At 29.4% G+C, this 55,540-nt stretch overlaps 2 protein-coding genes and 1 long non-coding RNA gene across 3 annotated transcripts; 2 read left to right on the top strand and 1 right to left on the bottom strand.

The window, feature by feature from the left end:
- Positions 1–293: 293 nt before the first annotated feature.
- LOC140040261 (uncharacterized) lies at positions 294–13,737 on the bottom strand. Its single transcript, XM_072086055.1, has 2 exons — positions 13,191–13,737; positions 294–3,377 (listed from the first exon to the last, which is right to left on the bottom strand). Exons 1-2 carry the CDS (start codon positions 13,663–13,665, stop codon positions 3,067–3,069), a joined length of 786 nt encoding a protein of 261 aa, XP_071942156.1. The 5' UTR covers positions 13,666–13,737; the 3' UTR covers positions 294–3,066.
- Positions 13,738–36,328: 22,591 nt separating this feature from the next.
- On the top strand, positions 36,329–41,071 carry LOC140039574 (uncharacterized). The gene is made up of 3 exons (XR_011842529.1): positions 36,329–36,447; positions 40,205–40,352; positions 40,971–41,071. It is a non-coding gene; the product is annotated as an uncharacterized lncRNA (long non-coding RNA).
- Positions 41,072–44,120: 3,049 nt separating this feature from the next.
- Positions 44,121–50,884, top strand: LOC140039238 (uncharacterized). The gene is made up of 2 exons (XM_072084839.1): positions 44,121–44,559; positions 50,456–50,884. The coding sequence occupies exons 1-2, from the start codon at positions 44,121–44,123 to the stop codon at positions 50,743–50,745; spliced, it is 729 nt and encodes a 242-aa protein (XP_071940940.1). The 3' UTR covers positions 50,746–50,884.
- Positions 50,885–55,540: the final 4,656 nt, after the last annotated feature.

The raw sequence follows: 55,540 nt of genomic DNA on the forward strand, positions 1-55,540 counted from the left end.
TTCAAAATTATATTTTTGTAACGAACACACATTTAAACTTTCAATGGTTACATACGGGATCTATTTTTGGTTGGTAACTTCTTTGGTAACCTATGGTACGCCAACAATAACAAGGTTACAATTTACAGTTAGTAGAAAAGCGGAAAAATAAAGTGTGGTATGACTTCAACAATCCAAAGACAGTAAAAATGACAAACACAAAATATAACATCATGATTGGATTAGAAAATTTATTTACATATAACTGTACAACATTAAACTGGAAAATATATAAGATTTCCACATAAGTCGAAATTTTAAAAAGGGAGAATATTATATTATACTAGTTTAGGTACATCATTCACAGTATAATTAAAAATAACAATAAATATTATGATATAAAACATATAAACGAAATATGACATGTAGTTTAAATAAATTAGATATCTTTATACATTCTGGTGAAATGAAATAATGCTCCAGAAAATATGACATTTCTGCCATTTTTACAATTAATACGATAATAAAAATGAAAGATTCCTTCAATAATTAGTACCACATTTCATTTTTTATCACCAGTAAACTTTTATTATGATTTGTTTTTCTTTTTTTAATAATACCTGGCATGCTATCAGGATTGTCTGTGATATAAAAATGTCTGACAACAAATGACGAGTACAGAAATTGTTGCAGAAATGACAAAAAAGATGCATTATTATTTGAGATTGATATTACCTTTGTAAGATAAGACTTGACCCAGATACAGACACCACATGAACCGAAATGATTCTCTCCAAATTTAATTTGGAAGTTAAAATTCGTTTAGATTTAAAATGGTTTAGTCTATAAAAATTAATATACAGATTGATAATACATAATAATATTTCATTTCAGCAGTGGAAACCAGTAATTAAGTCAATCCCTATATATTCTCTCAGATTGAAATTTCAATCTTACTCATTTGAGGTTCTGCGGACTGATAATTAAAACATTGATTACGTGATTTCAACTTGACTTTTGCGTGATTCTGTAAAACTAGATCGTAATGTTTAAAACTATTCACTATTTACTTCTTAAGAGATTCGCATGGTGTTGGCAGACTGGAGGTTAGCTTATTAGTTTAAAATCAGAGATTAATTTATCTTATATATAATTATAAAACGTATGTTGCTATATAAATCGCCATTGAATATTACCAATGTCAGTTGGGGATAAACCATAACCTCATCTTTGGATCAAAAATCAATAACCCGGGAATTTAAGCTGGGTCGAACAGTGCTGCCAGCTAATCAAAACGGCTTTGAATGCACAAAATAGAAAGTCTTCAATTGAACAGAAATGTCATTTATGGCCGTGAATTATGCAATGCATAACTAATAGGTATTCAATTAAAGTAGTCCATGCAAATAGTTGTTGGTTTAAATTCAGTTTTTGCAGACACAGACCCCAGTCAAGTTAACAAAATGTATCAAATCAAGTGTCAGAATAAGTGAGTCGATGGTTTTAAAACTCACTACGAGTAGTTTATTTTGTAGAAAATAAAGCCCCAAAAATGTATTAATCAATAGAAAATAATTTCAAATGGTAAGTTCGATGCTTTTTAATATTAACGAAACATATCGGGTTTCTACTGTGGATTTTCTTAATTCGTTCGAAATCCAGACTAGAGTGATTGACGGCCATTTTTGGATATTAATAATTGTTTAGATTCGTATTTGTCGTATTAGTACCGTAAGCGCTAACATGACAAGCGATAAAGGTTATGCAAATAGGGGATTAATTGGATTAATTTAGGATAAAGTAGGATTAGGATTCATCTTGAAAAATGAAAATGATAATAAGGCAATTGATAGCAGAGGCTAATCGTATGCACTGTGACACGCGTAAGACATCCGACGATTGACTCGATAACCTAGTAGCAGTTGGCATTTCGTATACCACCTGACGCTTGAATGACGTGACAAAAAAAAAAAAAAAACGCGCGAGCCTGCGCAATCGGACAGTAATACCAAATCAATTAATCCTCATATAGAAAGTTTTTTTTTAACTAAAAATGGAATATGTTTTATTTAGGCCTTGCGTTAATTTTGAGTTCCATATCGCAGTTACCGGTATTCTAAGAAAAAGCTTATTTTCATTTTACACTACAAAATAATGTTTTATCTCTGAATTGTTTCAAGGTGCTACATCGGCCTATCTAACATACCCTCATTAAAATTAAAATGCGATAAGTTCTAAGAAATATGAGAGGTAGTTGTTTAAACAAACAAATAGCCAATACAGTATGAGATGGAATTATTATTTTAACAAGTCATGTTTTGTGGTTAAAAACCGCCCACATTAAAATGAAACTGCACATTAAATATTGCCCATTGATTTTTAATGTACCGCCACGTCGTCAAAAACCCCACCAATTATATATGGTGGAGCGAATTATTATTATTCTTTTATTTCATATAAAACATCAAAAAAACATTAATTATCTTTTCTCTAATCATTATATTTATTTAGAGTGTGCCTACCTTTTCTTTTAGTATTTAACTTTAATATTGTCTTGATTAAGGTTTTGAATGTTGAGTTGCTTTTAATGATTGTCATTCACTTAAAAACATAATTCACAGTGTACCGTGTATGGAATTGACGATTTCTGTTTTGTTAAAAAAAAAATTTACTGGTTAAAGGAGTGTGTGCATAACAAGAAATGCAAGAGCAATATTGTAAACCTTGAGGATCGATAGGACTACTGGAAAATTATTATCAATCGTTAAGTCCGACATTTTCTCAAACCCACTTCAACCTCATCAATTAAAAATCATTAACATATTTGTCTAAGCATACAGGCACTGCATTACAGAAGTTGCGTATACCGAACAGATAACCCCATATGTAGAGATACAATACAGAGAATCGGGTGGCATATCTTACTCAACACCATGTAGAAACTCAGTGATACATTCACCACATTACAAGTTCTAAACGAATTAATGTTCTTAGTGTAACACGTACACCATACATTGGTATGATTGGGGAGGATTAAATTGGTGGGTGACTTCCTGCCATTATGGATGTTTGTACATGCTTCCACCATCAACATGCGTTAACATCACTCAGTTCTCTTCGGTGGCTAAGATGATGCTCGGACGTCGATGACAACTTCTTGTGTTTGTCGCTCTTTTCTTTTTCATTCATTTTCTTCATTTTCATCCGCCTGTTCTGGAACCAAATTTTGATTTGTCTTTCTGTAAGGTTTAATGTCTGTGAGAGTTTTGCCCGCCTATCTCGTGTCAAGTACATGTTCGATTGGAATTCACGTTCAAGTTCGAAAATCTGTTGTTTAGAATACGGTCGACGCTTTGTCCTTCTTGGTGTTGTTGTGAAAAGCAGAGGGGCTGTAGGACCTAAAAATGATACAAAATAGTAATATTTGTTTATTAGTAATAGTAATTATTATTTTTTATTATTTGACAACACTAAAGTTATTCTTGTGTGTATGACTATAATAGAGAACAATACATCAGTCTGATATATGTTATATATCTGAAATATCTAATATCCTAAATACCCACTACAGGACAGGTCTGAACAAACAACAGACACTATAGGTACATCACTTATCACATAGATCATGATTGGAGGGACAAATGGCAGATGGAGAGAAAAGCCGGATAAGTGTCTTTATGTCATCGTCAGAATGCCTCAAAATTAACGAGTAAACGAGTAAAGTCATTGTAATAAACATACCATTTATATCACAGAAGCCTAACGATGAATGGAAATGTTCCAATTAAATAATAATGTTAAAAATACTAAAGAAGAAATTTTAAAAAGGCCTTTTTTTAAACTGTTATCGTTATAATCCCTTTTGCGAGATCATAACGTATAATTTACACTAGGGCGATAACGATCGACGATAAAAAGATAAATATGCATTTTCCATACCTAAAACAAAAGAATTCTAAAAAATTTCATCCTAGAACTATAGGATTATCATCTATGCTGCCTTTAATGAAAATAATATTTTCACACGTCCAATCAAATGACGTAATGATTGTAAGAGCAATAATATCGTTACAATACAACGATTTTATGGTTTTATTGATCATGACGTCATTTGATTGAATTTTCAAAAATATTATTTTTATCAAATACAGCATACATGATTATCCTATAGTTATAGAACGAAAAATGTTCTAATTTCTTTCGTTTTATCCAAGAAAAATGCATGTTTATCTATTTATCGTCGATCGTTATCGCCATAATGTAAATGGGTCTTTAAACAAAAATGGTTTCCTAGATGTTTTTGAATCGAAACATCGGTGGGTTGAAACAACTGACATTATACGTATTGTTCTTGAGAGATCCAGTAATCTACAGCGGCAGACAATTTTCATTTCTGTCTGATAACAATTACAAAAGGGTTTTGTTCTCATAAAGCATGGCAAGAAGCATCGGTTGGTCCATAATTCAATGAACGAACTTAAAATAATGACCTTATGACTTGTAGTACGTTCTTTTATCATACGGCACGTAAACACCAGTTACTATTATACTTATTTGGTGTATATATGTTAAGAACCGCTTATGAGGAAATATCTATAACGACGAAAAGTTAAATACCAGGCATGGGACTTAATCTGGAGGAGACATAGGGACGAGCATCTTCCTAACAAACGTATTTTAGGCCTATTTATTTATTGCAATTCTGAATATCAACAACGTCAACATCGCCCAACAGGCTGGTATAAGTGACAAATATACAAAAATACAAATGAAGAATTACTTTGCAAGTTATGGTGAAGTATATGGAACAGTATAACTGTTATAAACAATATCAGTATTAGCGAAATACGTTTACGTTTATTATGATTCGATAATTATTGAATTAACAAATTAAAAAAAGTCAATTTCTCCATGGTTATATATACCATACAAACAACTTATCTCCATATAATATATTGAGAGGATGTTTGTACGTTTTGACATGATTTTATCAATGGGAATGAAGACTTTCTATTTGAATGTCTAGGCCTAAACGGTCATAACTTTCGTAATAATATAGGGTAAGATCAGATATTTCAAGTTTCTCTGGGATATAGTACAAATAATACAATCATCAGACCATAGTATTATTGAATTATCAAGATTGAAATACATGATCACGGTACTCAAAAACTATTATTGTTCGGTACCAACAATAATCTGCTCTACTTATTGTACCAATTCTTCTATCCTAAATGCATGTTCTCGTTTGTAAATTTTCAAAAGAGTTCACACAAAGCCTAACTTTTCCTGATCAATTCAATTCTACAACAAAATTATATTGTAGTTATTTATATATTGTTTGATGCTATCGAATCGGTTTAAATGGGTTAGTTCAAATCTAGTGGAATCATGAAACACCTACCGATTTCCGGCGATATCTGGTGGGGAAAGACATTTTCTAACCCTTAACTTAACCTATATGGCACAACGTGTGACTAAAACTGTATTACGGAATGATACTGGTGAAATATCGTGTAAAAAACAGAAAAAGTATATCACAAACACAGGACCTTAAAACATTGAAATTGTTATTTAAGACTTACTGAAACAAAGAAAACACATTGCATTACATTGTTTAACAAAGATTAGGTTAATTTTGTTTTCATAAATGCTTTTTAATATGGAATTTATTTTCGCAACCAAACAATTATATTTTTTGTTGAACAACAATACAAAACAATAATAGTATAAAACGGTGGTGCAAACAATAGTATTATTATAACTAAGTGTATTGGTCTTTCCCTGCGGCAAATTTATACTTCTTTTCTAAAGTACTTTTTCAAAAGAGAAATTCAACTTCGATCAATAAAGCGAGAAATGACAAGCAGTTATTAGTGGGTATAATCGTAATGACTTACGTTGCAATTGTCAAGTTTCTTTGACAACAGGTCGTAAACATTATGGCTTTATAAGGAATAACAAACAGCACAAGAACAGCTCCTCCCCCAACTAACTCTATTCCTTAAAGTATTATCTCTACCATTTATATGACAAAGAATGTAATCACATTGTTCTTAACCCATTTTTTTTTTGATAAAAACATTTTTTTTATGAGAATATTGTAAAGAAAAAAAATAAATGATTAGGCTTATATGATCTAGCCAGTTATTTAAGGTATAAATAACTTAATTTACCATAAAGGATAATACTAATTTTTACATTGTTATTCATGTTTGTACGAACTCAAATTTAATTTAATTGATTGATCAGAAAATATTGTTTCTATAGACTTGATTTTGATAAATTTATTTATTTATTTTATTTATTTATTTTTATTTCAACAATATTTTACGAGCATGGTCCATGTCTAGATAAGTATAGAGTACGGTAATCGAGCTAACGTTATCACAAATTATTATTAAATTTGATTTGTTATTTCTTTTTGAATGAATTAGCAGATCAGTACGGTGTACATTCTGATCACATACTCCAAAATAAACAAATGATGGCGACGGAAGTCGAGCGTAAATGAATAATCGTCTTTTTTGCGGGAAAAATCACACCAGCTCAATCCAATGACTTTAGCTTCGACACATTTTAAATAGTAATAATTGAAGATTTAACTGACACACACGCACGCATCCATGCGGAAACCTGAACACGAGGATAAATTGACAATTCTCATTTTGTGTAATCCCACCCTACTAGTTTAATGTGTTAAATGAGTTAGAATGTTATTTGAGGGAATGTTTTCAAGAAAGATAATCGTCGAGTTAGTTCTATAACAATTACCTACGCGACGAACCAATACTCCATGATAACAATTATAGGACTAACTTCACATTAACAAATTGATATAGCAGGGTCTGTGTCGAGGTGAGAAAAAACTTTGAAGCATATCTGTCTGTTGTTGAAACAATTACTGTAATTGTCGTCGATGATAATTGTTTAGTTAATAACTCTTGCTAAGTTTAGACGGCCCATCCGTCAATGTATTTGTTAAAGCAATGGTCCAAGAATTAAAACCAAAAAATAATTGTCAATGTCATTGCAACACGAATTATAGCCTATATCAAGTTAATTGTATTGTTCCTAAATAAACATAAATTATAGGACTTATTATTAAGTACATATTATTAGTACATTATTAGTATTATACTATACTGTATATTTGGTGTTATGGATCTGTTGGGTTTATATATAATATATATAAATTATACGTGGAAACGTTAAGCCGCTCAGATTATAGTGGACATTAATTAATTAGAAGCGGTTTTGTTGAACTGAAAATACATTTTAAAAGTTTTACTTGCACCTATAAATGTTGCACTATGAATAACCCATTTTTTATATTGAAGGCTAACAGTTTTAACCCGGATAGACACCAAACTTGTACAAAGTTCAAAAGACCACACTAACTTTATATTGCGCATGCCTAAAACGGCAGCTGTAGCCGGCAGGGTCAAACTAATACATGAAGTACACGACCTCATACATACGTATACATCCGACTGCTCTCGACATTACAAAAGAATAATGTTTACAGCAAAAATAATATAACTAAAACAAGTTCATATTATATAGGTTGTTATTTCTTTGTTGTTATGGATAAACGTACCAAAGCTTTAATATACAATGTATTTTCCAACAAATGTGACCCAAGGATTAATTTTGGTTTTTAGGTAACCACCTATTTGGTTGATGAACGACAGTAACCTAAGATAGCAAGAAATCAAATAATACGGCATTATGAGTATTAACCTACGTTAGAATTAACGAAATGCCAAATTCTTCAGAAAAATAAATCCGCGACTTATACATAACTTATACACAATAGCTTACCGTAAGATAGATTATGTAAAACATATTAAGTTGGACAATAATTGTAACGGAGATTCGTTGAGTTTATGCTTAACAATAATGCTTGGTATACCACACTTTGTAATCGCTAAGGTTGTGTCGTGTAACGATTCACCCCATGCAGCTCATCGATCCCTTTCCTAAAATCAACGATGATTTAACACAATTGAATGTTTTTTTGTATTTAAATTTAAAAATTAGTATATTACGTTATGTAGCTTATATTATTGTTATTATGTTCATAGTAGAAAATATATTATGCATGGAATGAATTTGATGAACTGGATAATTGTAGCCAAGGCGAATAGGTCACTCTACATTGGTTTAATATAATACATCTATTGAAATTTTGATAACGGTATTTTCCACCGGCTCTCTAACACATTGTTCTTGTAATTAATCCTAATTAGAAATAGAGAAATGTTCTTATAAAATCATTATAATTGACAGTTTCAATGCAAAGAAGTAGACAGTGTGATAGCTGACTTAAGCTTTTCAGCAACAGTAATTACAGAGAAAATCTAAGAGCGACAGACAAAGTATGAAATTGCTATAACAGCAGGCTCAATCATCGCCTCTCCAAGTGTTTAACGGATGATTATAGGAGATATGATGGATTATTCTATTCATTATGTATGTCATTTTTAATGTTACAATCATGTATTCAGAGATGATTACATAGCCGAGAAGTCGAGGCACATGGTGTAAAGTAATCGGTTAAACGATAATAGAAAAAGGTGGGTGTTTTGATGCAACGATCATACACCTAATTAGAAAATATTTTTGATAATTATTAATAGTTTATTTAAAGATAATAAAGTTTCGATGTATAAAAGCCGTATTGTTTTTGTTTGATTTCACTCTTTGTTGGAGATGTAGATATGGAGATTCGGCCCTGATATTGACAAATTTTTAGCTTAGGAGAAATCATAAACCTGAATTAAAAAACTAAAAAAAATATGAGGAAAAAGATGAATAAAATGGGTAGATTTTGTTTTAAAAGAAATATTTAAATTTGCTTTAACGTTATTAATTATTATATTAGTAATACCATATTGGCAATAGTAAAACATAAAATAAGGTGAATATTATACTGCATGTGTCTAATAATCCACTATTACTAAGAAATAAAAAGTACAGCTAGGCCTAAATACTTGGAAAGACTAATATGAAAAACAGCGGAAACTATATGTGATATACTCAATGTCTTTTGATTATCTACTTGTACTATGTAAATTTCCTCTTGGTGTCGGACTGGACAAGAAATAACCACAAGGTTCTTAAGCCGCATACAACCGGTTCGCCTATATAACGTAGTTAATCTTACTTTACTCTCATAGCTGACAAAACTTACCAAGAACCCTAGTTTTCAATAAAGTTCAAATTCACAATTTCCAACATGATATCTACGCCCATTTGTTAAAAGAACTGTATCAAAACGGCGCCAATAGAATGCTACCTCCTTCGGTTAGAACTAAAACATAATCCTGCGCGGATTAAGCGCTTTGATGGGCAATTCATTATTGTACATAATTACACTAGATTTCTTCTCCCCTACCCCGATAAGTTGCATGATCTGAAAGAGTTTTCAATTATTTTTAACTTTCATATTTCACAATTACTTTATATTTTTTTTTCAATTAAGAATAGTCTACCTTATTTGATTAGCAAAATTGGAATACAACAAAGAGTTAAGTTGTAGCTGTAATTTACCGTTTTAAAAATGTCAGAATACTCAATTAAAAGATTATTTAATCATTTTATAATTTAGAAGAAAATAATTGATCATTAAGCAACCGTTGTAAGATAACATGATAACGATGAGGTTTTAGTCTCTTGACAGAATATTTTTACAAACTATATATACCTATGCACTATATATATTATTATAATCAGTTTTTTAAAATTGTTATGCAACTAATATTGTAAGAGGCTTGTTGCAATTTTCTTTGATTACAATTTCAATCTAGTACAAACTATAAATTATTTCATTCGGTCTCCAGTAATTATAGGGCCTACAATTATTCTAACCTGGTGCGATTTTCTCATGACAAAGAATGGTATACAAAAAACAAACATCTGGAATCAGATGTATATATTATTGTATTTGCTCTTGTACCAGTCAAATATTTTCACACGGCCTTCGAACACAATTTTTATTTCGATTGAGGTCCCAGGAGGAGGGCATGGAAGCCATGTTAATGTTTGTAGGTGAGGGGTTACTTATATAATATTTTATATACGATTTATATACTGTATAATATTTATGCATACATCAAGACATACATTTTTCCTTTCCGCATTTTTGGTTAGATCGTATTTTTATCAATTATTTAAATCATGAAACAAAACAAAGCGAAATGTAATTAATAATATGTAATATATATTTTTCTGTTTTGGAATGATTATGACTGCATGATAATATTATATTAAAGATATAAGATATTTGTATGGTCACTTTACTGTCATAATAAAGTAAAATAATAAATTTGCACTGATATGAGGAAGGGTTAGTGTTACCAGAAAGCTCTGAAATTTTGTTCAGGCTGTTTTCTTTATCGTTTTGATTTAGATTAAAAAATCAATCTCCGTTAGGATCCACCACTGATATACCCACAGTACTGAATTTTCATATTTCAGTAATGTGCCTTTAGATTCATATATTAATAAATAGTGATATTCATGATTTATAATATATTCGTTAGATAAACTGTATAAACATTCTACGATTGGCAGTTTATTCATACTTTCCGACTTACAAACTATAGGCCTAACTAAACAAATTATTAAAAGTGACATATTGTATTAATCTATTTTTGATATAGAAATCACCAATAGCAGCAGTCTAATTTGGAAATTTGTATAATTATATAAAATGTGTTTGTACATTATTCCTTATACAAACTGTTGGGTTACATTGGGTCCAAAATGATCGAAATAGGAAAGTTTTAAACTACAGTAAATTTGAAAACCGTCACGGGAAAGGTATCTTACTTAGTTTTATATAAATTGTTCTAGTTAACAATAGCTGATTTTTCCTCCAGGACACTTTCCTTGATTGCGGGTATAGGATTAAATCAATAACAGCAGTGTGTGTAGTGTACGAAGCTATTACAGAGTAAAGTGAAAGTTAAAATGGACGTTGTATTCAATTAAACATTTTTTTTAAATTTCAAATGTTCCATAACATGCTATTATCAAATAAAATTATTATAATTATTGTAATATATGAATATTGAGACTTTTCCATTCGAATTTGAACATGGAGGCTGGTTTAATGGTATATTTAAGCAAAGGTTTGAGAAATCAAACTGGATATTTCACTCTCCCAGATATTTCTCAATGTACTATTTAGGAATATTTAAATGATGTCTGAACTATATTAATTTAAAAATTATGATTCAATTAACACAGGTTCGCGAGAAACACGCACAAATGATAAATTACTATTCAACTTCATACAAGTTATATTTTATATATTTTTGTCAGTGTAGAAAATATTATCTTCTCTCAACGAGTCATAAATGATTGTACCATTTTAGCTATGGAATGTTACAAAAAACAAAGGTTCACATTTTACAGAAGGCAAAATACACCTCTATGAGGAAAGTACTCCAAATCATTAATAATTTGTTGAAAAAAATCAATCAGTCTGACGTTTCAATTGACATTTTTTTTGAGTTAGCCAAAGTGACAGAATTCGATTTACAGTCAAAATAAGAAGCTTTGAGAAAATCAGTCGGTTTGACAAAGCTCTGTTAGGCGGAAAGCACGTCACAGAAAATGAAATATTACAAGACTAACTGAGACGCTTAATACCTTATGATTAGCTGTAGAATATAAAAGATCAAACTCCCTCAATCGACGTGTTACTAAACTGGAATCAATCACAGTATTGTAGCTATCTAGCGACCAAAACAAACTTTTTTGCTGTTACTAATTCAGAATAATACTAATAACTATGTACACTAACTTTGCTATTATTATATCATTGCTACTATACTTATATAATAATATTACTTTTAATAATTATACCCCTCTAGGAGTGATATTAACTAAACAAATAATTAAAATGTTTTAGTGATTGTTAATGTTATTTTAAAAATTATCCTAACAGTATTACTTTTAATTTAAACAATTAACAGTTATTAATAAAACAAATAATTAAATTTAAATAATTTGTTTATTATCCTAACGGTATTACTTTTAATTTAAAAAAAATAACTGTTAATAATAAGACAAATAATTATAATTTATTGTTTCTTTTTTCATTATATTTAACATAATATTTCATTGTAGTTAACAATGTTATTTTGTCACGATACTACGACCATGTGTAAAAAAACAGTAACAACAAAACTGTGTCATTAATGTTTTGTAGTTCACTAGTGTGAACAGCTTTGTAAACCATATAAGCCTAAAACAATATTTAAGTTGCTCTGCTGTTTGATTTTGAATGTTGAAGTATTGAAATTATTATATTATACATTAGTGAATGTATAATATTTATCAAATGAAGAATGTAGGCATACATGCTTACTCTACTGTAAACATGGGTTGCAATAATATTCTAAACCAACTGGTTCAATTATTTCCGTTTCTTCAACAATGGATTTTGCTACGACTGTTAGGAAGCATCAAAATAAACATACAAGTTTAAAATAAGTGTAAGCCTATGTATGATTATAATCGCTAAAGTTAGTAGACCAAGCTATACTTATAACAAATAAGATATGCTTGTGTTGCATTAGAATCAGAAGATACCGGTAGTGTCAGTAGAGTATACACAATAGCATTCAAGGACAAAATGAACGCGCTAAAAATGAATTGTCAATTTAATTTACATTTTCTTTATACTGTAAACACAACGGTGTAAGATAATCTACAGTACTCCATGTTTAAACTTCAATGAATTAACAAGAAGCTAATTCTGTTAAATATCTAACTACCTTGACATATTCTTCTTATTACAACATTTTTAATGTTCGTCGAGAAAGATTCAAGACAAATATAAACTTCAGAAAAAATATATATATTCATCGTAAAATATTAAGTATGAACATTAAATGACAAACTAATCCGCTTGTATTAATTATTATCAATTAATAGATAGTAACAAAACTACTGGTTTATGACCTATCATATAAGTTACATGACTCGAGTTGTTAAGTCGTTAATACGTTTTAGTACTATAGTAGACCTATATTTATTTCATTGTAAAGGTAATAAAAACATTATGTATAGTAATAAGTAATGATCTTTTAACTAAGTTTTACAACAGAAATATTTTAAAGTGTGTTCTGTTCTAATAGATAATATCCGATTCAATTTATTACTACTCGTTAAAATAGAATTAAGTTGATTCTTACCTGTAAAATCGAACGGATAACTTGGGTTGTGATGTAAACTGTAACCGGCTGAGTAGCCCTGTCCTGTCAGATATTGGCACTGTTGCTGGGCAGCATGGGCTGCTGATTGCCCTGTTGATGCTAAAAATGCGGCGTTACTGAAAGCTCCGTTATGGTACTGGGTTCGTGTGTGACTTCTTTCGGAGGGTGATCCCCATGCGTTGCCTACGCTACATGCCATGATCTCGCTGTCGCTGTGATTAAGATTCGGAGGCTCCGATGCGCCGTAACATGAATACGCAGCGTACGGAAACGCACCGTGTTGTTCGCCCGCCGATGACGGCGATACAAGCGAATTCGTGGCCGGATTTCGAGATCTTGCACTATATAAACTGTTCATGCTTGAGCCAGACGATGAGAGCTCACGTATCTCTGCTGCGCAACTCTCCATAGTATTCGTTCGCGACATCCAACTTTGTTGCACCCCCACTTGCATGATCGTTATCTGTTTACTGTCGCTACTTAAAATTGTTATCTGTTTAATTCAAAACGATACAATGTCCAGGTTTTATGCCTGCAATATACTAGACCCTATTCTATTCTGTGGTCTATCCTTTATACACTTGTTTGAGCAATCATCCGTGAAGTGTGCGGTATGCTAATAACTTAGAGGATTGTACTATCTATTGAAGTAACACGTGACTTGTATTGAAACTCCTTCCTTGCAATGGGTCACTTACGCGTTTGAGTTTAAATGTGTACAATACAACGCCATAAGCTATTCTGAAGTAAACTGAAAAACCTTAAAGCTATTGAGTGGAAGTTGAAAAGAAGAAGAAGTAATTTGATTGGTCAACTGTCGGTTTCCTTTGAAGTGGACACTGGATGGGTGCCTGTATGCTATCAGTCACCTTTATTAGTAGTGCAGTAGTGATAACTTTTTGCGGCGTCTATGTTGTGCAAATTTTACAGCGTTTGCCTTTAAATTCTTTTAGTTTTTACCACTCATCATGTTGAATTTTCAATAAAGCTAACAGATAAATTGCTCTGTACTATACAAATTTACTTATCGGTGTTTATTGTTTAGTCACAGTACATGACTACCGTGTATTAGAATATTACAGCATACAGCCTTTAGTCAATTATGTTTTCTTTCTTTGAAATCAAAATCCTGTTCCTTTCTGATCAGATTGAATACACTAAATGATAAGGGTGAATTCCCTTCAAAAACTCCAATAACCTCTTTTCAACAAATAACGATTCAGTGTACATTTTCGATATATTTTTAACTATCGTTTAATAATAACAATAATCATTACTTAACCAGGTAACACAATAACTTAACTTATCGAATATTTATAAGATTGGTTAATTATTGAAAATAATCATAATTAAAGCTGTATGTTAAAGCACAAAAGCATTTTTGCTTTTGAAATTAATGAACATGTAAATTCCAACAAATTCTGCAGTTGTCAGTAGATAGAGTCTAACTGACAATCGCAAGTCATCTAGATACGTGTTTGTATGTATAAAATATGTTTTAATTCATTCATGGCTATCTATTGTTTGTTACTTGCAAAACAAAATGTGTTTTTTTAACTCGTTCCATTTGCCTCATTAATATTAAACATTGCTTAAACATTTATGTAAAACAAATGTTTAGTTTCAAAAAGCGCTACCGTACCATGTTTCAAGAAGTGCGTAATTTGCTAAATTATTTTAAAAAAATTAGGCCTATCTATATAAACTTTTCTCTTGGTTACATTGGCTTAACGTTGTATGAACAAGAATAAATAATTAAATACAATATAGAACTGGATGATTTATACATTTTTTTCACGCAGAAATAAATTAGAAAAGAAACGATCGTACTGTTCTTATTGCTCATGATTTTGTTGAATTATTTATCTTTAAAAGAATAATAATTATGTGTCTAATTTCTTTAGTTTTCTTTATGTAACATGTTTATCTATCTATCTATCGTTGTTATTATCGTCTGTGTAAACGGGCCTTTAAGACTGACAACATTCATAAAATTAGGTCTAGATTGCCTACATAAACAACTAATAAAAAAAATGTTATTCTACTCTCAGGAAATTAAACGTTTAATGTTTCCGAAATAAAATTATGATCTAAAATAAAAACTTGAATTGAGTATGTAGCTGCTGTTTAAATACCAATATTGACGTAGCATTTCATTATGGTTAATTAATAAAAACGAGTAGCAAATAGCAATTATAACAATATTTACTGTCGTTAAAAATATATATCTATTTGCTTTTACACTACATGTAAACAGACCTTATAGATATAAATTATTTATGGTAGGCCTATAGTAATGGTGTAATTATTGGTATAATTTTAAGATTTTAATAAGATTGTTAATAATAGTTTTTGGTTATAGCCGTTCATATAACACCATTTGAAAAAGATTTGACTTGTTCATTTGTGATATCAGCATAGATACTTTCATTTTAAGTGTTACTCCCGTCGAGTCGTGATAGTATGAATAATTGAAATATAATTGAAACTGTGATTGATAGAATTCACTAGACTAAAACAAGTCTTTAATGAAAAAAAGATTAATTATTACTAATTATAATCATTCACACGCATCAATTATTACATTTGCATACATATTATAGTAACAACATTATAGCTAGAAATTTGGGATTTTTGTGGAGCAGTAAAGTGCGCTCAAATACTGATGAAGAGCGTACGATGACGACGCGCGTGTGTGCGTACAATTTGAGTCACTGAGAAGAGTTGCACAACAGACATGGGACCATGGAGCTAAAACTCCAGGATATTAGGTGAATATTAAAAGTATGAACAACAAACTTCTAATTAATTATCTTTAATAGTTTGAATTATCTAAAATCGCTTTAAAGGTGTTATGAATCATGCCATAAATGATTGTATTAACATTGTGCTCTTGAATTTAATTTATATTATTATTATTACTTTGTTTTTTCCCCATCAAAGTGGTAGTGTGCATTTATAATAAAAAAATAAAATCAATTGCAACATCGACGTTTATTCAAGTGCATCATTTGTGAATATCTATGTCAATTAATGAAATAATGCTATGAAATTAAGATTAATCGTTTAATTATATAAATATACTACTCGTAAATAATAATAATTTGAAATAGAATTCAAATTATATAAAACATTGTCAAGCGCAAAATGCATGTTATTATTGAGCTATTCCAATAACGTTATCGATGTTGAATACATACATTTTTTTATGATTACACTCATCCTTTTCTTTTATATTTATTATTGTTGTATTATGATATTGAAATTATTCAAGATAAACAATGAAGACACTATTCAAATTTAATTAGCATTATGATAAAATCTAATTGACTGTCATACCGTGTATATACACAATGCTAAGCAATCATCAAAACATGCATTTGACATGATGTTTTTTCACTGCGCATGTCTCAACAAGTTTTTTTCACACAATTACGTTTTACTATAATTATTTGACTAGGCCTATATTTGAATAAAACAAAATTCTAGTTGTACATATCGGATAATTATAGTTTTTTCATGTTAATACTGTGAGATAACAGCATCAGTGAGGTAATAGCAAGACTACGATTTTTTTTGTACGAATTTGAGGAATTGGCAGGTGTTATCAAGGCTTCTCTTTCGTATTAATCCCTTACTCTATCGTTTAGCTTTTTTCATTTCTGCGAGCTAACAGATGTACTGCTTTCGTTTTTTCATATTTTTTTGTTTTATAAGCAAGAGTGAAAGTTCAATAACTCACTATGTTTTGAGCTTCTCTGAAATATAGTGTTTAGGTGTTGTTAATCCGTGTAATGTTTCCATTTAATAAACTATTATTATGCCTATAGCCTGTAGTTTGGCCTACATCAAACAACATTGTATTGATTGACGTTATAGTTATTTATTATTAAGTGTAGTCAATTTATTAAAATGTAATGAAATACTATTTTGAAATGTCCTTAATTCATTTTTTCACGTACGTTCCTCTCGCAAATTTCCTATACCGTTCGTTATTACATTTATTATGTAATTTATTACAGTTTACCGCTTAAATATAAATTCAATAACGTAGTAAATGTTATGCTTTGTCGAAAATTCGGCGATGTTTCAATTACAAGATATTACAGTTATTATAGATAATAATAAAAGTATTCAGTAATACTCAGCACGGTAGGTAATTTTCAGTTACAAAAAAAGAGCTTGCTTACCTTATATGGTCTGAAATGCTTCGACGTTTTAAATATAGTCTTCAATCCTGCGTAATAGTAATAATAATTTAGGAATTATGATGATTGATAGTAGGCTTTAACAAACTTATAATAAACCGTTATGATGGTATAGTCCACATCTAGAATATTTTTTTTTATCATAGACAACCCCATCCGAACTAACTTTACTTAAAGCAAACGCCCATCCATTAGACAAACATTATTTCATCTGTATTGGTTTTAAACAGTTTAAGTGTAATAAATATAACCATAATGTATCAATATAAGTATATAATATATATTTATTTATCCCTTATGGGACAATTAAAAAAAGAAGGAGATGGATTACATCAGCTTACAATTAAAGTTACGACCACGGATTTCAAAATGTGAAAGAAACCACTCTAGTTAATTTTAGGATATAACTGTTTAATGTTATAATCCCATATGTTTAACCTGTTGATTGCTCATAGATCCAAATGGGATTAGTACTTGATACAGTTTTCTATTTCATTAATCCCGGTGGTTATTATAATATAGACAACCGTCAAGTATTTGACCTAACCGGGTAATACGATTTGCGATCGTATCTACGAAGACAACACACTTAAATATGACAATTCATTCAGACAATCAATATAAACAGAAATCAGGACAAAAGTAGATTTAAAATGAATTCTTTTTGTTTTGGTTGTGCATCGATGTGCACAAGGTGTTCACTGAAGCACAGAAGGCGACCTGTCCTATTAAACCCTTCTATAGTCTATAGTCGGATTAGCACCATACTTCTGTAGAACAATCAATCTTATCATAGAAAAGTCCTACCTATTTACGATTGCTAAAGATGTGCACTTTGCTGTTGTATTTAAATACTGTACCGGTTCCTGAATTAATTAAATGAATCAAAACTTTCGTTTTCTTTCGGGTTTGTTGTAGGATAACTGTTTTAAAACTACTATTATTAGTATTGTTTGGGCCCTTAACGGCGGCTAACATCACAAGAACACGTATTTACAATATTTACATTCGATAAGTTGACAGTGGATATAGTAAACAAAGAGTTGTAAAAGTCGGTTCGCGTGGATATTGTGTTGTTGAAGTACATTCAATGAGGAACTACCGGTACTTCACATTACACATGAAGTAATAATTTTGAAATAGGTAAAATGTTTTTTGGTTTTAAGTATAGGCGATTTTTTAAAAACTGTTTTCACTATTTATCTATGTTCCATATTCATGTGTGGTTTAATATTTCTCTTGACTTTAAATTTTTATAATGAAAATATTAATACTGACAACAAATTTTTGTACAGAAAAACAAAAAACAGCAGTGGCAAATGCTGAATATAAAATATACATGAAGATCCATAATTAAGACTAATATTTTCTTATACTGAAAATAAACGTATATAAGTATTAGGCCCTACATGATCATGACGATATAAAACAATGTGTGTTACTCCCACAGTACTCTGACGTATCTGCATGGGATAGTAGGAATTTTATATACAATAATTAAATAAATATGGTAATTATAAATAAAAACCGGCAATACAATTGCCATTGGGAAAAATACCGACATGAGAACCATCTCACATGTTATCAATTTAATATAAAGACTTTTGGAGTATTGTTTGATTAAGCTATACACGTGCACAAAGCAGTAATAATGAATTGTGTACAAGTTCTTTAAATGTAAAACCCAATGTAAGGCATGTTTAAAAGATAATTACATGTTTTTTATTTGAAATTCGTGGGAAAAAGTGTTAATTGTTAAGCATACAAAAACATCTTGGGCGAAAAAATAAAAAACCGAGAAAAAGGTATGGAACGCATTGTATGAGCGTCATCACCCGCGTCATTCAATTTTATATTCACCAGCTTCTTTCGTGATTTTAATCTCATAATATTTCATATTTTCATACAAAATTAACTATATTTCAGGAATTTTGCTGTGGTATAACAAACAACGATGTGTATAAATCAAAAGGAGGGAAGGGGGGGGGGGGGCGGGATTAGTATGTACCATATCCATCTCATCGTTATCCTTGTTTGTTATCATCGTCTTTCTCATTAAACATCGTCTTCCTCATTCTCAACAATTATCAATATCATAACCATCATCATTATCCTTACATTTTGCAATCGCCTTACTCGCCGACTTCTTTCTTTCATTATTATTTTTCTTAATAAAAACATTCTCACATCATCCTCATTGTTTTACAAATATTTAATTTTGATCTTCATTTTGTTCATATCATTGTTACAACTATGTTTATTCATAAGGTCTGGTTACTATTTCATTCCGGAAGCAATAAAGTATATAAACACTAAGGTGATGCATATGTGTTTTATAGAACATTCAAGTAATTGATTCGATCCGTTTTCAACAGTTAACATTCATAATAAAATCACCTTATTACAGTTATCCTTGTAATAACCTTATAAGCAACCATGTCCATCCGTTCATATTTAGTTCTATATACGACTTTTGGTCATTCGCTTTACCTCCCAGTAAACTTCATCGAAAAGAGACCATTAGGAACAATTTTACGTCAAAACATCAAAGTGTCGCCGCTGCAGGAGCGTAAAAAGTAACCAAACTGTCATTTATGGGCTACACACGGTAAAACACAAATAACCATGGCTGTTGTTTTCTTTTTATATTTTACGTTAAGCACAAAATGGAGTGCTATCTTTCCTTTCTTCAGTTAGTACTCGATTTTATTCGAAATTATTTTATCGAGTCATGTTATTATTTAAATGAAATATTACAAATAAAAGATAAATCGTGTTTGGATCTTCTTTTTACCACCAAAGAGCTCAATCTGTCTAGGTAAATGTTTGAACTTTACCTTCTGTGTATATAGTCTGTTTTATTTACGAATGCTTGATCTTGTTTAAAAGTTTTGACTGATGAAGTAACGATAAATAAATAAATGCATGTGGTGCAGTACGTGAATCATTTTAATTCTTCTCAGAATTCTTTTACATTGATTTTCAGTTTTGTATTTGTAACATTTTTCTTCCCAGGATAAATGTTATTTTGAATACCCTATCAATTATTTAGTGCCAATCTGCAACAATTAAAAGTGTTGTTGATCGTCAGTTCATTCAGTCAGTTAAACAAAATGTCAGCCCTCTTATAATTTCTTAGAAATTCAGACTAAGAGGCGTGTTTACAAATTTATTCTGAATAATGATGATTATAAAAACAATTTGTACACATTTTAACACATTTTATTGTATTGTCTATTGATATATAATTCAAATACAATATATACATAGATATATACGTAGATAATTATCTAATGAAAAGTAATCAACGATACTATCTAATATTAACGACGATATTGACGATCGTTATGCCCTATGATGATGATGGTTTCTGATGATGATGCTTGATGACGATGTCTGATGGCGATGCCTGATTATAATCATCAAGATGCTGTTAATGATAGTGAGTGATGCCCGGTGTTGATAATGATGATGAATTAATACTTTTTAGATAACTGATCTTAGGTTTCTTCTGCTGGTGATTTTGACAACGACAATGATCAGCGATGATGACTGAAGATCATAATGAATAGTGGGTAATGAAGATAATGATGAAGATTATTATGAAATAAGTTTTATGTACGGAGACGTTACAATGATGACAATGCAATTATATGATTGGTAATATTGCATCAGTTATATATCTAAATATACAACGTATATAACAATACTATAGTGACTGTATGTTAATGAGTAATGGGTATAGTATATAACTGACTTTTTAGCTTTGTTTAAACATGTATTTAAAATTATTAATAGACCAATAATACATCTTCATTGTATATGTTTAATGAATTCACAAATATACTTGATTTGTATTATAGAGACCAATATTCTCTTTATCGTATACAGAATATCAACGAATTAATATGCATATCCATGTCTACTCGCTGAGCACGAGACTAAAAACACATAATATTGATTCAAATTGCACCTGTTAGATATATAAAACAAATTAAATAAATTACATTTTTCGTTTTCCTTACCTAATTTACAACAATTATTGTTTACTATTAATATTCTTTCATTTAAATTAGTATGAATATTAAATAATATGTCTTCTCTTTTTTCTATTATTAATGAGTTGTTCGCGAGTATATCTGTGAGTTAATGTTAAGTCATAATTCTAGCAGGTCCGTATGCCTTATTAACGATGTCTATAACTGTACTCCATATTCTTTTACTGCTAATAAAACGGAACATTACTTCCCAATAGTTGTAGTTTGATTTGCCGCTAGAATTTTATAACAACCATATAGTTTTCATGACAAGTTTTAGTTGAAGAATAAATAGCAATACTGAATTTCATCCGCTTGCATATTTCTTTTCGACGCTGGATAGAGTACGTGCAATTGGATATATAAAAACAATATCACAGGACTTTATAATATTTTAGCGTAATGAGACTAGATTTGTAAATTATAATTCTTGATAACGACTTAATATTATTAGTACAACTGATGACGTACATTAACACGTGAGTAAAAATATATATATTTTTTGATAACTGATTGAATTATTTTTTTATAATAATTTTGTGTATGGGTTACCGTATAGGCCTATGTACACATAACCCATTACTGATCAATTTATTATAAAAATGAATAAAAAAAAACATGAAAATAAATTTATTTTGTTCAATTTGCAAAATTAGGCCTACAGCATATAAATTATGAATTAGTTTAACATACAGCCAATTTGATTCTGAAAAAAAGATAGTGTAGTATAATTATAGGAACTTTTTAATATGAATAATACAAAGATTTCCCGTGGTACGTATGTTCACCTTATGATAGTCAATTTTCTTTTGTATTATTCCTGTCACTAAATTCGCCCTCCGCCCAAAATGTACTATTGCATAGGAAACCCGACACACTGAGCATTGAATTAACTTGAGCGGAAACTATGTTTGAAAAGTTGTGATAAAAAAATAAAGTTACAAATTATTAGTAATGAGAAGAAAAAAACTTATTATTATTATCAAAAATCGATAGACTACCCACATTTTGATAACTTCATAATTTGCATATTAACAGTAACAATTACTAATGATATTTTACTGTTATTTAATCAAGTGTAGGCCTATTTGAGTTTGAGTTAGAAATTCAAATCCTAAAATATTTTTTTTTTCCAAATATGCTAATTTACTAAAATAAAGGTAATTGATTCATGTAAAAAGAATAAATAACGACATTGTGTGTCTACAGGTTATTCTGTACGTTGGACTTAAAAGGATAATGTTTTCATAACTGACAAAAAAAAAATAAAACGCGTTTATAAAAAACATGCAAGAGTATATTATATGAGAAATCCTTTAAATGGCCTACTGGTCAGATGTCCAGCTTTTGTAAGTTCAAACAAATTGTAATGAAATTGTTGCTTGCCTTCTAGCATTTTAAGTTAAAAAAGTAAATGAATTATGCATTTTAATATTTATGAACATGGTTGGACTATTAATATCTCCGACATATGTCTATTTCCCATGTTTTTATTGCTAATATGCAGTACATGCGTGACTTTTTATTAAATTTTTATCTATTGTTTACATCGCGTCAATAATTCGTTTTGTTTATTGTAATGCAGTGACGCACCAAGGCAACGTGAATAATTTCGGGTTGAAAACCAGTTTTTTCTTTAACAATACTATACTAAAACACATCAGTTCTTATATGTTATTCAAATTTACCCTATTACATGATAATATTATATAGTTTATGAATTACGATAAATTATTGAAATTTAACAATACATTTTATAAAATGTAACGACCTACATATTGAACTGTAACAATTAGTAACGGCACGTTATTTTTAAAAAAATAACCCCAAGATGGCGGTATAAACCGACTGCGCAATAAATTTAATAAACTGCCGTTTAAAAAGAGTACTTTCTCTATAGTATTTCCTTCTTAAATGCCATTTAGAAACAATATTATTATTATTATTATTGTTATTATTATTATTATTTATTATTATTGTCTTATTATTATTATCATGGAGGATATTTCCTCCATGCTATTATCTTGGAATCTGTTTTTAACTAAATTAACTCGAAGAAAACTATTTTGTATAACGTACGCAATGACGTCATTAACTGAAATTGGTATATTGTTAAATCTTGTTAATTTTTTATTAATATACTTGTAATTTTGAAAAACGAATAGGCGTCTACAATGAAATATATGTAGGCCTACACTAGTTTATTTTTATGAGATTACACAGAACAAGATGATGATATATCACTATGATTTTGTCATCAATGGTTGCAGGTGCTAATGTGACGTAATTTGTTACGTCACTTGTTGTAAAACGTGTTTTTAAACAGTTATATCCTATATATATTTTTGTTACATGCTTTTATTTTAGGTTAACTTAAAATTATGCAATTGCACTGTTTAATTTTTTCCCGACGTAATAATATTAATGTGTGCTATAGAAAAACGATTTAAGCCTATACATAAAATTAGGATCCGATAATTAATTAATGCTTTTTTAGTATTCGACAATTCGCATTCGCATTTATTTTCTTTCTTATGCCCCTTCATCCTTTTTTTACACACACACGCCACACACATCTAAAGCATATAAGATGCTTAGATGATTTTGTATTATTTTTAACGACATCCGCGGCCTTACCTGAAGTTAGTAAAGGATCAAACATGCCGTTATTATTTTCCAATACTGGTAATGTTCATTTGTAAAACTAATCCCGGATATTGACTTTCATAACCATGTTTATAAATAATTATTTCAAATTTCTGACAGAAAAATGTATATGCTTATGTATATTGATTATACATTCAAATAAGGTATATTAAATTAATAATTATAATCATAATATTATTATCCTATATATCTCATAACCGCAAATTGTCAAGTTAAATTTTGTACCTTTATATTTTGAGCCAGAGAGAGTGAGTCCAAAGTGTAATAATATTTATATTTCTAAAAATAACAGTCATTAGATCATTAGATCGTTTGAACGCGCGCGAATTTCCTTCGTGATGGTAACTAACGAATTTACTGAAAAACGTTATTTAGGCCTAATATTGAAACAATATTATTATACAAATATTGATACAGCAAGTCAATGACTTAATTTTACCTCATATTTTTACATATTTAAATTCTTTTATAAATTGATATTGACAAGATATCATATTCAATTAATAACTTTATAATGTATGCGAATTATGCCTGAATACTGTATTAACAAACACGTTGTGATCGGGAGGATGGATCAAACTTAGTAATAACATATTTGATTGATGTGTCGATTTTGAGGCGATTTTCTTAAACTAAACAATATATTGTGGACGAAGAAGTAATCGTATAATAATATTGTTATAATAATAATTATTATTGTGTTGATAGCGGATGTTGGTGAAAATGACGAGGATTATTAGAGAACAAATATCTGTAATAATATAGTAACTTGATGAAAAAGAAGAAGGTGATATTGATGATGATGAGAATGATTATAAGGAGAAGGAAGAATAAAATAACATAACTAATAATCTCTAAATTTATTTTAAATAATTGAAAGCATTAAAATAAAATTAAATGATTATGAAATTAACATATTACAAAACAATACAACATTTTGTATTTTGATATCACCCTTCTTCTCGGTACTCACTGCATTAACTATGTCATGGAAAAATACAAGCTCTAATGTTAACAAATATGTCTACGTTCTTGTGGCACCTGAGCCTGGCAAGGTGTGAATTTGCCTTCAAATCCCACGGGGCTTCACCTCTGGTTCTCCGGTAAGCCAAACCAGGCACATCACCCTGGCCAAACAGAATTATTCTTATTGGTTATAAATCTAATAATATTATACTAAGATCACTAAGTTACATTTTATAGAAGATGAAACAGTTCGTTCTAAGTTAGGGGTACCACTTTTGGGTGAGTTGTAATTGAAACGTTATTGTTATTTTAACACTATATATTATACATCTTTAATACAGTTTAAACGTACTATAGTTATAAGCTATAACTTAACCTAATATGTGTTTTTCTATGTTTGATGGGTACTCCTATTTTAATTTGTATAAATATTTACAGCTACGTCTCCACATGTTAAAAGTCCACCAAACTCATGGCTTAAAAAAAAACTATAGGCCTATAGTTCGCCAAACGTATCGTTATTTTCATTCTATTTTGTAAAAATAAAAATACTGTACTAGACTACACGAGTGTTCATAAATCCAGTTTAATATATACATATATCCTTACGATTCATAAATCTAACTCGTCAACAAAATCCTCATTTTCAAATTTCTAGCATTATTTGCATAAGCTTCTAAGTGATGCAAAATTACCTCCGTTCTAGTTAATATCAATTAGAAATAATACCGCTAACTTATGTCCAGAAAAATCAATTTTGATTCGAGTAAGTTTTGTGAGGACTTTAAGCTTAAACACATGAAACATTATATGTTGAAATATATGATACGTTAAAACTGGCTGCAGACTTAAGGGATTATGTATAAAATAAACGTAAGCTTGTACGGATGGGATAGTTTACACAAATGCATACAAATGCTAACATATTAGTAGATTTCCGTGCTTTAAATATTGTAATACAGATATTGTAACAATGCAAAATAACGCACAATAATTATTAAGATAAACAAGAAAATGATATGATATAAAACTAAATTAAAAACAAACAAAAAATGGTCACAGTATTTTCTTGTTAACAATATCTTTGCAATAATATGCAGCTGTTCGTTTTTTTTTGTTGCGAAGAAAAGGTTATTAATTAATAGTGTCATGTCGCATATTAAAATTATTTTATATTTCGATTGTATTACATTTAAATTAACTTGGTATAGAAGTGTGTATATTTTTCATTAAAAATATATTATTTTTTGGTGAACCTATAGTGTGGAGTGTAGTAAAAGTGCTGAAAAGCCTGTCATTGTCACCAAACCAATACCGAAATGGAATATACAAGTATACAATTTTTAAAGATAAAAACTCTAAAGAGGTTACAAAATTAGGCCTAAGAAAGATAAGAACGAATTTATTAAAATGTTTAAACCAATATTAGTTCATGGTAAGGGTTCTCTGTTTAATAATATTTCTTATTTGAATATTACAAATAAGATTTGTCATATTCTTCGTCACTTAATTTTACGTCAATGTTTGTTTAAGCCTAAATCAGTGTTTAACCTAAGCAAAACATTTCTATATAGTCTAATATAGCAAAAGTTTATTCCTTAAGAAAAAAGTATCTTACTGGTATGATAAATGAGGTTTGATTAAACACAAACTAGAAAGGAATGAATAATTTCGGAAAATTTATTTATATAAAAGGTATTCTGTAACCTACATTAACGAATAACTATAATTCAATCTATTGATTCTAAAAAATAAATTCATTAGAACATGATTCTACATTATGGTCAATGGCACCATGCTTCTGGCTGTTATCCGCATTACCAAAGTGATACACAAATTGATTTTCTCTGTTAATTCTACATTGATTCTGAAACGTGTCTGCAGAAACAAACCTGACATTCTCAACACGCTCAACAATGTTATGAGCGAGTTCTGTCGGGTATGAAGGCACCTCAGCGCCGATACCATAACGAAAACGAATTAGTTTTCTGTTGAGTAATTAGCAATAAAAATACTGCTAAACTGATAATGTGAGAAAATAAATCAAATAGAAATTGGAGATGAAATTAATAACCGAGACTTGAGAATATTTGTCATGCTTTGTGATTCGTCTAGAATTGATTGGAATTACGATTTGTTATTAGGCTATGCTGTTTAGTCCAAAAGTTGCTCAGTATTTAGGCGTACTTTTGATATTCATTTTTTAAATCAAATCAAATGGTCATAATTACAATGTTTTGGTTTCATGCATTTTTTTAATTCTTACATTACACATAATTATAATATTATTGTCTGCGTGTCACAAATTATAAACTTAAAAAACACACATACAAGCATTGGTCAGTGGTTTCTATAATTTATAACAAGTTTAAAAAGCTTTATCAATAATTGTTTAGTGATTATTTCTCTAAAATACATTTCTATTCGTAAAAAGTATACCTAAACTGACACATTGTAAGTTTGGAAAGATAATACTGCAATAATAATTAGGGCTGAATTGCAAACAAAAAATACTAATATTTAGGTCTAATCAATAATAGGCCTACACAGTTTTTAAGTTAATTTAAGGGAAATTGGAATTATACCATACAATATTAAATTGTGCAATTAAACATAAATTATCAAATTAATCACCAGTATTATACTCAATTCCTATCTTCATTAATATATACTCTTTATATTATATCTACACACTATTAGTATTATTATGTTTATAAACATGCCGAGGAAAAGCGTAAGCCCATGCAATCAGTATGACAAAGAATAGAGAATAAAAGAACGCTACAAATTGATTTTTGATCAGTTTTAAAATAGTTACAATTGGAAAATTAGGCGGTAATCACAAGTGAATAAGCATTGAACGTGTATTCTGAAAAAAGAAAACATGACACGGTGTTTGTATTCCCGTCGTTTGCAAAAGCGACGCGTGCTGACGACGCTCACGTTAGGATTATGTTTTTCTTTCACTAATGTCTGTTTTTACGACAATTGTTTGGATTTTTACAATAATACTTTGACATAATATTATGAAAGATATTAATTTTCATTATTAAATACAATTTGGCTTTCTACAAAAAAAAAAAAACCCTCTTATTTGAAACAGTCGAAAAACAGAGTTAATTTGTTTTTTTAGTTTCAGACTAAGTATTCGTATTCACGTTTTAACAATGTATGGTTACATAACAATAACGGTGTTCATTATTACTATTAAATAGTAATACAAATGTATGTTTTCATTTATCATACCGAATTAAGAATATAAAAATATTAAATAATAGGATTTTCTTTTACAAAAAGTTTGTTTTTATAATCAGTATTCCAGACAACATTGCTACAATGGTTGTGTTTCTTAAGATTTCAAAAGAATATGTTGCTTTCAAATATATTTAAAAAAGACATAATTTAAAAAAAGGTTACAAATAAGCTGAATAACGTATATTATTATTCACAGCTGTGTTACAAAGATGGGTTTTCTAACTCAATCGAATTATGCATACATCGTATAATAAACGAATCTATTTTCATGTAAATTTTATATCTAGTTTTATTGATCATGTATACTGTTTTTGAATAATATGGGCGGCTTACAAGGTCCGTAAGTCTTAGCCCACTAAATAACCTCTATAATTGTATTAAATGGGAAAGACACTGACGCCGCAGACACGATAACAAATGAAACAAATTAAGGGAAAAGAGAGGAGATGTTATAACACATTTAGGTGAAACACCCCCCCCCAACCCCCACAAAAAAAAAACAGGATGGAATGAGAAACATTGAGGAGAGGACACCAGGAACAGCTTGAATTAAACAAAATGGCAAGTTCTTTTCAGATGAAAATCGGTCACCCTACATTAAAATTCATTATTTAAAACAATTTATTTTATGGTAAATTGTAAAATAGGTAACTAACAATTAAAACTAATTTATTATAACTATAAAAATTGCCACGTATTTTTAAGTACTGCATAACATTAAGACTGTTTGTATTTATACAATAATATTATACCTCATTTTAATATAATAGCGAAATAAACCTAGGACTTGAATAATTAGGTAAACGATCAAATTATTTTTATGTCTGAGATATTATGTAGTAGGCCCAATACATAATTCGATGCACTAAGTACTGTACGTACAATTTAAGTTGAATTTAATAAGTGGTATGCTTTTGTTGATGGAAATTAAAAATGACATACTGATTATATAAGATTACAACAGCTTAGCCTTATTAAAATAAAGATATAATTTCCATTAAAGGATTTAAGCTATTGGAATTATTCAGGAGGAATATCCACGTTTATGATATAGGTTGTCATTTCAATTCTACATAGGCCTACAGTTTTAAATGGAAACTATGCTGGGCTTCAATTATTAAACTATTTAAAATGTTCTTTAAAAAAAAACAATGTAAAGGCATAACAGCTGTACTCGTGCAAAAGTCCTAGCGACATAATATTTGAACAAAACATGTTTCGTCTAATTGCAAACTCCCATTTAATTTTGACTGATTTTTACCCACGGATTTCTACGTTTACATGCAATATCTGTTTTCGTCAACATGTTTGTAATATTTGTCTAGTTATTAGAACTTTAACTAAATGAATGAAAAAATTTATGATGAAAACAATAAGCTTCTAACATTCAAATAGGACTTTAGGCCTATCACTTTCGCACCACTCCCTCACCACCAATATCACCCAGTTCAGAGCCCGCTTGCACACACATTACAACACTGTTTCCTGTTATAAAAATGATAGACAATTCGTAATTATCTTAAAATGAAATAAAATAGATGAAAACAACATGCATCGGGATCCAAATTGTAATATTCGAGGAACATTCTACCAGAGCTTTTGTATTAAACAAAGAGGGCGTTAGTCCTTCTTTTCTAAAGTTGCTCTTTTATTTGGAGTCGTATTACAGTATTGGACTTTTGCAAATACTGAACAACTTCGATTATAACACAGAAACAGACAATAACGTATATATTTTATACAATTGTGAAGTGTAATTCATACAATTTTTATATAAAATTATGAAAAATCATAATGTTATATTGTTTTATTAGTTTCATTAGAGTTTTTATTTTATAGTTTTTATATTTGTTACTACTACAATACAGCCCTATTTAATGTATACAATAGCATATAATGTAAATTATTGGAATTAAATCTCCAGTTTAGAAAGGGAAAAGATATAGTAAATGTGACATTGTTATGCTTTTAGGCGTATATTTAAAGTTATTCAATGTTTTATCACAAGACATTTCCATGTGTGGTCTATTTAACCACCATTGCATATTCAAAATCAGACTGAAACCGAACCAGAAAATAGGCCTAACAAGGGTTTAAAGTTCATTGACCATTCAGTCAATGACTCACTTTGTTATTACATATTGAAACTGAACTCATATTTATTCAAGAAACATTAATAACTTATGCATATTGATGATCACACTTTTTTGTGTGTAAAGAACCGAACCAAAATTATTTAGTTAAATAAATTACAATATTTGGCTATTCATTATGAAAAAATAAGATTATTAAAAACATTACATACAGTACATAAGTAGAAATGAAAAATGGTATTGGTACAAACTAAAATTCACTAGCTTTTAATTAAGTTTAAGACCTACAATGTGATAACATAGGCGATATGTTTATATTATATTATATTTTTGTTAATAATTAAGTAATTAATGATTAATTAAGTACTATGTATTTATTAGTCCTAAATAATAAGAATTCGGATTTGAATGTCAGTGAGTCATTGTTGACGATATCTAGCTATTTATGCGATTTGTTTCTAATAATAATAATTAACAGTAGGCCTAACATTGTTCAGATTTTACCTTTTTTTTGTGAATTAGAATTAGCGTGATGTCAACTTTCTGTTATATATAAACACATTTAATAGAATCATTTATCGATTTTACTTTAAAAAACCCACATTTAAACATCGTCATCTTATTTTATATTCGAATTTATGATCTAAATCCCACCGTGTGAAAAAACGCCTTTATACCAGATTAAAGGCATGATAACGATTGTGTGGTATAGAAAAACTATTCATGCAGTTAGAAAATTACAATTCATTTTTTTGAATGGATCAATTAAAAGAATTAATTATTTCTAAATCTAACAATGAAAATTTATGCAAATAAGGTACTATTCGATTCAATGCACCATTTGAGTCAATTGTTGTTGAAAATTATCGAAATTATATAATTCCAGATGTAAACTGTTGAATGCTGGTCAACTTATCACATTATACTGATACTTATAATAATGATAAAACAGAGAGAAAGTAGGGCCTAAAGCACCTAGCAATACATGTACGACAAAAGGTTATATTATTCACATATAAACTATTTCATACGAAACGGTAAGGATGAAAACAAATCTTCGAGAATAGAAATAAAAAAGAAATAAAAATAGTGATAGAAAAGAGATAGTGAGAAATATATAAAAAAAAACTAAAACTTGTAAAAGAATAGGAATTCTGGAAAATATAAAAATTAATCGAGAGTTCAAATGATTGCTGTTGTCTATAATACTTATATTTCTCGGTGGTCCTTTTATAAGGACAAGTTTAGAGGTTTTGAATAGATGGCTAGGCCTAGTTGAAATAAAGAAATATCAATGCAGTTCTATAGTTGATATTACAAAATAAAAATTCAAAATGTTTACACTGTCGTCGTCGATGAATTAATCTAAAACCACCTCGAGGCAGATTAGGCTATAGTAGCAATATGAATGCCTAAAGGACGCAAAACGGATCATTAAATTTATATGGCTTTCTATTGCTAAAATGTCTATACCTCGTAATTAATTCCACTAAATTAAAATCCACAATTTATCTTATATTTGAAAGGGGAATTTAGTAATTTGTACATGTTTTTGTATTAGATAGAATATATTAATCGATGGTTACGGTGCTTATTCATTGCTGTCTTACTGTTCATTCTTCGACCGTAATACACTTTTAATTAGTATTCGTTATTCTTAACAATACAATACTCCCTCAGCTAACCTATATAGTTAGGAAATATTGCAGACTTAATTTAGTTTTACATAATCAATTCCCGCATTACGCACCTGTTCAACATAGGTGGCGCTATACTAATATTGTAAATGTTTGCTGGGGTGTTGTTAGCGACCCTCGTAACTTAGTTACACTAGAAGATAGTGAAATAAAGATATTGATAAGATACCGGCAGTAGTTATACGTTATTAGGTACCGTTATGGTTATTGGAATGGGAGATAATTACCCAAAGCATCTAAATATAGGTATATATTAGTTATAATCGTTTCTCGTACGTCATTATAATGAGTGTCCAACACAATACCGTGCATTTATCATGGTAAAACACTCCTTTGCATTTTCCTGTTAATACAAAAATACATTTCATAAGAAAATGAAAATAGGCCTACACTGACTTTCCATTAAATAATACACGTAGTAAGGGTATGTATGCTCAATTCAATAATTCTAAGATAACCTATAATAAATAAAATTATTATCATGTTACAATTTTAAAACTTTTTTTTTCAAAATACAAAATTTCGTAAAGAATATATTACTATGCTACTTTGTTAAATCAACGAAAGTTTTCTTTAAAAAATAATTGATTAATATCTTTTTAAAGATAAAGTTTGTTTTCGTCGATAGGGGGCGCTATGCTGGTTCAACAAGATTTAGGAAAATAATAAGTCAAATGATTACTGTATTTATTAAATGCAAGCTTAGAAAAATCAGTTGTAAGCATATACAATGTGATATAAATAACAGAAGAGAAATAATTAAACTTTTTGTAAACAAACTAACGAAACAAATGGTAACCTTCACTTTAGGTCTTCTCATTTCCATTTATTACCTCTTAGTTATGACTAAAAGTGTTTGCAATGTTTTGGCGGTCTTCTTTGAAGTTTGCTTTTCAATTCAATCAAGAATCATAAAACAAAATGACAATTACAAGACAACTAGTAAAGCTCAATGCAGGATACTACAACCGATTCAATTAATAATCATTTCCTTTAGTTTTGACTGAATACCGCCGATCGCACTTTGTCAATGGTGTATGGTTTTTGTATTTTAGGGAATCCCTTTGACATCAAACTGCCGAGTAGGCCAAAGGCCACACACAATTTTACACTCTAGACCGCTAAATTAAAAACACAACTTAATGTATTATTACGTCAACACACGCTTTCATATCGATTTGATCATGGATGTTTTACCTACATCATTTAACTGAGGCCTTAAAAAATCTAATGTTAATAATAATAATGTGACCGAAAAATAAAGAAATAAAAGAAACTTATATCAACAGTGTTAGATAGTATATAAGTTGACATTGATTAATTCATATTTATTCATTAAAATTTAAATTATTTATTTATAATTACTGTTTTTTTAATCATATAAATGGTCTATGGGTGATGGAATGTACAACATAACCATAAACACATATTAAGGTATATGCCTAAATATATACATAATCTAATTCTAAGCAGGAACACTTATATTTAGTATTAGTATATCGTTAAAATGTTATAATGAAACTGTGAAAGTTTTTGGGCAATTGTGTAAGGCTAAACAATATCCCGTTTTCTGCATCTTTTGTTATTACAATAAAGATTAAATTGTATAAATATTAGACTCCGTTATAATACACTATGCACACTATATCCATAGGCTTACATTACATATAAAACATTGAATTCGTAAGTACTGCTATGTACTTGTTGTTTGTACTTTTTGGAATCGTAGATCAAAATAGATCACTTAAATAAACGCTGAGGGGAATCGGAAGGATTAAACAGTCGTCCACTCCATCGAATTAGTAGGCTATATTATACTAAATAGGCTGATTGGTCACTCGGAAAAGAAGAACAGTCAAAAAAAATTTGACTTAAGTGTCCAGTTCTTCCTCTTTTTGATAACATGTCTAATTTATCTGATTGAACTAATTGAATCAGTGTTTAGTCATAAGAGAACATAGCCGCTTTAAAGTAACTAGAAATTCACAAATCACTTATCGTATTAAATTGAAATAATTAACTACACACCTTCGTACTTATATACTATTATAAATCGTAATTAGTATAGTTAAGGTAGTTGATGATGTCTATTCGTACGTGTATAGCATTCACGTCACAACACTGGTAATAAATGAACACAAATAAGAAGATAAAAAAATTATTTAAAAAATTTTAAATTTATACAATTTCACATTATGTAATTTACACATAAATGTATATAACTTATATAAATCAAAATACCAAATGTTTATATTTATAACTCGCAAGAAATAAAACTAAAATTAAGTGACTTTAAAAACATGGTATAAAAAAACTAATATATATTTTTAATTTATATTATTACAACTACACCTTACTCGTCATTATAGATTTAGGCCTACGTATCTTTTTCTGGTGGATACCTTACAGTTCCTATTTGGTCACCAGCCACACATTTCTCTTAAATATATGAATGTATATTTATATGATGTTTATTGTAAACTAATTACTTTATTATTTGTGGAAATCAATAAAAAAAACAATAACAAATGTAAAACCAAGTTTTATGTTGAAATGAATATTTAATACAAATATAGGCCTAATATTATGAACTTTGAACTGTTTCAAAAACTTTGAACAGTTTTTAAAATATAAACGTTAAAATTAAGTTAAAGCTGTTTTAAATAAAAAGAAATGAATGCTCTTTAGCTGTTATTGATATATATTAACCGAATTAATCGAAATTTGATTGACACAAAATAAAAACAAATGGTACGGTTAAACTACTAGAATCCCAATACTACATTTTATATCGCTATTGTCACTAGTGTGTATGACATAAGATACAAATATTAAAAAGTAGGCCTACTATTGCTAAATATTGTAGGGCCTACTCTACATATCAAATATGACGTTAACAAGGTTAACACTTATTATTGTTCTAATATTAGTATAATGGTACAAATTGTCGTTATAATGTCATTAAAATCTATCATGTCATTTAGGATCCTCACTTTATCATTTATCATGTCACTATTTATAGTGTGTGGGACCCAACACACAATATTAACAAGTAGGCCTAGTATTGTTAAATATTGTAAAAATCAAATTTGACACATAACGTAAAGATTAAAACTGAAATAATTCTAATATAAGCATTAAAATCTATCATATTATTATCACAACTATCATCATATTAACAGTCGTTGTGCCAATCGCCCTCCTACCTTTACCAACAAGTTTCCATTATTGATATCATTACTATGGTAACCTATAATTCATCTTTTAGAAAACATGTAAAAAAGACACAGAATCAGTACTTCTTTTCAATTGTAAACATTTAAACATATTCAATAACAAACGTTGGAATTTAAGAATATCAATAAAATCTTCGGTGCTTATAAGGTACTAACATACGAGGGCAAGTATTGATAATGAAAGATCCATAAAGTCAGTCGGTAAACGCTGAAAAGATTAACTCATGGAAGATGTAAAGTGCCGACAAAGTATATCTACTACCTACCACCACGTAAGCTACTAGCACCTGGGTATCTTAAAAGAATATTGCAACTATTAAATTCGCTAATGAGATGGTCGACATTGTAGAAAATGCTATCTTTTTTCTATTTTTCGGCAACTTTGATTTGAAAAACTTGTTTTTACAATGGGCCTAAGGCAACAACAAGCCTATCTCCTTGTATCTTGAACCTCTTTTATATTATTTTCTAAAAAGTATAAATTTGAGCCGATAAAAGGTATTGTACGACAATCAATAACAACGTACAGTAAACCATCTTTATTGTGATTGAAGAAAATATTGTTCCACTGAAGTTTCATTGCAACGAGTGGACTAATGGTATGAACATGATACCACAACATGTTGTTACATTAGCATGTATATTTATGGATAGAATCTCGACATTATAATTAGTAATGTTTGATAAACACAGTGAATCATATCGTTAAAGCTATTATACGACATATTAAAGAATACTCGTTAATTTCTAAGTATGATTTTAACGCGTGGCTATGAAACTTCTCTTAAAAATTAAACAGTGGATGTAAAGATAAAGCAAGATTTTCATTATGGCATAAAAGTAAAATGTTCATTTGGATCAATAAGGTCGAAGCCATCAAAATTTAATACTTGCCATAACTTCCTCATATTTATAAGAACAACTAATCGGAAGTCATGGTAAATTTGTTCATTGGCGATCGAGATGATTGTAACACAAAAAACATTTCGGATGAATACTATGTTTTGTTACAAGAATTACAAAATGTTTCACCAATATCTTCTTGCATTGTATTTTCGTATTAGTTGAACCGACACGGTAAGTCTCATTTATATTTCCATCGTTTACTTTATGTCATATTTAATATTTACATTATTATGGATCAGACTAGTTAACAACTTGCTTTTATATAAAACTCATTGAAACAGAATTCTGCAAACAATCACACCAGATATGGCTATGTTAGGGTATCACTGAAACTTAATTGAAAACAGAGTGTTTTATGCAAACAATTTACTAGTATCGAAGGCCTACAACTTCAACAAATATTTTCAGAAAATCTATTGTTTCATATGCCAAACCTCTTTCAAATAGTAAGGAACATACTTTATGTTGCTATATTAGACACATATATTTTGTTTTCACTTGTTAGAACCCATTGCCAGTGACATTTGTATAATTATTCGCTTCATGGCAAATCATATTTCAATACATTTATACTGACAAGTTTCGCATTGATGACCTGAACTAAGTTACTTTAGATTTGGCAACTATTTTTAGACTCATTTTCTGGAGACAAAACAACATCTTTAAATCATACAATTAGAGCAAATATAACAACTTTCTAGCTGCCACAGACAAAATGTTTTTAATGTGCAGCAAATCAAAAGTAAAGTATCTATTCCAACCGAAACGCTGATCTATTTTCATCATTGCTCTTGTGAAAAATTAACAATATCGAACGCTGTAACGAAATTTCAAAAGCGGCCGGACTTAGGCAAAGATTGTTAACCAAATCAAAGGTGTCAGTAAAACATGTTTTAAAATAAACAATATTGTCAATGGTCAAGATACATAAGTCTTCACTTTGTCAACCAGTTCAAATTTCTAAAATATTAATTTATTTGTTTAAATTTTAAAAATAAATTAAATAAGGAAAGATATGATAAATGATTATAGTGAATAATCATAACAAAATATTTCATAAGCTCATAGGCCTATCAATCGCTAATTCTAACCTAATTCTAACAAGTTTGTAATATTGCTAAATGTAATGTTTACCTATACATTAGGCCTATATCTAATTTTACATGGCACTATATTATACCATTATTTCTTTTACTTTAGTATTATTATTATTTATTTCACTTAAGTTGAAAAATAAATGTAATAAGGAAAGATATGATAAATAATCATAACTAAATATTCCATAGGCTCATATCCATCGCTAATTCTAACAAGTTTGTAATAAATGTATTGTATTGTTTACCTGTATTATATCTAATTTTATATGGCACTAATATATCATTATTTCTTTTACTTTAAAAAAAAGTAATTAACATTAACACAAACAAAAGGAAAAGAGATAAGTTCGGTTGCATTCATACAGCCATTTGACCATTCATAACATAGGACAGTGGGTCCTTCAGCCTATGGTTTAAAATGTAAATGAACATATTATAGTCATTTATTACTACAAAAAACATGTTTTCTAAGCAATTGGAATATTTCTATTTAATATAGAATAATGGGAGCCCAATTCTATATTTAGGTATTTTATACAGATCCAATAATACTACTGTATACTCAGTATAAATATGAACAACAACTACAAGTGTGTTTGGTCGTGTTCAAAAAGAAAAATGTTTTAATACTAAAACAGTTGAAATTCACAAAATACAATTTTCATATAATTTTAGGTGATTGTTGAGTTTATATTACCGGTACTTATAGAAACCTACAGAACATTGTTAACTCACTAAAATTCTTATTCTGAATTTACAAATTATTTTTTGTACTCTTTCTCCATCCCAAAATAATCCTACCAATCCATAGCATGGTTTTAGAAAGGAAGAAAAAAAAGCAACTCATCTAATTAAACAAATGAATTATGAAATAGATAATAAAATATCTCGGGAATGAAATTTCGACTGCAAAAATGTTGAATACAATAGATGGAATTTGAAACACAACAGAGGTTGTGTGTATATGTACACATATAGTCTTTTTATTGTAAGTATGTTTCTGGAATATGGATGTTATATATTGAAATAAATGTTTAATCAGTATTATAGAAAACAATTACAATAACTTTATCTATATAAGTGATATTAACTAAAAGAAAATAGAAATTAATGATATAGTTGATTCGTTGGTATTCGACTTGAAATTAAATTACGCCAGCACAATAATCCAATATTATAATTGCATCTGTTTTTTAAAGATAACATTGACAATTTTTTTCAAAATCGTTTCAGACTCAAATTATGAAAATAATGTATCTTTAGGCCTATGTACTGTATGTTTATACATTAATTGTTGATTAAAATAAAATCCCGTGTATATTCGAATGGGGACATGTAGATCTATATTTGATCTTTTGGATTTAAATCACACTATTCATTGTTAAATATTTAAGTCTTAACCTCAAATGTGGGCCACTCATTTCTTGATATTCTATAAGACGAAATTCCGTTCTGCCAGGCATTTAGTTTCCAAGGGTTAGAGTTAAGTTATCCTTATGTAGAGTTTCATTGGCAAGTGATGACATATAATGATAGAAGTTTACTCCCAAATTTTAAGATGTATTTTTCTCTGAAAATGACCACAAAACTATCAGAAAGTATACTTGTTAATTGACCAACCAATTTGAGAAAACATGAAATTACTAAAATCTTAGAGTCCAAGAAAAAAATCACTTTAACGCGACTTAGATTTCAGCCGTATGGTAATATTCATTCATTCGTTTATTTGTTCAAAATCATTGTCTTGTACACAAGACAACATTCAACTGAAATCAAGTAAAATTATTATTTATTCATTTTCAAAATAACAGTTACATGTAAGCAAGTGAGGGGGAAAAATTAAAGACGTAAAAAGCTTGGGCTGCTCAGAAACAGAACGAATTATACTTAACAATATTATTCCGAAACGGCATTCCTCAAAGAATACATTAAACAAGTAATTATTTTAATATAAATGTAAAGATATGGTATTGATTCTTATTCGTAGATATTATTAATGTAGTAATATTACATTTTTAGGCTGTACAAAGGTTATTCGATTCAGTAAGGTGACAACAAAAACAGGTGCATTTTGATTTCACCTTGTTGGCAGATGGACTTATAACTCAAATCTCTCTGAGTTACCATTATACAAAGTGTCATTAAATACAAATCAATAGAAACAATAAGATTTAACCATGATCTGAGCAGTAATGACAATCCCTAACATAATTTAAGAAAACAGTACTTTCTCTATCAATTTGTTTGGGATTGTAGGCTACATTTAATTTCTACCATATATATATCAAGTAACAAAAAAAGTGTCGTTGTAAGGAACACACAACAATAACGTATAGAACAATTGAATATAAAAGTAAAATGAAGTAGAGCTATAGTAAATAGTATATCGTGCCTAATTTAAAGTAAAAATATACAGAAAAGAAATTCAGATAAACAAAAAAAAGTAAATGTTAAAATAACAATGATATACATGCACAACACAATAATAAATACCAGTGTTTCTTTTTTTAAAACGAGAACAGAATTTCAGAACGAAAAATAACTTATTTTATTAAAGACCATTAAATAAGCAATTGAATGAAAGATTCAATTGAACTGTTATCTGTTATTCCAATGTTTAGGCCTATCATTATTATTTTGTGAGATCAAATTCGTACCTCAAAAAGTAAATAATTATAAGAAGTCTCAACCAATGGTCTACGTGGCAGTTCATATTTTACGGCATGCAATTCGTACTATTTTGATGATTGTTACTGATTAATAATATATGATAATACATCATTATTTTTGTCAATAATTACTAATCTCATATCTTGTCTCTCAATCCTTAGAATTGCTATGAAGTGACGAGTTATATTTTTAGTATGATCACCGATAATCCACCGATACTTATTACAACCGCCTCGGGCTGATGAATTGAGAGTTAATGACGGCTGGATGATGGGTTGACAGTCAAGATGTTAATAAACTTTTCCCCTTGTAAGTGTTTTATTAATTATGTAAATTATATTATGTAAATAATAATAAAAATAAATAGTTTGATATGATATTCAAGCATTTGGTTGTTTGCTTACACAATAAAATATTATTAATAAAAAAATGATATTTATAATATACGACTATCAATGATTTTGAAGATTTTTAGAAACTTTTTTTGTATGAATAGTTATGTAAATAATAATAAAAATAAATAGTTTGATAATGATATTCAAGCATTTGGTTGTTTGCTTACACAATAAAATATTATTAATAAAAAAATGATATTTATAATAAGGACTATCAATGATTTTGAAGGTTTTTAGAAACTTTTTTGTATGAATAGGCCTTATTTTAAATGTTTAAAAACTAAAAGTTATATTAAATGTAATACACAGTCTCATGCCATAAGTCAGATTTTTCATGTTTGTTCAGCATTCTTGCTACTGTATTACGATATTGTAATGCGCTTACTTCGAAGAAAACATGATTGAGACCAATAAGTGCATTTGTTTTTCGATACAACGTATTTGTCTATGTAGTACCATACATTTTAATTTGATTCCAATGTCTATAATAAGCCTAAAACTCGCCTATAACTCCAATTCTTTTCATCTATAGGCTAGACGAAGTCTGTCTGATAACAGCAACGAATGAAACAAACACAGTTCATTTTTTTTTGTGATGAAATGATTGTTGGTATATTGTTTTATATTTGTATAGACCAGGCCTATGATTGCTTTATTTTAATGTGTATATAACATTGCTATATTTTCTATAGTTTGATTTTGATAATCGTTTACTTTAAAAAGATCAGTTTTTGTTTAGCCATATTGGTCTATATAAATGGTTGGCCGGCGGTCAAGTTGATGCTGAGTATTTCATACATCGTATGTCTTCAATTTTTCTAGGCCCGTGTCATAAAGCACAAGAATATTTCTGTATTTGCTGCTAATAATTCATCGATTATTCATAACACAATTATGATAAAAAATTTAATAGAAAGATGTGTTTTAAGAAAATAGAACAATAGAAAGTAGAATACTAGAAATCTGTTTAGTGCATTCAAATGTGTAACTTTATTTTTATTTAATCTTTTTATTATAACTCTAATAATGCACGGTGGTGTGTGGCTTAAAAACAAGTTAAGCACTAGAATTAGGTTTGTTATTGATAAAGTGAATAAAACATTCATGTTCTTTTTAATATGTAAATTTAATGTTAAATATTGTTTTGTAACCTGGGTATAATAAAAGATGTAAATTCCATAGGTACATATTTGACTTTTATTTAGTAATTTAAGTTGCTTCCAAATTAACAATTGAATAGATATAAAATATAAAAAAATGAATGTTCAATTATTCATAAACATTTTTAATTTAGTAATAATAACATAATACTAATTATATCATTAATCGCAGGTAACAATGAATGATTTGTATATATAAATATTATTATTTTGTTTCATATTCAAGAACAGCCGGTTATATCGATGTACCGACCGCTACATTGACTATCGATGGAACTTTCCAGCTGCCTGGTATACGGTTAACGGGCTTGAGTAAACGGTTACAATTTTGACAATAATAGCTTCTCGATCGTATACTACTACTTTATCTTTTTTTTTCTGAAACTAAGTGAACAAGAGATTGATGAAATAATATAATTAAAATATTAAATTATATTTAATACGTAAATATGCATATTTATGTTGTACGAAAGTCGCCCGCAATATATTAGGGAGATTATTATATTTTCATCATGTAAAACGTTTGATACGCTATAAAGAAATAAAGATTAATTTAAATTAGATCACAAAAAAGTTCAATTTCAAGTTAATAACACTCACTATATAGAAATATATCATGACATAATTCATACCGTACCACCGTTCAAACCCAGGCTAACCAGATTCCACTGGCATGGACTATTCAGGAAGAAGGGTCCACCTAAGTGCTAGGCCTAAATCCTTAATATTATAGTAAGTTAACGAAAAAAGAATATTAACCTTAATTTCAATTATACTACAACAACTTATCCGATGTTTAATAACATTTTGAGTATATAGATATTATTAAAATAAAAAAGAAACATGAACGATTTCTACAAAAACTTATATTAAACAACGGACTTTGGTTTTGGCCTAGCCGTACCAGTGAGTACATTGAAGTATAAGTATAAATGTTTGGTTATAACACTTTTAATACTCTAATATTAATAGTATATTGAGACCTAGCTAGTACTCTCATATTTATTATTGTCCCAAGATATCATCATCATCAGGATTGTTGTTAATGGGAGCTAAATGCATGAAAACGAATGGTTCATTGTAATAGTTTACGGGACATTGGTTTTTATTAAGTTCGGTGTATTCGATTCCATGATCCGAAAGATTACGACGATATACAGTGTCTACAAGTTGTAAACGAGAACACAAAATGATTTTACATACTATACTTAACCAGATGCTAATAAGGTTAATATAATTATAGGCATAATTAATTATATAATTTTAAAATAATTTAACGACTTTTCTAATGTGTTGACCCACGAATTAACCAATTAGGTCTATGGTGACATTTTGTTTTATAGATTTATTTTACGTTACTGTATTATACTTCTTATGTATAGAGAGCCTACTGTACTGTGCTACGCATATTATACTCATTATATCATGTGCATGGATGGATTATAGTTTTTACTATCGATAGTCAATGTAGCGGTCGGTACATCGATATAACCGGCTGTTCTTGAATATGAAACAAAATAATAATATTTAGTAGACTCAATTTTCTACCTCAAATTATAACAAAGCATAAGTGAATAAATCGATTGTCCATCTTTATAATATTATCATTTATAATAGAAATAAGCAACAATGATTTGATTATAATCATGAGGGAAGAATACTTATATCTCCATGTTATAATTAAGTGCGTATTGTAAAAACAATATGGAAAGGCAATCAAATTAGTTCTTCAAACACGTTTTACACTTTGATGTACCGCTGATGAGTTTTAAAATCACATGATATGTATGTTATTTTCATTTCCTAGATTACTAAATAAACAAATTGAAATCTTGTTTCAATGTTCAAAAGAAAAAATAATAATTTGTAGAATAATTATATAATTAATATACTATGAATTATATCGGTTTTATAAACATAAAAGAAAAGTTTCTGTTATTTTGCTGAAAGGCATAACTTTATGTCATTAATAGAGTTAACGTGCTTGTTGGTGTCTTGTCCTAGTCGGTGGTTCTCTTCTGATCCTTATAGGTAATTTACGGTAGGCCGTTAATTGGTGTCTTTGAGGAAGCGCCTAGTTAGTGTGTCTTCGATGTGTTTCACTATTCAAAACTCAAGCAAACATTCCTTTTGTTTCGTTGGTTGATCGCAATCACGTGACAGTTAGTGTGCAATAAACATGGGTGCATTCGATGAACTCTGTGAACTACTGACCAATACAGATCATAAGGGGACCATTCCGCCAACCAACTCGTCTGCATTTGTACTTCGGACTTAATTTCGTCACTGGATGGACATTTTGATTTCGCAATAAACCCACCTAGGAAATTTAGTGGAATAAACAAGTTCAACTTTGAGCATATCAAATATCGTCTCTGACACACGTGAAAAATATACTATGAAGAATGTATTTACTGCTGTATCTTGACCACTGTTAGTTAAGTTCAAATCAGCGCATCAGATTCAACGATTTGCCTAATTGCTATCTTTACCGAACAGAAAACAGTTTTGTTTTGGACATTATGCAGCAATTTGAGACGAAAATACAGAACCCTCATTTGGATGGGCTCCAGAATGCAGCATCGAAGTCGTTTCATTCTTATAGCCCTTTTTACGAGAGCCCAGGCAACAATAATACTCATCTACCGTTACCATCTAACGGTAGTTACGTAGGATTTGTGGGTACTTTTCCATATCATGGAACCGGTGCATGTACCACGGCGCCGACAATACCGGCTTATACGTCTGCCGAATCGGGCCCCTGGCCACTACATCATTCCGAGAAAACACATACGTTTTCACATTTTTATCACCAATCGCCGTATAACTCTGGGCCAGGTTTTACTTCACCACCCATGGGACAGAATGAACTATCACATATGAAGAGCCAATTTCATTCCGTATCTCACTCGCCAATCCAGTCGGCAGCTGCATTACAACGAAGTGGTCATACTTTACAAGGTAATAAAATTGCTACTATTGTAATCAAAACGAATTAGTCGTGACGTATTTTAAGCGAGTTTGACGTAAATTTAATACCCCTACAGTAGAAAAAAGTTAATATAATTTTAAATTACAGGGGGTAAAAAGGCCTTGATATAAATACATACGATTATATTTCGTTAAAACATATCGATTTCATATTGACGTCGAAGAACTTGCTCATGTCGTTTATTCACCACGGAAATTGTAAGTTAACGATGGTCTTCTTTTCAAAAACTTTTTTTTTAATGTACAAACTATTTTAGAATATCGGTCACTGTATTTATTGTATTATTACATGTGATGGTTTATAATATAACAAAAATGTTGTTCAACAGCTGTAGATGTAAAATCTATTATTCCAAATGTCACTTTACCAAAATTGGAAATAAAATGTAATGTTCGAAATAACCATGTCTTAGAAATCAAATCAAAAGACCAATTCTTATAATGGTTTAAACAAGAAACTGGATTTCAATGCAACAAACATTGATCAGATTTTGATCTTATTATCATAATTATAGCACAAATTAGATCAACTCAATCTGAACTGTTCTTTAATAACAGTAGATGTGACAGTTCTATGGAAATATATAAATAGGCCTAACTAATAATAATAGTTAATAATATTTTCTAAGCGTCTAGTCTAATTTTGTACATGCTAAATTAATGGAGCTCTGATGTAAAGTTTATTTTGTAAGGAGGGATCATCGTCCCTAATTAGGTATCATCAGCTGATCTGCTTTATTTTTAGCAATTCTAATTACAGAATAAAGAATTGTATAGAACTGTGCAAAAGTAGGCTTATAAATGTGGAACAGCCTATTAGCTGCCGTCGAATTCAGATGAAAATATAAGTTTAACTATTCGTGTTTCGAATAGTCCTAAAATCCCCATTAGTTTTGTCGGTTGCAGTAAAAGCATTACAGTATGTATATTAATAACCCAATAGTACTTATCTTATGATACATGAAATGGAGAAAATAGTGTAAAACTATAATCCATCCATGAACATGATATAATGAGTATAATATGCGTAGCACAGTACAGTAGGCTATCTATACATCTAAGAAGTATAATACAGTAACGTCTATATCTTTCTAGTATTCCTGACGTCATTAACCTTTCTCTTGTTACAATTAACTAGTTATTATTACTGATTATTATGAGAGCAAAGTGTATTGAAATTTTACAGTGTTTTGGTTAAACTTCGTCAGTATTCGTTAAGTCCGGGAAATAGTAAAAATTAATAGTACGCGTTGCCTTTGATGTTGTACTAACAACCACCATTGAAAGTGATTTTGTCTCAGTATTGTTCCTGTATTGTTTCCGTTTTTATATCACGTAGTTTTTGTTTTGATTCGTTTTATAACAAAATTGACATTTTACCCAATGACCTTTGTGACCTAATTAATAATACATTTACTGATTAAATTATGTTTTATTGTGTGTATACGTCTTACTTCTGTTTGAATTAAAATGCGTTCTTACAATGTTTCTGTTAATATTGGATTTTATAGTGCAGTCTCCAGGCAAAGAATAACATTTGCATATTTTACAGTAATGTAGTTTTACAATTTTGTTATTTGCAAACAAATAGTCACGATTTCTATTCAACGAGCATTATTTGAATTTATTTTTTATACAGCACGTTAACTATATCTTTACAAACAAAATCATATTTTGATTGAATGAATTCTGACGGAGAAAACCCTGGCTTGTGTGTAGGACATGGGCTTGGTTTACCAATAGGCCTAGTAACTTGCATGCCTAACTTAGGACAAACAATGAGTCACCATTAATATTGATATATTATTATAATATTTATGTTTTTATAATGTTTATAGTGAATATGAATATAAACTTATACAGACATAAGTCTAATATCAGGCATACAGTTATGTATACAATATGATTTAACGTGTCTGCTCTCGCATGGCTTAGGCCTATACAAAGATTAATTCCTAATTATCAATCACATATTAATAAAATGTATATCTTATACGAGTTTTAACATTAATAATTTTTCTTTATCACATTATTAGGCCTACTTAAGTTAAATAAGCGTAAGCTGTAATCTCAATCAACACGTTTTGTACCGCAATGTATTGTACCATTATTTGTTTTATAAAGTACAAGACACATCGTTTGTTGTAAGACACTTAAACGAATAAATAATGTTGATCGGTTATTTATAATATATTCTACTATCTACGGTAACATTTCATATAGTTGTTTAAAATACTACAGTTCTAACATTTGTTTTGTATGTGTTATTTAAACAAACATAAATAAAGCAAAATTAGGGCTATATATTCGCTTACAAGACAATTAAATAATTAAATATCAAAATACGAAACGTAAAGAAAATCAAATAAAACTATGTATAAGTTCTTGTATATCTTTTACGTTTCTATCATTATTAATAATAGAATGTTCCTCAGCGAAGCGGGAAGCTAATGAAACAAGCTTGGGGCAGCCATTAAACTATAGGAAATCGTCCGAAAGCAGCCTGAGCATAGCCTAAGGAAATAATAAACCGAGCACTTGTTAAACCTTCAACAAGCGCAAAGATCTTTATAAATATGTTGAAACAACTAAATACTAATTATCAAATTGAGTAATTAGATAATATAGTTTTATACTTTTTTTATACAAAAGAGTAACTGTTTAATAACTCGCTTGCTTCCAGATGCAGACGTTTTATGCAATTATTCTGACTTTTATTCTGTGTCTCGTGTAACAGATTAGATTCAAATAATAATTTGAAAGTATTAAATGATTTATAATAACAATTATATATAACTAAAGATGAAGTAGATTTAATTTTATATCTATGTTCTATATAGCAATGAGTTGAATAGATAATAGGCCTAGTGTTGTTAAAATACTATTTCGATAGCACTAATATCGCCATTTTGAAGATTGTTATTAACCACCTACAACCCATATATTAAATATTCTGATACCTTACGATATATGTTTTATTTTGAAAATTCTTGGCAAATAATTTAGTTAATAGTTTCAATAATGAATAATTAATTTAATGTTTATAACATTTCCTGTAAACTGTGTTCAAATTATGTTTAAAGGATTTTTTTTATTCGCTATTAAACCTTTTTAATATAAAACTGTAGTAGGCCTATATATTTCTATATTCGTTGTTATGCTTCTCAATGAACGTAAAATACAAATTTAAATACCAATGCAAAACGATCAGGCCTTAACCCTATTAGTATCAGCTACTATAGGATTATCTAGCTTGAGATAGAAGTGTTGATTATTTTAAACTATTTTTTAAATCACAGGGAAATATTCATAGTAAACCGTATGTTCAATGTTGTTACGTTATTATTTTCACTTCAAACGTGTAGGGCCTACCAAGCCAATGGGACCCCAAGCCAACAAATAACACGTTTTTTGGGGTAGGAAGGATTGATTGTTATATGCCTATTGTATTGCATTTAATTTAACTTTTCAGTCAGTAAGTACTATACATAAACTATACACACACGCCTAATGGACACATGTTATCTTGTATAGGGGTTAATGGGGAAGAATATTTCTTGTTGAATCAACTTATATTATACTAATGTTAGGTATTAATCAATATAAATATGCAAATGAGCAGGGCCAGACTATAATCACCTTTTTCTTTGTCGGTGTTTCGGTACCCCTTTGACTCTTACATCCAAGGACTTGTCTGTTGAAATTGTAATTTTGCGCCTGTGTGAGCTGTTAAAAGAGAGTTAAATACCTGCCAATTTTATCACCTTTTTGCTAGTAAGGACATTACTGTTTGTATGTACTGTACACATAATGATCATCTTCTCATTTCCGATCTCAGACTTTTTTACGGTCCGGTAAAAGTTAATTCTTTAATTCATCTGGTTGTTATAAATCTCTAGGCCTACGGCAACAACATCACAACTTCATGAAATTTAGGCTAGGCATAAACATACTGTAATTGTTGATTTCCCTCACATCTAATCTAAACGACTATTTTTTATTTGTAGTCTACAGTAAATAAGTAGGCATAAACGTGGACGGTAATTGTCCGTGTTATATATTTATTTTATTTTCATTTATAAACTCTTCTAGTAAACATTGATTTTGAGGAAGTTTATAATCGTGAAGTACGATCAATGTTAATGATGCAGTATATCAGTAATTGGCGACCCTGTCGTCTGTTGTAGTAAAAATAAAATCGAATACATTTGTTACTAGTCTGTTTAGTTAAACCACCTAAGTTAACATGCAAATGTTGTTGCATTTTCTGTACACTATAGTTTTGACAGTCATTGTACTATTTTATACAACAAATATGGATTTTTCTTGCCGATAAACATGAAGTTATTTCGTTGGCAATTGTATCACAGATTGCTTTATTTGACATTGCTATCGAGCTAAGTTTTGCACCTGTCTAGAAGCAGGTCATAATGACGCTGTCGGTTCATACTGTTTAATAGCTTAGGCCCAACTTATTCTGTCTCAAATGGAGACAAAAATGAATTTATATCAACACTCACAACTGAAGTTATGAGCGATAAAAATGTCGTATTGATGAAGGTGAAGGCTGATGGGAGGAAAAATAAAAGTCAAAATCTCAGCAAGGAAAACAGCAGATGATAAATGATATTGTTTCTTGTATAAAGTGAAATCCATGATTATTCTATCCATTATATAATACTATTATTACTATTAATAATATTATTGCTCTGTTATTAACTTAATTTGGCAGTTAGTATTGTTCTTTTAAATTGAATATAGGGCATAGGCATATTGTATTTAAGAAGAATTTCTATTGTTATTTTATTATGATAATGGACAAGTAAAGCATTTCAGTATTCAGTAACATATTAAAAAACGATTTCGCATTACATAATACAACATCAACGTAACAATAATAATGAATATTATATCGTATTGAATAAAGTTTTACTTCCACAGTTTTCTAAATCATAATTTTAAGTAAAATATTAAAGACATATTAATTATTTTCTTACTAACTTGAATATTGCCGTCATTGCATCCTGAATATAGGCTTACAATTTTGTTAAATAGAAAACATTGCCACTTAAATATTTTCTTGTTGGTATTAAACATTTATTACTCTTAGTTTGATAGAGGTCTTAACACATTCCCTAATTTTAAATTTCATACAATCGCTCTTAGTAATTGAAGGTTACTATTATTATGATTAAAATTTAATCTTGATTTTATTTTTTTTTAAAAAGATTTTCTGTATTTTATATTAAAATCTATCCTCTATCATATAGAGGTAGGCCTATGCCTATTATTTCTATTTTTTCCCCCAAAAAATATAATGAAAAATTCAAACACATCTTGTCCAATGCGCCATGTGCAATGTATATTGCGCAATGTTACTCGCAAAATGAATTGTGCATAATAATGCGCATATTGCAATGCAATGCACATTCGAAATCATCAATAACGATTAGGTTATGTGCTTATTTAGTCTAAAATATGAAGTGAATGTTAAAAATTGTCCTGAATCTTAACCTATATATGATACGTTTAATGTATAATTAACTAGGCCTACTAGATATTATTACTATATTCTTGATTAAGTTTCGAATATTAGGCCTACAATTATGATTGGGTAATATGAAATCAATGTTTTAATTATGTTGTTCATTCAGCGCAGGGTAAGAAAGAGAAATCGTCTGTAATGACCCTAATCTGGTAATATAACAATTTTATTATCTATAACATTTCAACAGTTTTATTACATCATCCAAGGATCCAAGGGTCATCACTTCTGAACAAATTACTAGGTTTGTCATGTTTTACGATCATGAAAATGAAAAGAAACATTAGTATAACAAGGATTGTATTCAATTTATCATTACAGATGGACCTAATGAAAATAGTTATAACTGGATGACTCAAACTGCAACGATACGAACACGCAAGAAACGGAAGCCATATACAAAATACCAGACGTTTGAGCTGGAGAAAGAGTTTCTGTACAATATGTACCTAACTAGAGAGAGACGATCACACATATCAAGGGCTCTAAACTTATCGGAGAGGCAGGTGAAAATATGGTTTCAAAATCGACGAATGAAACTGAAAAAGATGAGGACGCGGGAAGAACGGGATCGCAAACAAAGGGAGCAAACCCAACAACCCACAAGCTAATTTATAATAAGTCTGACGCCAAAAAAAAGGACATTTTCTGGAATTTAGTTAGAAAACTGATGAATATATTATTCCACTGAGGTCCATGTTTGACCTATTATAATGTTGATTAATTTCTTAACTGGAATTAATAAGTTACTACAGCAGGATGAACTCAATAGTGAAATTGTGTTTATAAAGTTGAAATGAATATAATATAACACAAAACCAAAGATCTAGGCATTTTTGATTGTATAAACCTATGAGATCGATTGATTTTGATATTTCAATTTGAAACTCTTTGTTTTTTAAGTTGAAAATATTTTGCTAGTGGATACGTTTTTACGGTATTGATGACATTGTATTTATCGATTTATCATAAGACTTAAGCATCAATCGGGTGTAATTGAACAAAACCATTGTAAAAGATTTGATAATTAGTTTATTTAGGATAATATTAACCTTTTATTTCACCATCTCAACTGAAATGTCATTAAGTAAAATTAATTAAGAAATGTTATAATGGTAACCATCTATGACCTGGTGGCAAAGTTCATTTATTTAAGTAAATGGCCAATTAACTCAAGGCTTTATAAACACGTGCGATAATTTCATTTTAATAATATTGTATTATGTTAGGCGTTGCTACCTACCTAATGATGAGGGCTTCTAAGTTTTCATTGTTGAATAACATGCAAACTAGGAGTATGGGCGTTAAAGTCAATTTAGATGGAGACACGTTTCTTCTGTTTAACTCTATCATTTGTGACATCCTTTCCACAAAATGCTCCAATGCGGATTCAAATGGCCCATGACAACCGTATGAACGCAACACAATAATTGTAGTCTGTGCGTCAGTCAAGGTTCCAATCCATCACATTTTGATAAAATATAATTTCATTACCGACGACTTTTTGTCACCTATAATTAAGAAAAAAATAACTAGATTAAATTTTTCATCTCTCTGTAAGATGTTTTGAGAGAACAAAACATTTCATTCATAATGAAATCTTGTCACCTATATAATTTAGACGACATTGATTTTTTTTTACTGGATTGAATTTTAATCATTTATCTGCAAGATGTTCTAAGGAAACAAAGGAATAACTCTGTAATTAAATTTACATTTGATTACATCACTGCAAAGGTCTTGGTTGTTATTGATAAAACTAAGTAATACAATCATCACAAAGTATTAACAGTTTCAACGTTATATCCTTTCCTAAAAAGTAATCATAATCGTTGAAATAAGTATGTTTTATTTGCAGTACCGGTATCGGTTAAATCGCATTCCCATTTATGTTCTCACTGAAGTCAAATTTAAATCAAAATTGATGTAGCAATTTTAAATTATCATTGTTTTTTTTTATAATGGTTAAACATTGGAAATCACAGTAGGACTATAGATTATAATACTCTAAATCCTCCGAGTATATTCAGTTATTGCTTTTCAGCTTCTTAAAGTGTTCTCAAATCTACGTCATTTAAAAAATTTTAGTTTGATTATGATTCGTGCTTATAAAGTGACACACATTTAAAAGAGCACCTCTTATTAGAGATATCAATGTTAATATACGGTACATTTATTTACAACTGTCCTTAAGTGTAGAATTTTGTATCTACCTCACCGTGTATAGAGTTTTTTTTTATTTAATGCTGATGGGAAAAACTACTCTTAACGTATAAAACATAACTGTATTGCTAAAGGTAATACGAGATAATTAATTTAGAAATGTATTGTTCTATGTTGTAACATACTGTATTAAGTGTAAATAAGTTTAGATAGATGATTTTAAATACTTAGGCCTATCATAACTGAACAGTCATTGGTCAAACGTGTTCGAAAAAAACTAGAGATAACGTTTGAAACATAATATTCCATCAACGTTCTCTGATTCCTGATTCTGTATTTTTGTAAATGTTTAATTAATTTAATGTAATTAAGAAAAGTATGTCCATTTGGCTAAGAAACGTTACCTAAGTAAATTCAGAAATCAATAACATTTGTGTTGAAATTTTAAAAACAATATGACCAAAGTGAAAATCCAAAGAAAAATGTTTATTTTTAAAGTTTCGATAAACAGTATTAAATAAATAGTTCATGTTGATTTAGACTAATTTGATGATATTCTGTTTTTGTTGACATTGACTATGTTAATTACAACGATAGACTAGGCCTATATTAGATTTCTGCAGAAACGGGATTATGTACGTCCGCCACTACTATTACGTTTTAAGAGATATTTGTCGTCGCTATCACTTTTCAAGACTCGGCTAAATGCTAATACGTATAGGGGCTATAGAAGTTAAACACAATTATTCATTTGAGTTATTGTCAATAATATGACCCTGATCTACATTCTTAATAACGATTTATGCCAAACAATTGATTCACTACATGCGTCTTAATTTCTTAATATATTATTCCAAATTGACATCAATAATTGTAAAAACTAGGTCGAAGATAATTATTTAAATGGACTAAATCTATCAATTTACATTTTTTTTATAACAATAATTATTACGTAACGTAATTCTATAGACGTAATATTTTAATATACAGTAATGCGAAATTGCAAAATACTGCCCTCTTTATTATTATAAAGTTTGTTTAACAATTCTAACGCCACCATCGGATTGATCGGATTTTTTTATAACAATAATTATTACGTAACGTAATTATATAGACGTAATATTTTAATATACAGTAATGCGAAATTGCAAAATACTGCCCTCTTTATTATTATAAAGTTTGTATAACAAATCTAACGCCACCATCGGATTGAGAGGGCTACATCTTAAAGAGACTAAACTGAACGACTAAACCTGAATACATTTCAATTGAAATAATTTTCTGAGATATTAAAGCGTATTAAGTATCCCTTGAATACGTTTGTTGGTTTGCGCATCAACAGCGAATAGTTTAATCATAGATTATGATAAACAAGTTGGATTATGGTTTGCATCGAAGTTGTAATAGTTATGACCTATAGGGGGCGCCATCTTGAATAAATACAACTTTGGGCGAATTTCTCCATGGTTCAACTACCGCGTTACGGATACCTGATTAATCATCTATGTGCTAGTGGTTTGATAATTAATGTTGTTGCTATTCAATTAGAACTGTCATTCAATAAGTTAGTTTGTCAATAAATAAATAAATAAATTTAAATTTGTGGTGAACATAGACCTACCAACAAATGAAGACGAAAAGAGGTGAAAGGTTGACAGATGTCACAGATGACAGGAGGAATCGCATACAATGACGAATAAATTTAAACAAATACTATATGTCAACAATTAAGAAACGACAGGCAGGTAACGTATTAACATGAAGTTTTTTTTTAAAGTGCAGCCTGAACCTATATAATAGTGTTTAGATGCGTTATTTTCGTATACCGTACCTATCATACATTACCATATAATTTGTTTTTATTATAAATTAAAATTTCCATAAATACAATTTTATTTACAGTTTCTTTGTCCACATATCTGTGGTCTGATGAACACAATAGAACCTCTATTAAGGGGGACACTCAATCAAAATTCCACTTTATTAAAGATGTCTCTTAAATAGGGGCTGGCAGTAGTGTTATATATTTCCTCACGTTTGTTTATGGTTTGTCTCAAAGGAGAGGTTCTACTGTATTAACATTATATTAATATTAAATAATATTAGGAAAAGTGTATTGTGTATCAAGCAAACTCTATTCAATCAGTGTTATCAATCAACTAAATTATTTATTATGAATCTAAAAATCTTCAAAATTCTCCTTACAACCGCAAGTTCGTCATTCCGTCTAGAGTGAAATTCCGTCAACATCTTGGCTGACAAACGTTAGAACACCACAACAATGCTGTTGTCGAAAACTGTCGTTAACACCCTCACAAAACGCACGCTTGCGGTGACCTAGGGGGTAGCACTAATTCTATGCGGTGATAAACTGTGGGCTAGATTTTAGTAAGAAATGTGAACGATTGTATCCAATAGAAACATACGCTGCGATTATAATATCTCATAATTTCTAATCAAATTATAGTTTATGATCTCTCATTTGGTGGTTTGGTTTGTAGGCCTACCCTGATAACCAGGCCACCTACTACGACCAATGCCGTATTTAAGCCTAATTGTCATTACCGAGATCTATATAATACAAGTGTTTCTTTAGTGTGTGACACTCACAACTTATTATAACTCTACATAAAAGTTGATTAAAATAGGCTTTAACTTTCTTAGTTGTACATGGTTACAGTTTCAATAGCAATATTCTTACCATTTATACAGGCAGACGTTACAAACGTTATGAAATTAACAATTATACTACGGTAACATCACGAACGAGAATACAACTAGAACGTTATAACCACCTGGCGAAAACAAAGGAATGTTTGGCGTATTTATACGTATAAATAGAAAATCAGTATCGCACAGTTTGAAAGCATTGTTGCTATATCTCCGGTATAATCAGCAATATTGGAGTGGCAAACCAAGTAGATAGAATACTTATTACTGTAATTAACCATTTTATACTACTATAAAATCCACTTTAAGTATTTCGGTAAAGACTTAACATTTAATGCTAATGCTGTAGTATTTCATTTATTACATCAGCATTATGTTTTATACATAAAATATCTATATAATCATTTCTAGCTATTAAACAGTAATTAAACAGCGGTGGTAAGTAAAGCACCTACTGTATATTTATTTTTAAAAATGAGCTTATATATAATTCTGTTTTTAACATTCAAGCCTCTTTGAATTTTTCGTTTTCGACTCTTTCAGCATGAGATAGTGAAACAACACTGCTTTTTT

This window comes from Antedon mediterranea, chromosome 2 (genome assembly GCF_964355755.1).
Source record: "Antedon mediterranea chromosome 2, ecAntMedi1.1, whole genome shotgun sequence".
Taxonomy (NCBI): Eukaryota; Metazoa; Echinodermata; class Crinoidea; order Comatulida; family Antedonidae; genus Antedon; species Antedon mediterranea.

Coding starts and splice junctions, on each gene's coding strand:
- LOC140039238 (XM_072084839.1), top strand. CDS start 44,121: ATGCAGCAATTTGAGACGAAAATACAGAACCCTCATTTGGATGGGCTC. Junction 44,560..50,455: donor AAGTGGTCATACTTTACAAG/GTAATAAAATTG, acceptor TTATCATTACAG/ATGGACCTAATGAAAATAGT.
- LOC140040261 (XM_072086055.1), bottom strand. CDS start 13,665: ATGCAAGTGGGGGTGCAACAAAGTTGGATGTCGCGAACGAATACTATG. Junction 3,378..13,190: donor TTATCCGTTCGATTTTACAG/GTAAGAATCAAC, acceptor TATCATTTTTAG/GTCCTACAGCCCCTCTGCTT.